This window comes from Electrona antarctica (genome assembly GCF_951216825.1).
Source record: "Electrona antarctica genome assembly, chromosome: 11".
Classification (NCBI taxonomy): Eukaryota; Metazoa; Chordata; class Actinopteri; order Myctophiformes; family Myctophidae; genus Electrona; species Electrona antarctica.
In genome coordinates, this window is record NC_136792.1 from 23,027,078 (window position 1) to 23,088,583 (window position 61,506).

Below are 61,506 nucleotides of genomic sequence, written 5' to 3' on the forward strand. Positions count from 1 at the left end.
ACTTACACCTAGAAACCCCATTCAAACCTATTTAGGTTCATCCTACGGTGGACATGTTTGCCTGAAAAGGAATCTTTGAAATGTTTCATAGTTTTAGAAATATAGTGCTTTCAAATGTGAGACATTTATAATGGGGATCAATGGCAGCTCTATGGCACGTCAAAAAGTCACTTTAACCTAGAAACTCCATTCAAACTTTATATAATTCAGCTTACTGTGGGAACACATGCTGTAACTTTTTACTTTGAAATGTTTTGTAGTTTCTGAGTTATTTAACTTAAATGCCCAATGCATTCTCAATGACAATAGCACAAACTTTGGCATGCTACTAGTCCTACACACTTACACCTAGAAACCCCATTCAAACCTATTTAGGTTCATCCTACAGTGGACATGTTTGCCTGAAAAGGAATCTTTGAAATGTTTCATAGTTTTAGAAATATAGTGCTTTCAAATTTGAGACATTTATATTGGGGCTCAATGGCAGCTCTATGGCACGTCAAAAAGTCACTTTCACCTAGAAACTCCATTCACACTTTTTATAATTCAGCTTACTGTGGGCACACATGCTGGAACTTTTTACGTTGAAATGTTTTGTAGTTTCTGAGTTATTTAACTTAAATGCCCAATGCATTCTCAATGACAATAGCACAAACTTTGGCATGCTACTAGTCCTACATACTTACACCTAGAAACCCCATTCAAACCTATTTAGGTTCATCCTACGGTGGACATGTTTGCCTGAAAAGGAATCTTTGAAATGTTTCATAGTTTTAGAAATATAGTGCTTTCAAATGTGAGACATTTATAATGGGGCTCAATGGCAGCTCTATGGCACGTCAAAAAGTCACTTTCACCTAGAAACTCCATTCAAACTTTATATAATTCAGCTTACTGTGGGCACACATGCTGTAACTTTTTACTTTGAAATGTTTTGTAGTTTGAGTTATTTAACTTAAACGCCCAATGCATTCTCAATGGCAATAGTACAAACTTTGGCATGCTACTAGTCCTACATACTTACACCTAGAAACCCCATTCAAACATATTTAGTTTCATCTTACGGTGGACATGTTTGCCTGAAGAGGAATCTTTTAAATGTTTCATAGTTTTAGAAATATAGTGCTTTCAAATTTGAGACATTTATAATGGGGCTCAATGGCAGCTCTATGGCACGTCAAAAAGTCACTTTCACCTAGAAACTCCATTCAAACTTTATATAATTCAGCTTACTGTGGGAACACATGCTGTAACTTTTTACTTTGAAATGTTTTGTAGTTTCTGAGTTATTTAACTTAAATGCCCAATGCATTCTCAATGAAGATAGCACAAACTTTGGCATGCTACTAGTCCTACATACTTACACCTAGAAAACCCATTCAAACCTATTTAGGTTCATCCTACAGTGGACATGTTTGCCTGAAAAGGAATCTTTGAAATGTTTCATAGTTTTAGAAATATAGTGCTTTCAAATTTGAGACATTTATATTGGGGCTCAATGGCAGCTCTATGGCACGTCAAAAAGTCACTTTCACCTAGAAACTCCATTCACACTTTTTATAATTCAGCTTACTGTGGGCACACACACATGCTGGAACTTTTTACTTTGAAATGTTTTGTAGTGTCTGAGTTATTTAACTTAAACGCCCAATGCATTCTCAATGACAATAGCACAAATTTTGGCATGCTACTAGTCCTACATACTTACACCTAGAAACCCCATTCAAACCTATTTAGGTTCATCCTACGGTGGACATGTTTGCCTGAAAAGGAATCTTTGAAATGTTTCATAGTTTTAGAAATATAGTGCTTTCAAATGTGAGACATTTATAATGGGGATCAATGGCAGCTCTATGGCACGTCAAAAAGTCACTTTAACCTAGAAACTCCATTCAAACTTTATATAATTCAGCTTACTGTGGGAACACATGCTGTAACTTTTTACTTTGAAATGTTTTGTAGTTTCTGAGTTATTTAACTTAAATGCCCAATGCATTCTCAATGACAATAGCACAAACTTTGGCATGCTACTAGTCCTACACACTTACACCTAGAAACCCCATTCAAACCTATTTAGGTTCATCCTACAGTGGACATGTTTGCCTGAAAAGGAATCTTTGAAATGTTTCATAGTTTTAGAAATATAGTGCTTTCAAATTTGAGACATTTATATTGGGGCTCAATGGCAGCTCTATGGCACGTCAAAAAGTCACTTTCACCTAGAAACTCCATTCACACTTTTTATAATTCAGCTTACTGTGGGCACACATGCTGGAACTTTTTACGTTGAAATGTTTTGTAGTTTCTGAGTTATTTAACTTAAATGCCCAATGCATTCTCAATGACAATAGCACAAACTTTGGCATGCTACTAGTCCTACATACTTACACCTAGAAACCCCATTCAAACCTATTTAGGTTCATCCTACAGTGGACATGTTTGCCTGAAAAGGAATCTTTGAAATGTTTCATAGTTTTAGAAATATAGTGCTTTCAAATTTGAGACATTTATATTGGGGCTCAATGGCAGCTCTATGGCACGTCAAAAAGTCACTTTCACCTAGAAACTCCATTCAAACTTTATATAATTCAGCTTACTGTGGGCACACATGCTGTAACTTTTTACTTTGAAATGTTTTGTAGTTTGAGTTATTTAACTTAAATGCCCAATGCATTCTCAATGACAATAGCACAAACTTTGGCATGCTACTAGTCCTACATACTTACACCTAGAAACCCCATTCAAACCTATTTAGGTTCATCCTACAGTGGACATGTTTGCCTGAAAAGGAATCTTTGAAATGTTTCATAGTTTTAGAAATATAGTGCTTTCAAATTTGAGACATTTATATTGGGGCTCAATGGCAGCTCTATGGCACGTCAAAAAGTCACTTTCACCTAGAAACTCCATTCAAACTTTATATAATTCAGCTTACTGTGGGCACACATGCTGTAACTTTTTACTTTGAAATGTTTTGTAGTTTGAGTTATTTAACTTAAACGCCCAATGCAGTCTCAATGGCAATAGTACAAACTTTGGCATGCTACTAGTCCTACATACTTACACCTAGAAACCCCATTCAAACATATTTAGTTTCATCTTACGGTGGACATGTTTGCCTGAAGAGGAATCTTTGAAATGTTTCATAGTTTTAGAAATATAGTGCTTTCAAATTTGAGACATTTATATTGGGGCTCAATGGCAGCTCTATGGCACGTCAAAAAGTCACTTTCACCTAGAAACTCCATTCACACTTTTTATAATTCAGCTTACTGTGGGCACACACACATGCTGGAACTTTTTACTTTGAAATGTTTTGTAGTTTGAGTTATTTAACTTAAACGCCCAATGCATTCTCAATGACAATAGCACAAATTTTGGCATGCTACTAGTCCTACATACTTACACCTAGAAACCCCATTCAAACCTATTTAGGTTCATCCTACGGTGGACATGTTTGCCTGAAAAGGAATCTTTGAAATGTTTCATAGTTTTAGAAATATAGTGCTTTCAAATGTGAGACATTTATAATGGGGCTCAATGGCAGCTCTATGGCACGTCAAAAAGTCACTTTCACCTAGAAACTCCATTCAAACTTTATATAATTCAGCTTACTGTGGGCACACATGCTGTAACTTTTTACTTTGAAATGTTTTGTAGTTTCTGAGTTATTTAACTTAAACGCCCAATGCATTCTCAATGGCAATAGTACAAACTTTGGCATGCTACTAGTCCTACATATTTACACCTAGAAACCCCATTCAAACATATTTAGTTTCATCTTACGGTGGACATGTTTGCCTGAAGAGGAATCTTTGAAATGTTTCATAGTTTTAGAAATATAGTGCTTTCAAATTTGAGACATTTATAATGGGGCTCAATGGCAGCTCTATGGCACGTCAAAAAGTCACTTTAACCTAGAAACTCCATTCAAACTTTATATAATTCAGCTTACTGTGGGAACACATGCTGTAACTTTTTACTTTGAAATGTTTTGTAGTTTCTGAGTTATTTAACTTAAATGCCCAATGCATTCTCAATGACAATAGCACAAACTTTGGCATGCTACTAGTCCTACATACTTACACCTAGAAACCCCATTCAAACCTATTTAGGTTCATCATACAGTGGACATGTTTGCCTGAAAAGGAATCTTTGAAATGTTTCATAGTTTTAGAAATATAGTGCTTTCAAATTTGAGACATTTATATTGGGGCTCAATGGCAGCTCTATGGCACGTCAAAAAGTCACTTTCACCTAGAAACTCCATTCACACTTTTTATAATTCAGCTTACTGTGGGCACACATGCTGGAACTTTTTACGTTGAAATGTTTTGTAGTTTCTGAGTTATTTAACTTAAATGCCCAATGCATTCTCAATGACAATAGCACAAACTTTGGCATGCTACTAGTCCTACATACTTACACCTAGAAACCCCATTCAAACCTATTTAGGTTCATCCTACAGTGGACATGTTTGCCTGAAAAGGAATCTTTGAAATGTTTCATAGTTTTAGAAATATAGTGCTTTCAAATTTGAGACATTTATATTGGGGCTCAATGGCAGCTCTATGGCACGTCAAAAAGTCACTTTCACCTAGAAACTCCATTCAAACTTTATATAATTCAGCTTACTGTGGGCACACATGCTGTAACTTTTTACTTTGAAATGTTTTGTAGTTTGAGTTATTTAACTTAAACGCCCAATGCAGTCTCAATGGCAATAGTACAAACTTTGGCATGCTACTAGTCCTACATACTTACACCTAGAAACCCCATTCAAACATATTTAGTTTCATCTTACGGTGGACATGTTTGCCTGAAGAGGAATCTTTGAAATGTTTCATAGTTTTAGAAATATAGTGCTTTCAAATTTGAGACATTTATATTGGGGCTCAATGGCAGCTCTATGGCACGTCAAAAAGTCACTTTCACCTAGAAACTCCATTCACACTTTTTATAATTCAGCTTACTGTGGGCACACACACATGCTGGAACTTTTTACTTTGAAATGTTTTGTAGTTTCTGAGTTATTTAACTTAAACGCCCAATGCATTCTCAATGACAATAGCACAAACTTTGGCATGCTACTAGTCCTACATACTTACACCTAGAAACCCCATTCAAACCTATTTAGGTTCATCCTACGGTGGACATGTTTGCCTGAAAAGGAATCTTTGAAATGTTTCATAGTTTTAGAAATATAGTGCTTTCAAATGTGAGACATTTATAATGGGGCTCAATGGCAGCTCTATGGCACGTCAAAAAGTCACTTTCACCTAGAAACTCCATTCAAACTTTATATAATTCAGCTTACTGTGGGCACACATGCTGTAACTTTTTACTTTGAAATGTTTTGTAGTTTCTGAGTTATTTAACTTAAACGCCCAATGCATTCTCAATGGCAATAGTACAAACTTTGGCATGCTACTAGTCCTACATACTTACACCTAGAAACCCCATTCAAACATATTTAGTTTCATCTTACGGTGGACATGTTTGCCTGAAGAGGAATCTTTGAAATGTTTCATAGTTTTAGAAATATAGTGCTTTCAAATTTGAGACATTTATATTGGGGCTCAATGGCAGCTCTATGGCACGTCAAAAAGTCACTTTCACCTAGAAACTCCATTCACACTTTTTATAATTCAGCTTACTGTGGGCACACATGCTGGAACTTTTTACGTTGAAATGTTTTGTAGTTTCTGAGTTATTTAACTTAAATGCCCAATGCATTCTCAATGACAATAGCACAAACTTTGGCATGCTACTAGTCCTACATACTTACACCTAGAAACCCCATTCAAACCTATTTAGGTTCATCCTACGGTGGACATGTTTGCCTGAAAAGGAATCTTTGAAATGTTTCATAGTTTTAGAAAATAGTGCTTTCAAATTTGAGACATTTATAATGGGGCTCAATGGCAGCTCTATGGCACGTCAAAAAGTCACTTTCACCTAGAAACTCCATTCAAACTTTATATAATTCAGCTTACTGTGGGCACACATGCTGTAACTTTTTACTTTGAAATGTTTTGTAGTTTGAGTTATTTAACTTAAACGCCCAATGCAGTCTCAATGGCAATAGTACAAACTTTGGCATGCTACTAGTCCTACATACTTACACCTAGAAACCCCATTCAAACATATTTAGTTTCATCTTACGGTGGACATGTTTGCCTGAAGAGGAATCTTTGAAATGTTTCATAGTTTTAGAAATATAGTGCTTTCAAATTTGAGACATTTATATTGGGGCTCAATGGCAGCTCTATGGCACGTCAAAAAGTCACTTTCACCTAGAAACTGCATTCACACTTTTTATAATTCAGCTTACTGTGGGCACACACACATGCTGGAACTTTTTACTTTGAAATGTTTTGTAGTTTCTGAGTTATTTAACTTAAACGCCCAATGCATTCTCAATGACAATAGCACAAACTTTGGCATGCTACTAGTCCTACATACTTACACCTAGAAACCCCATTCAAACCTATTTAGGTTCATCCTACGGTGGACATGTTTGCCTGAAAAGGAATCTTTGAAATGTTTCATAGTTTTAGAAATATAGTGCTTTCAAATGTGAGACATTTATAATGGGGCTCAATGGCAGCTCTATGGCACGTCAAAAAGTCACTTTCACCTAGAAACTCCATTCAAACTTTATATAATTCAGCTTACTGTGGGCACACATGCTGTAACTTTTTACTTTGAAATGTTTTGTAGTTTCTGAGTTATTTAACTTAAACGCCCAATGCATTCTCAATGGCAATAGTACAAACTTTGGCATGCTACTAGTCCTACATACTTACACCTAGAAACCCCATTCAAACATATTTAGTTTCATCTTACGGTGGACATGTTTGCCTGAAGAGGAATCTTTGAAATGTTTCATAGTTTTAGAAATATAGTGCTTTCAAATTTGAGACATTTATATTGGGGCTCAATGGCAGCTCTATGGCACGTCAAAAAGTCACTTTCACCTAGAAACTCCATTCACACTTTTTATAATTCAGCTTACTGTGGGCACACATGCTGGAACTTTTTACGTTGAAATGTTTTGTAGTTTCTGAGTTATTTAACTTAAATGCCCAATGCATTCTCAATGACAATAGCACAAACTTTGGCATGCTACTAGTCCTACATACTTACACCTAGAAACCCCATTCAAACCTATTTAGGTTCATCCTACAGTGGACATGTTTGCCTGAAAAGGAATCTTTGAAATGTTTCATAGTTTTAGAAATATAGTGCTTTCAAATTTGAGACATTTATATTGGGGCTCAATGGCAGCTCTATGGCACGTCAAAAAGTCACTTTCACCTAGAAACTCCATTCACACTTTTTATAATTCAGCTTACTGTGGGCACACATGCTGGAACTTTTTACGTTGAAATGTTTTGTAGTTTCTGAGTTATTTAACTTAAACGCCCAATGCATTCTCAATGACAATAGCACAAACTTTGGTATGCTACTAGTCCTACATACTTACACCTAGAAACCCCATTCAAACCTATTTAGGTTCATCCTACGGTGGACATGTTTGCCTGAAAAGGAATCTTTGAAATGTTTCATAGTTTTAGAAAATAGTGCTTTCAAATTTGAGACATTTATAATGGGGCTCAATGGCAGCTCTATGGCACGTCAAAAAGTCACTTTCACCTAGAAACTCCATTCACACTTTTTATAGTTCAGCTTACTGTGGGCACACATGCTGGAACTTTTTACGTTGACATGTTTTGTAGTTTCTGAGTTATTTAACTTAAATGCCCAATGCATTCTCAATGACAATAGCACAAACTTTGGCATGCTACTAGTCCTACATACTTACACCTAGAAACCCCATTCAAACCTATTTAGGTTCATCCTACGGTGGACATGTTTGCCTGAAAAGGAATCTTTGAAATGTTTCATAGTTTTAGAAATATAGTGCTTTCAAATTTGAGACATTTATAATGGGGCTCAATGGCAGCTCTATGGCACGTCAAAAAGTCACCTTCACCTAGAAACTCCATTCAAACTTTATATAATTCAGCTTACTGTGGGCACACATGCTGTAACTTTTTACTTTGAAATGTTTTGTAGTTTCTGAGTTATTTAACTTAAACGCCCAATGCATTCTCAATGGCAATAGTACAAACTTTGGCATGCTACTAGTCCTACATACTTACACCTAGAAACCCCATTCAAACATATTTAGTTTCATCTTACGGTGGACATGTTTGCCTGAAAAGGAATCTTTGAAATGTTTCATAGTTTTAGAAATATAGTGCTTTCAAATTTGAGACGTTTATAATGGGGCTCAATGGCAGCTCTATGGCATGTCAAAAAGTCACTTTCACCTAGAAACTCCATTCACACTTTTTGAGTGGTGTAAACCACTCCTACGACTGGCTTTGTTAGTTTACGTGTCTGTCTGTCTGTCTGTCTGTTCGTACCAAAAAATTAGCATGGTTGCTACGGTCACCCAGTTCACACGGGTGTGATTTCAACTGGTTTTCAAATCCTCCGAAACCGTGAAAAATGCCACGGACCATGGACCATGGACTATATAGCCATGGCCATATAGCCATATAGACTATATAGCCTGTCGCTTTTCAGTGATTTTCACCTTTTTTTCAAATCCTCCGAAACCGTGAAAAATGCCACCCTGTAGCATGTGCTCCGAGACCATGGACTATAGCCTGTCGCTTTTCAGTGATTTTCACCTTTTTTTTCAAATCCTCCGAAACCGTGAAAAATGCCACCCTGTAGCATGTGCTCCGAGACCATGGACTATAGCCTGTCGCTTTTCAGTGATTTTCACCTTTTTTTCAAATCCTCCGAAACCGTGAAAAATGCCACCCTGTAGCATGTGCTCCGAGACCATGGACTATAGCCTGTCGCTTTTCAGTGATTTTCACCTTTTTTTCAAATCCTCCGAAACCGTGAAAAAATGCCACCCTGTAGCATGTGCTCCGAGACCATGGACTATAGCCTGTCGCTTTTCAGTGATTTTCACCTTTTTTTCAAATCCTCCGAAACCGTGAAAAATGCCACCCTGTAGCATGTGCTCCGAGACCATGGACTATAGCCTGTCGCTTTTCAGTGATTTTCACCGTTTTTTCAAATCCTCCGAAACCGTGAAAAATGCCACCCTGTAGCATGTGCTCCGAGACCATGGACTATATAGCCTGTCGCTTTTCAGTGATTTTCACCTTTTTTTCAAATCCTCCGAAACCATGAAAAATGCCACCCTGTAGCATGTGCTCCGAGACCATGGACTATAGCCTGTCGCTTTTCAGTGATTTTCACCTTTTTTTCAAATCCTCCGAAACCGTGAAAAATGCCACCCTGTAGCATGTGCTCCGAGACCATGGACTATAGCCTGTTGCTTTTCAGTGATTTTCACCTTTTTTTCAAATCCTCCGAAACCGTGACAAATTCCACCCTATAGCATGTGCTCCGAGACCATGGACTATAGCCTGTCGCTTTTCAGTGATTTTCACCTTTTGTTCAAATCCTCTGAAACCGTGAAAAATGCCACCCTGTAGCATGTGCTCCGAGACCATGGACTATAGCCTGTCGCTTTTCAGTGATTTTCACTTTTTTTTTCAAATCCTCCGAAACCGTGAAAAATTCCACCCTATAGCATGTGCTCCGAGACCATGGACTATAGCCTGTCGCTTTTCAGTGATTTTCACCCTCCGACACCATGGACCTCACCTTTTTTCAAATCCTCAACAATGATGAAGAATCGCGCACTATAGCGCGCCGCTCAATGACCTTGACCAATATCAATGACCTTGAGCAGTATAAATGACCTTCATAAGACTAGTAAATGACCTTGACCAGTATGAATGACCTTGACCAGTATAAATGACCTTGACCAGTATAAATGACCTTCATAAGACTATTAAATGACCTTCAGAAGACTAGTAAATGACCTTGACCAGTATAAATGACCTTGACTAGTATGCGGTCCGTGACCATGGACTATAGCCTGTCGCTTTTCCGCGATTTGCACCTTTTTTTTCAAATCCTCGGAAATCGTGAAAAATGGCACCCTATAGCATGCGCTCAGAGACGATGGACTATAGCCTGTCGCTTTTCCGCGATTTTCACCTTTTTTTAAATCCTCCGAAATCCTGAAAAATGGCACCCTATAGCATGCGCTCCGAGACGATGGACTATTGCCTTTCGCTTTTCCACGATTTCACCTTTTTTCAAATCCTCAATGATGAAGAATCGCACAGAAATGTAAATACAACACATTGAGCAGGGCACTGCAGGGAGTTGAACCATGTAAATACAACACATTGAGCAGGGCACTGCAGGGAGTTGAACCCCGTTCCGGTAAACCAGAAGTACGACACCAGTGCCTTAGTTTTTGTGTTGTTGTCATGTACAGGTCCATTCGTTGAAATGTAAAATGTACATTTCAACAGTAAAGTAATATATAAAGAAGAAAAACATAGGACAAAACTAAAATCTTTGAATTCCGGTATTTGCTATAATTTTTTTTAACTTTCTCTTGCCGACCTCACACATTTCATTCGATGATTAATACAAAAACAGTGTTGGACCTGTAAGGGTCCATTTGGTTACACGTGCGTGCGTGTATGTGTGTGTGTGTGTGTGTGTGTACACGCTTCGATAACCAGTGTTGGACCTGCCCATTTTGTTTCATCTGTACACTCTGAGTTACAGACCTGTAAGGGTCCATTTGGTTACATGTTTTACACTCAGAGTTACATTTGGTTAGCATGTGCGTGCACGCCGTCTGTGCGTGTGCATGTGTGTGTGCGTGCGTGCAAGTCAAACGCAATTTTAGTTTTCACTGTGAGTGTCCTGAGACATTGAGGTACGCCCTGTGCGATCATGGTATTGGTACGATAACAAATGTTATAAGAGCGAGGTAAGAATTGTGTTCCTGAAGAGAATATCAATGTTGCATTGAAAAGATAGGACAGGACGGTACTCTGGTATAAAGATAGGAGGACAGGACGGTACTCTGGTCGCTTTAAGCGCTGTAGTTCACATTCAGAATGTGTCTGTGGTCTGGTAGTCACATTGTGTGAAAGGCACCTCCCCCCGCACCACCCAACAAGCAGACTTCCAGAAGATTGAGTCTGTCCTTGAAAGTGCCCTCCAAGAAATGTCAAGCTACTACAATACAACCACCTGAAACCCAACCCATCAAAAACCCAACTATGCAGCTTCCACCTGAGGAACCGAGACGCGAAAAAAGAACTGAGCGTCACTTGGGATGGTCAAAAACCTAACCAACCCATGTAACTTGGAGTTACACTGGACAGAACACTCTCCTTCAAGAAACAACTGGAGAACACAAAAGCCACGGTCAACACCCACACCCGTAAAATAAGTGTTTACACACCTCATTCAAGTTGCAAGCAGGCAGGCAGGCAGGCAGGCAGGCAGGACGAGACAGGCAAGCATGCAGGCAAGCAAGCAGGCCGAGGCAGGCATGCAGGTAGGCCGGCCGAGGCAGCCAAGGGTTAGGGTTAGTCAGCTCAGCCAGGCCTCTCTCGAGGCCTGGCTCTCTGTCTGCCTGGCCCGGTCAGCCCCGCCCTGCCTTGCAGCAACAGAACCAGCCGGCCTGGCAAGCCAGCCAGCTCAGAATGCGAGCTCAGCAAGCCAGCGCAGCGAAACATTTTACAAGCCCAGACTCAGAAAAAAGGTTTCAGGCCAGGACAGGACAGACAGTTTGTGGCAGACCTTGGCAAGCAGGAAGGGTCGCAGGAAAGCATTGGCAGCTGGCAGGAGGCCCGGGCAGTCAAACCCTACCCTTTGGCTTGGATGACTAATCAAGGGCACTGCACTGGGCCCGGGCAGTCAAACCCTACCCTTTGGCTTGGATGACTAATCAAGGGCACTACAGGCCTGGGCAGTCAAACCCTACCCGTTGGCTTGGATGACTAATCAAAGGCACTGCACTGTTAGGGCTGAGAGCCTGGCTTGCTGCAAATGCGGGTCTGGTCTGGCTGACTGTTGGCTGTCAGGTAGGAGACCCTGGCTGTCTGCTGGGCATCCTGAGTCTGGGCTTGTAAAGATTTTCGCTGCGCTGGCTTGCTGAGCTCGCATTCTGAGCTGGCTGGCTTGCCAGGCCGGCTGGTTCTGTTGCTGCAAGGCAGGGCGGGGCAGACCGGGCCAGGCAGACAGAGAGCCAGGCCTCAAGAGAGGCCTGGCTGAGCTGACTAACCCTAACCCTTGGCTGCAATGGCTGAAGTGCGCTGGCTTGGCAGCCTGACTTTCTACACTGGCTGACTGGCGGGGCTGGCTGGCTGCGTTGGCTGACTGAGCGGGCTTGCTGGCTAGAGCCTTCCAACGGTGTCTACCTTGATCTCCGTCCTAAGAAAGAAAGACAGAAAAAGAAACACATAAATTCAGAACGACTTAAACCCTCTATATTTAATAAAACAATTCTGGACAGGAATCCTGTATTGCAGGGGTGCCCAAAAGGTACATCGTGATCTACCAGTAGATCACAAAGGCTGTGCAGGTAGACCACATGGCATGCCCCTGTATATAATATATCACTTGAATTAAGGTGACTTGATTGATTGACATAAAAAAGGCCTGTCAGCTCAAATGTTGCACACAAACATCAGTAGCATTACAAAGTTATTGTGAACAGTAATAATTGCTATAGTGTGTGTTCAGTAACAGTGTTAAATAGTTCTATATTGTGCAGTAATGATTGCTATAGAGTGTGTTCAGTAACAGTGTTAAATAGTTCTATATTGTGACAGTAATCATTGCTATAGAGTGTGTGTTCAGTAACAGGAATATTCCTGTCTCTCCAGCTCTTTAATAAATAGAAAAGGGTTTAAAAAAAAGAATGACCTTGACCAATATCAATGACCTTGAGCAGTATAAATGACCTTCATAAGACTAGTAAATGACCTTGACCAGTATGAATGACCTTGACCAGTATAAATGACCTTGACCAGTATAAATGACCTTCATAAGACTATTAAATGACCTTCAGAAGACTAGTAAATGACCTTGACCAGTATAAATGACCTCGACTAGTATGCGGTCCGTGACCATGGACTATAGCCTGTCGCTTTTCCGCTATTTGCACCTTTTTTTCAAATCCTCGGAAATCGTGAAAAATGGCACCCTATAGCATGCGCTCCGAGACGATGGACTAGAGCCTGTTGATTTTCCACGATTTACACCTTTTTTTTTTAATCCTCCGAAATTGTGAAAAATGGCACCCTATAGCATGCGCTCAGAGACGATGGACTATAGCCTGTCGCTTTTCCGCGATTTGCACCTTTTTTTCAAATCCTCGGAAATCGTGAAAAATGGCACCCTATAGGCTATAGCATGCGCTCCGAGACGATGGACTATTGCCTTTCGCTTTTCCTTGATTTTCACCTTTTTTCAAATCCTCAACAATGATGAAGAATCACGCACTATAGCGCGCCGCTCAATGACCTTGACCAATATCAATGACCTGCATAAGACTAGTAAATGACCTTGACCAGTATAAATGTCCTTGACCAGTATGCAGTCAGTGACCATGGACTATAGCCTTTTGCTTTTCCGTGATTTTCACCTTTTTTTTCCAAATCCTCCAAAATTGTGAAAAACAACATACTATAGTATGCCCTCCGAGACCATGGACTTTCGCTTTTCCTTGATCTTCACCTTTTTTCAAATCCTCAATGATGAAGAATCGCGCAGAAATGTAAATACAACACATTGAGCAGGGCACTGCAGGGAGTTGAACCATGTAAATACAACACATTGAGCAGGGCACTGCAGGGAGTTGAACCCCGTTTCGGTCAACCAGAAGTACGACACCAGTGCCTTCGTTTTTGTGTTGTTATCATGTACAGGTCCATTCGTTGAAATGTAAAATGTACATTTCAACAGTAAAGTAATATATAAAGAAGAAAAACATAGGACAAAACTAAAATCTTTGAATTCCGGTATTTGCTATGATTTTTTTTAACTTTCTCTTGCCGACCTCACACGTTTCATTCGATGATTAATAAAAAAACAGTGTTGGACCTGTAAGGGTCCATTTGGTTACACGTGCGTGCGTGTGCGAGTGTATGTGTGTGTGCGTGTGTACACGCTTCGATAACCAGTGTTGAACCTGCCCATTTTGTTTCATCTGTACACTCTGAGTTACAGACCTGTAAGGGTCCATTTGGTTACATGTTTTACACTCTCAGAGTTACATTTGGTTAGCATGTGCGTGCACGCCGTCTGTGCGTGTGCATGTGTGTGTGTGCGTGCGTGCAAGTCAAACGCAATTTTTTTTTCACTGTGAGTGTCCTGAGACATTGAGGTACGCCCTGTGCGATCATGGTATTGGTACGATAACAAACAGTTATAAGAGCGAGGTAAGAATTGTGTTCCTGAAGAGAATATCAATGTTGCATTGAAAAGATAGGACAGGACGGTACTCTGGTATAAAGATAGGAGGACAGGACGGTACTCTGGTCGCTTTAAGCGCTGTAGTTCACATTCAGAATGTGTCTGTGGTCTGGTAGTCACATTGTGTGAAAGGCACCTCCCCCCGCACCACCCAACAAGCAGACTTCCAGAAGATTGAGTCTGTCCTTGAAAGTGCCCTCCAAGAAATGTCAAGCTACTACAATACAACCACCTGAAACCCAACCCATCAAAAACCCAACTATGCAGCTTCCACCTGAGGAACCGAGACGCGAAAAAAGAACTGAGCGTCACGCCACGGTCAACACCCACACCCGTAAAATAAGTGTTTACACACCTCATTCAAGTTGCAGGCAGGCAGGCAGGCAGGAAGGACGAGACAGGCCAGCATGCAGGCAAGCAAGCAGGCCGAGGCAGGCATGCAGGTAGGCCGGCCGAGGCAGCCAAGGGTTAGGGTTAGTCAGCTCAGCCAGGCCTCTCTCGAGGCCTGGCTCTCTGTCTGCCTGGCCCGGTCAGCCCCGCCCTGCCTTGCAGCAACAGAACCAGCCGGCCTGGCAAGCTAGCCAGCTCAGAATGCGAGCTCAGCAAGCCAGCACAGCGAAACATTTTACAAGCCCAGACTCAGAAAAAAACAGTTTCAGGCCAGGACAGGACAGACAGTTTGTGGCAGACCTTGGCAAGCAGGAAGGGTCGCAGGAAAGCATTGGCAGCTGGCAGGAGGCCCGGGCAGTCAAACCCTACCCTTTGGCTTGGATGACTAATCAAGGGCACTACAGGCCTGGGCAGTCAAACCCTACCCTTTGGCTTGGATGACTAATCAAAGGCACTGCACTGTTAGGGCTGAGAGCCTGGCTTGCTGCAAATGCGGGTCTGGTCTAGCTGACTGTTGGCTGTCAGGTAGGAGACCCTGGCTGTCTGCTGGGCATCCTGAGTCTGGGCTTGTAAAGATTTTCACTGCGCTGGCTTGCTGAGCTCGCATTCTGAGCTGGCTGGCTTGCCAGGCCGGCTGGTTCTGTTGCTGCAAGGCAGGGCGGGGCAGACCGGGCCAGGCAGACAGAGAGCCAGGCCTCGAGAGAGGCCTGGCTGAGCTGACTAACCCCAACCCTTGGCTGCAATGGCTGAAGTGCGCTGGCTTGGCAGCCTGACTTTCTACACTGGCTGACTGGCGGGGCTGGCTGGCTGCGTTGGCTGACTGAGCGGGCTTGCTGGCTAGAGCCTTCCAACGGTGTCTACCTTGATCTCCGTCCTAAGAAAGAAAGACAGAAAAAGAAACACATAAATTCAGAATGACTTAAACCCTCTATATTTAATAAAACAATTCTGGACAGGAATCCTGTATTGCAGGGGTGCCCAAAAGGTACATCGTGATCTACCAGTAGATCACAAAGGCTGTGCAGGTAGACCACATGGCATGCCCCTGTATATAATATATCACTTGAATTAAGGTGACTTGATTGATTGACATAAAAAAGGCCCGTCAGCTCAAATGTTGCACACAAACATCAGTAGCATTACAAAGTTATTGTGAACAGTAATAATTGCTATAGTGTGTGTTCAGTAACAGTGTTAAATAGTTCTATATTGTGCAGTAATGATTGCTATAGAGTGTGTTCAGTAACAGTGTTAAATAGTTCTATATTGTGACAGTAATCATTGCTATAGTGTGTGTGTTCAGTAACAGGAATATTCCTGTCTCTCCAGCTCTTTAATAAATAGAAAAGGGTTTAAAAAAAACAATCTCACTTGTTTAATCTGTATCCTGACTGCGTTCCTGATTGGATAAAATTGCAGTTTCAGAAAATGCTTTTTCTGTTTAACAAAAAGCTGGAGAGACCGGGAGACCTGTTACTGAACAAACACTATAGCAATGATTACTGTTACAATATAGAGCTATTTAACAATGTTACTGAACACACACTATAGCAATGATTACTGTCACAATATAGAGCTATTTAACACTGTTACTGAACACACACTAGCAATGATTACTGTCACACTATAGAGCTATTTAACACTGTTACTGAACACACACTATAGCAATGATTACTGTCACAATATAGAGCTATTTAACACTGTTACTGAACACACACTATAGCAATGATTACTGTCACACTATAGAGCTATTTAACACTGTTACTGAACACACACTATAGCAATGATTACTGTCACACTATAGAGCTATTTAACACTGTTACTGAACACACACTATAGCAATGATTACTGTCGCACTATAGAGCTATTTAACAAATTATGTAACCAAATGGACCCCAGTAGTAGATCTTTACACTCTCAATAGTTTAATTGTTGTTAACAACAGTTTAAGTGCCGGGGACGTTAAGACGAGCTCGTCCCTACTTTGTCCGCGGTGCCAGAGCCGTAAAGACAGATATTGTCTAATGCGCATTAATCCCCACTTGATTAGCACCACGCTAGCATGTTGCAACATTTTTAACTATCTCCGACCGATTTTCAAGTAAAAACGGCCAAAAATCCCATGTGCACGCCCGTGCACGCGCACAAGCTGCGTGCGCGAGCATTATGGCTCATAATAGGCAAAAAATGCGATATTCGGCGCTTGATTACGACTCAGATTGACTTAAGTTATGATAATAACACGGATCACCGTCTTACTACGGGCCCTTTGGACCTAACTAAGGGGTAATCCAGACGAGGACGATTTCGGTGTTTCTCGGGCAAGTAATTAGCCGATCTGCCCTTTTTGTCACACGGAGACGGCGTTTTGGGGGACTTTAACGGCTAATTTTGAAACTACCTTCCAGAGTGGGAAAGTTTGGAGACGCGACTTTCACGTCTCCGTGTGTATAGCAAATGCCGCCTAATTTGCTGAAACGGTGATGTCATAGTCCCCTCGCCCCCTCCAAACTATAGTGTTAATGGTTTATTTCACCATAACCACTTACATATAAGTATCACAGCTATTTTATATTTGCACAAAATGTCTAAATCTCTTATCCAAAAATAGCCGATCTGCAGGCCGCATGCGGGCTGCAGATCGCATGCCCGCATGAGCTTGTAGAGGAGCTATTTTTGGAGAACAGATATATAAATTATGGTGATTACCAATCTGGAAAGACAAGAAAAAAAACGGATGATCTTCTACATTATTGTTACTATTAAATGGTGTAGTGTAGAATAGATTAGTATATAGGCTATACAAGATAGGCAGCACAGCCACCGCACGTTCCTCTCAGGCAGGTCTGACTGCGCAGTGCACAGTGCAAAGCATGCATGGACCTCATCAAAGTGCTTCTCTTCTAATTGCTTCTAAACGAGCAATTATCTGACATTCAGAGGTGTTGCGCACCAGCGAATATATATATTTCAATCTCCAAAGTCAAACTCATAAATTCACAATGTACAATGCCGCTCCTCGTTGTGAGCTGTGTATGATGATATGAGCGAGAGAAGGGGTGCGCACGCTCGCTCGCTCTCTCTCTCTCTCTCTCTCTCTCTCTCTCTCTCACACACACTTACTTTGTGCTTGCTGCTGTTTTCAGAAGAATTAAATAATTAATCCAAGGTTTGTCATATATTATGGTTTAGTATAGGCATACACTTTAGCTGGTCAGTCAGTGTGTGCAGACTCAGAGAGAGAAGCAGCACTGCTCTGCTCATTAAATTGATATGACCTAGATATGTCATATGCGCATCTGATCAAGATAATTAGTTATTTGGCAACACCTGTGTGAAATACCAACGCTTTCATATAGCCTACTTTTCTACTACTTTTCTTCTCCATTATTCTTCTCTCTTTTTTGGATGGCCATCTACAGGCCGACCATGTGTACTACAACTTTCTATTGAAAACGAAGCAGTTTACCGGTCTCGAGTGGACGTCGTACATAATTAACATAACCGCAATGTAGACGCAGTAAAGTTTTATATCGTTCGCAAACTTAGGCGGGGAACAACCCGCGACGTCCTCGTGTAGTGAGGCCCTAAAATGGCCGGCTTTCACATCCGGTTCATGCTGTGTTTACATCAACCAGAGCACCCTGGGCAAGACCTACGCTGAAAAGACTATCAGCGGAAGTGGCGGAAGTGTTGCGTGTAAGATAACTACGTCACGCGGTGCGGCTGTGTTTACTAGTCCCCACCCAATGATCATTTCAGCGGGAATACATTTTCGGGAACACAACGCTGCGATTGGTCAAAAAACGTTAACTTCCGGGGGGGGGGGGGGGGGGGGGGGGTTACACGGCGGAAGTCCCGCATTTCGATAGCTTCTCTGCCTTAGGTTGTGACCAGGCTCTTCTTTTTCGCAGTTAAGTGAGCCTGGGACCGAGGCTACAACCAGAGCCATATGGCTCTGACCATAGCTCTGACATGAACTAGCGATCACGTGACCTTTTTCCAAATGCGTCTGGCACTGGCTACGACCCATAGAGTATATATACGACCCCATCTCGTGGCCACCGGCAATATGGCACTTAAACAGTTTGCATCTGCTTAATTTCCAAAAAACTACACAATTAGAGAATGTAGAAGATTGCTACTTTTGATCCTTTGTTTGTATCATGGGGGGGGGTACTGTCCGCGGTTTGTAAGCATCCGGGCCCGGGTTCTAGCCCCCGTCGAGGACTGAGATTGTGTTTCCTTCTTACCAAACAAAATAGATTTTGCATCTAGTCGAGGTCCATTATTCATTCAGTATCTGAGCCACGGACCACCATTTGAGGCCATCTAGCCTCGACTGGATGCAAAAACAATTATGTTTGTTTGGTAAGAAGGAAAGAAACTCTCAGTCCTCGATGGGGACTCGAACCCGGGCCCTGATGTTTACAAAACGACGACAGTAACCAGTCGACTAAACACGGATTTACAAAGTAATAGTAACATATATAAATATTATAACAAGTAACTTCATAAGTGATGACATGTTTGAACAAAAACAGCGTTAAGCATTCAATAGCATTTCATTATTTACCTGCTGCCTGCAGACGACGACGGACACGATTTGTGACGTGGCATTCTCAAACAAACACTGACCAAACCCACCCCAACGCGTCTGCGCCGTATTTGAGGGGGGCGTCACTTCCTTCCGGTGTGAGGCCACGCCCGCGAGTTTTTTCCCGCGAGTTTCTTGTAGTCATATTGTAGTCCTCCTACGTTACATCCGGGTCCCGTCCGCTTCTCATTGTAAATACTAAATAGCTACATATGAACGCGTGAATCTTTTTTTTACAATAACGTTATTTTTCAGAAAGGAAGCCATTGAGGTCTTAATGGGTCTTAATGCTTCCAACTCGAGTAGAATTATTAGAAAATATATTACGTGGAAGTTTTCTTGAGTAGAACCCGGAAGACATTCAGACATTTATCTCCAACCTGCTAACGTCCTCAGTGGTCTAGTGGGCTAGTCGTCCGTCTTTGAGTCCCAACAGTGTAATTTAGCCAGTTCAAGCCCTGTTGGTAATTTTCAAACAACACGGACTACTTGTTTTTGTCAGGTTATGTTTAGGGCTAGTTTGACATGCATTAGGCTACGGACCCCCATTTAGTGGCATTTCTATCTCTGGGACCCCCAGCAACTGACAGGTAGGTACTGCAGGGGGTCCCCGGACCCCAGCAACCGACAGGTAGGTACTGCAGGGGGTCCCCAGACCCCAGCAACCGACAGTTAGGTACTGCAGGGGGTCCCCGGACCCCAGCAACCGACAGGTAGGTACTGCAGGAGGTCCCCGGACCCCCCAGTCTGAGACCCACTTAGCTCTGGTCCATAGCTCTAATGCGTTGCATTTACACATTAGAGCTATGGACCAGAGCTAAGACTCACTGTGCTATTGTAGGCTATATAGGCATATTGTTATTATAGGTCAGTCGGTCCGTAAACACTGAAGTTGGTGCTTTGCATGAAAGTAAGGATAGCACTCAATTAATTGATTCACAATACACTTTTAATTATATTAATGAAGCAGACAGCCCTGTGATTAAACCTTTAGCATTACACTGCAACCACACTGTGGTTAATAATACGTTTTTATTCACAATGGAATGTTATTGTACTCCTAATATATCATGGAGGTGTAGTCAGCTGAGAATAGTATATATTAGTAGCCCCTAGTTTCCATGCGCTGACAATAGTTGGAAATTACACGTCCACCAGGGGGAAACCTTGACCAGGCAATGGTGAGTATGCCAGTATGGCCATACTGGCCCCATAAGATGTTATGATAACGGGACATACTGGCCCCATTAAATGGTATGATAACGTCGAATCCGCTGAGTCAGCACAGTAGATTCATATTTCAATCGATCTGGGACGTTAAAATTGTGCAAAACTCTGTTCAATGAATTGCCTCTTCTGCTACATTAAACATTACTAAACATTAAACGTTACTTATACCTGTTATTGAGACTCCTATAGACCTACCTGTCGGTTGCTGGGGTCAGGTGGACCCCCTGCAGTACCTACCTGTCGGTTGCTGGGGTCTGGGGACCCCCTGCAGTACCTACCTGTCGGTTGCTGGGGTCTGGGGACCCCCTGCAGTACCTACCTGTCGGTTGCTGGGGGTCCCAGAGATAGAAATGCCACTAAATGGGCGTCCGTAGCCTAATTTTTTTAATCCTCCAAAATCATGAAGAACGACAGACTATAGTCTGTCTTCCGAAACCATGAACTATAGCATATCGTTTTTTTCTGGGGGGCACTGGGGGGGCACTGGGGGGGGCACTGGGGGGGCACTAGGGGGGCACTGGGGAGGCACTGGGACGCACTGGGACGGCACTGGGGGGGAACTGGGGACGCACTGGGGGGGCACTGGGGAGGCACTGAGCAGGCGCTAGGGGGACACTGGGGAGGCAAAATCATGAAAAATGACAGACTATAGTATAGTGGCATTCAGTGTCGGGTGGATTAAAGGTAATGCCTCTATTTATACATGTATGTAATCTGAAACCTACCTTTATTACGTCACCATTGAGAGCCAGTTAGTTATACCCTGGCATTGGTACATATCTTCAGTACGTCACTCAAATCATGTTTTTCTCCATTGCTCTGTAAAGCAAATCATGCAGCTACGGCATACGCATAAAACAACCCAAGTAACCACAGTATACTACTCATCAACCTACAAATTACATATAGGCATTCATATATAGGCATTCAGTGTCGGGTGGATTCAAGGTAATGCCTCTATGTATACAGGTATGTAATCTGAAACCTACCTTTATTATGTCACCATCGAGAGCCAGTTATACCATGGCATTGGTACATATTTTCATTACGTCACTGACCATCGAGAGCCAGTTATACCCTGGCATTGGTACATATTTTCATTACGTCACTCTCCAATCATGCAGCCACGGCATACGTATAAAACATCCCAAGTAACCACAGTATACTACTTACAAATGACATATACATATATAGGCATTCAGTGTCGGCTGGATTAAAGGTAATGCCTCTATGTGTGTCGAACTTAAAGCAGAGTAAGAGACAGGCTAATAGGACTGTGCAAAGCCACATGCCAGAGCATTGTAATACTTATATCTTGTGTTGGGGAAGAGTGATCAATCGTGTGTATGTTGTATGTGTTTGTGTGTTCAATAATGAATTAATAAAAACCCATAAAAGCACGTTTGAGTTCGTAAATATAGACAATTATTGATGCATTTAGTTTAGTCTGTGCGTGTTAAACCTAGTCAGAGTCTGCCTGTATTTCTGAGCCTGTTGGAGCTCTGCCTCAATCAGCTAAAGACCGAACAATTTCCGTGCAAAAGATATGTTCTTCTGAGGGAAAACATCACACTTGACTTGTGTGAAGTGAGGGGCGCCTGGCAATTCAAAGTTTGTTCTGCTGTAGGCCTAAACAAACATTAAAAGTCCATAGAGTTGACTGCCACATGACGTCACGTTTGGTGCCGTAAACAAACATTAAAAGTCTATAGACTTGGCTGCCACTCTATGTTTGTCAAAAGTGCTCAAAACAAACATTAAAAGTATTTCTGCACCCAGTGTTGAGCACCCAGTAAGTCCATAGACTTGGCTGCCATATGATGTAATTTCAATAGTCAGACAATAGTGGTAGCCCCCCTAAAAAAAGGAAAGAAAGAAGAAGACATAAAGATGAAAGATAAAAATATCAGGTTATATCTTAAATAACCTAAATCGTGTGTGTGTGTGTGTGTGTGTGTGTGTGTGTGTGTGTGTGTGTGTGTGTGTGTGTGTGTGTGTGTGTGTGTGTGTGTGTGTGTGTGTGTCAATAGGGCTTTTCAAGTAAACTTCTTCATAAAGGTAAGTTTCAGGTAGGCGATGAAGAAGAAGATGAGGGTCATGACATTCAGACCCACATGATTCTTCCACAGATCCCATGTGGTGTACCCTACTCCTAGGTAGTCCAGGTACTGTTCCCCTGTGCATATTAGGCCCTCTAGGCTCACACTGCAGTTGGTAGAGTCAGGAGACACAGTGGCGTTGGACATCACAAGGTCCTCACAGAACTTCAAACCCACAAACTCGTTGATCTTGAGGGCAACCAGACCATAGCGAGGAAGACTGATGTACTGGGCCCAGGCCAGCCAGTACTTGACGCTGGGGAGGTGCACCAGCAGACCAGAGAAGATCATCATGAAGGCGAAGGTGATGGTCATCATGACGCCTGATAGAGCGACCGTGCTCATGTCTGCTGACATGGCCATGGTCAAGGCTGCAGCAGTGTACCCCACCCCCAGCACCGTCAGTGTGAAAGTGAAAAAGGCGGAAGCTGTGGCTTTCAGGCCAATCATGTAGTAGACAATACAACAGAAGATGATGGTGGGGATGGTGCGCAAAGTGATGATGTCAGCCAGGATCTTACACAGGAAGTAAACAGACACTCTGTAATAGCCACTGATGTATTCATGCACGAAGAGCTTCCGCTCAGTGATGAAGAGTTCAGCTGCAGACAAGGCATCGAAACACATGAAGGTGGAGATGAAGAAGAGGACTCCCATCCTGTTCTGGATCCCACTCTGGTCATCTTTGGTCTCAAAGAAGGTAGCACCCACAATGAAAGCCAGGATAATGTCCACTCCCAGCTTGGCCACTGAGATCTGCGGCTTCAACATGATATCTTTTATGGTTCTCTTGAGCACCCAGTAGAACTGGTGAAAGAAGGAGGTGTTATAGGTGATAATGCAGTACCTTGGCCGGGTGATGCACTCTTTACCCTGGGTTATACGCTCCAGCTCAGCCTGCGTATCCCTATAGTTTGAACTGTTCCTGTACTCCTCCAAAAGGCACTCTTCAATGCTCTGTACAGGGCTGCTTGACGCCTCAATATCCACTTTGTCAGAGCCCTGCATCTTGGTGATAGTGGTGACAGTAGAGTCCCCATTGATGACATCTAAAAAGAAGTCTGCTGGGTTGTTGTGAGGTTCACAGGCATAGCCAATGTTGGTGAAGTAGTCCAGAGCATTTTGTGCAGGCCCATGGTACACCATTTGGCCACCAACTAGCAAGGTCAGGCTGTCAAAAAGTCTGTAGATGGAATACCGCGGTTGGTGGATGGTCATGATGATGATGCGTCCATGACTGGCTATCTTTTTCAGCAGCAGCAGGACAGAGTTGGCAGTGCTGGCGTCCAGGCCTGTGGTGGGTTCGTCCAGAAAGAGCACAGAGGGGTCACTGATAAGTTCCATGCCAATGCTAGTCCTCTTCCTCTCGCCGCCCGAGATCCCCCGTTTCATCTGTGAGCCCACCGTGGAGTCGGCCACCTTGGTGAGTCCCAGCTCTCTGATCAGGTGATTCACACGAGCCTCCTTCTCCCCCTGAGGCACCGAGCTTGGGAGGCGCAGCGCTGCAGAGAAATGGAGGTTCTCCCGCACCGTCAGTGTACCCATCACCACATCATCCTGAACCACATAGCCTGAGAGACACTTGAAGTTGGGAGGCTGTGGAGCTCCGTCTATGAGAACCTCCCCAGAGAGACCTGCCGGGTCTTTCCTTGCAGCGAGAATATCCAGGAAAGAGGACTTTCCACTCCCTGTCGGTCCAAGAATAGCGTTCAAACCAGGTCTCATGATTCCACTGAGGTCCGCCAGTATTTGCCTGTGTGTGGTCTTTTTGCAAATGTAGCCAGATTTAATCTCCACTTTGTACTGTATGTTGTGAAAGCTCACAGTGGAGCTAGAAGACTGCCTGGCCATCCCAACAACTGTCATGACATTAGGCAGCTTCGGGAGTAAATTTGGTCCCAGAGATCTTTCAAGAGAGAGTCGGTCATTATCTTAAGCTTGACCTCGCAGACCCCACAGCCTTATCTCGCAAACTCCCGACCATAACCGTATATAGAGTTTTCCCAGCAGCCACGCCCAAATATGGTGTTCACCAGTAAAGACCACAGCTTCAAACACATCGCTTTAAGGTTTATATTTACAAAAATCACACCTGTGTGAAGTGAGGGGCGCTAATATAGCGGCGCGCCCCTAGGCTATATTAAAGTCTAACTGTGGGCAGCGGTGGCTCAGGGGTAGAGGGCCTGGATGGTAACCGTAAGATTGCCAGTTCGAACCCGGGCTCCCCCAGAGTTACTGTCGAAGTGTCCTTGAGCAAGACACTGAACCCCTAATTGCTCCCGATGTGCTAGTTGGTGCCTTGCATGGTTCCCGCTGCCATCGTTGTATGAATGTGTGTGTGAATGGGTGAATGTAATGCACAATCTCTGTAAAGCGCCTTGGATAAAGGCGTTATATAAATGCACCATTTACCATTTAACTCATGTTGCTATGATTAGGTGATGTAATGGTGATGTAAAAAAAAGGTGACAAAACAAACATGATATTCTCTTTATTGTTAATGGCATTTAATGTTTGTGTTAGGGACAAGATGACGTAAATTTTCCCTTCATTGTCAATTGCGTTTTTAAAACAAACATTGAACTAAAAACATTAAACCTGTGTCGTTGCTGTCCGGAGGAAACCTCATAACTCCATTTTTTAGGTTTTTGATTTTATTCCATAAATCAGTGCTATTGAACACCCTTTACGTCTGTGTGTTGTTTTGAAAATATTGAACCAATGGAAAGTAATTAAAAACGCATTGGACATTTAACTCCATTGGACCCTCAAACTGTCTGCTAAAACAGATGACTCCACCACCTCTCTCCTTCTCATGCAAGTAATTGACAATATCTAAAGTCACAACACCAACTTTGATGAGGCAGTATTGCATCGTTAAAAATATATGGTTTTATTCATTTCCTTAAAAACGTATTATTTTTCATTTTCCTTGAAAAATGAACATTTTGGAGTTATGAGGTTCCTCCGGACAGCAGAGATATAGGAGGGGCTAGCGCCCCTCAAAAATGAATGGACGACCTGTATGGAATAAATGGAACAGAGGTTGAGTCGAATGATGAAGATAGATAGATAGATAGATAATGATGAAGAGGAAGACGAAGGAGGAATAGAAGAGAAAGACGAAGGATGGAGGGATGAAATGCGAGGAGAGAAGGGGAGGAAGAGGAGGGATGAAGATGATGGGTTGAAGTGGAGAGGAATTTAGGAGTAGCTTTAGAGAATGAGGAAGAGCGGTGAAGAGGAGAGGATGGAGGGATGTGGATGCAGGGGAGAGGAGGGGAGTTGGGGGCATGGCCATGAGAGGGTTCCAGTGGGGCTGTGGATGACGTGAGGCATCCAGCTTGTCGGTCCTCGTAGACACACGCGGTCACTCATTCCAAGGCCCTATCTGGAATCTGAAAAGAGAAAAGACTGGGAGAAAAGGAGGAGGGTCGCAATTCACTTACATCGCATTGTGGCAAATATGCTTTGTACCAGCAAAAGGTCACAAATCCATGATAAAGGGCCTCGGTTTCTCTTCCTTATACTTCCTTCCTGGACTACAAGTCACAACTCCATGCAGCCTCCCCCCTCTCCACAAGGAGGGGCAGTACAGCAAAGCATTGTGGTCATTGTAGGAATTTAGCAATCCAGTCAAACCCTAGTCAAACACACAGACTTCATTATTTTTCCGGCCATAGGGTGCACATTTCAAATTGTGCTACTGTTATCTACTACAAATACATTAACATTGAGTGACTGCAGTTTCTTCCAGCAGTGAAATGTCCCTTTAACACAAAGACGAAATGCTAATATGTGTCGTATTTTGTTATGGCAAAATGGTCCATTAAAACGTGCACACACACACACACACACACACACACACACACACACACACACACACACACACACACACACACACACACACACACACACACACACACACACACACACACACACACACACACACACACACACACACACACACACACACACACACACACACACACACACACACACACACACACACACACACACACACACACACACACACACACAAAAATGAGTTGCAGAGAGGCACTTGAATGAGACTATAATGAACTTATATTCCTCTTTTATTACAATTTTAGATCTAGTATCATCATCATCATCATCATCATCATCTCTATCCACATCACATTTATAAATGTATTTATTACATAAATATATTCCAAAAAGTAACGACAAAAAAAAAAGAAAAAAAGAAATTTCATATAAAACAAGAGGGAAAAAATTACCCGACTCCTTCCACTTATACTGTATCTTCTTTTATAGTCTCTAAAAGCTTAATGAAATACCAGGGGAATGTAAATTACAAATATCTTGTAAATGAAAACATAAAACATGTAGCATTGTAGCATGTAGTCATTTGAAACATCACAAAAAATGCATTTACGTAGAGATACGCAAGTGTCTGGGTGCAAAAATATCGTATGAGAGAAATTCTTTGCTATTTTTTTATTTAATCTTTTTTTGCTATCTTCACTGTTATCTGGGTGCAAAAATGTATCACTTAATTACGTACGCCGAACAGCGAAATACTCGATCTACAAGCTCACAGTCACAATGCGTCGCTATTACAGTTTTGAACGTTGTCACCTAAGAAGACAAGGCGAAAATAGGGGTTGAAAGTGGTTAAATCAAACTTTCATTCAATCATTATCATTCTCAGAAGTTTCATCAACTTTTTCCAGAGACAATATTCAACGTAAATTGGAAAAGTCCAGAGTCCCGAGACATCATACTACTGTATCTGTACCCAAAATGGAAGAAATAACTTATCTCAGCATCAACATGCCTTTCCTCCAAAAACATTTTAAAAACCTATTCTCTAAATGACCCCAAGAACCTAAACCTAACAATCAATAAACTAACAAGCCTCAAGCAATCTAAGGAACCGTTACAACCCAGACAAAAACAACTGCTCTACATTAATTATTATTGTTGCTGCGACCTTCTAATCGTCTCAGAGAAAACAGAAGAGCCTTGTCTTATACAACTCACAATGAGAAATCTAATAACTAACAAGCATCATTGGATGAATGCCGTCAAATCGGTCCGATGCTGTCGGATGGAGTCACAATATAATGTCTCTATGGGTACAAGTCAACTTTATGTGAAGGCTTTCCTCCTAATTTAACTTAAATATATAACATGCTGTAGTCGTGATCAGTGGCAAGATCCTATAGAAAGTCAAACAGAACTTCTTATATTCACACTGTCAAGCATTGAAGGGTGGACAACCTTGTGGCTTTATGCACAACTGCATAAACAAAATGTTTAAAATAATCCATTAAGTGATTTGTAAAAAGTGTATATAATAATTGTGTTACAAAGTTAAAGCTCTACATTGTGATAATTTTTATAGTGTGTTCAGTAACAGGGTTCTACCCGTCACTCACCAGTTCTCTATCGTGTTCGAGATTGGCTCTCCACGACAAATTATTCAATTTGTACGGGAACTGACCCCACGGGGCAGTGTACCCGTACAAATTGAATAATTTGTCGTGGAGAGCCAGTCTCTCCACTCAGAGAACTGGGTTACCGTGTAACCCTCCGTTCTTTAGTCAAGCAGAAAATAAATTCTTAGTTTACCTTTTTTTTTGTTGTAAATGATCTTTGTGGGGTTCTCTTCGGGTTTACTAAATGGGGCTCTGTTACTGAACAAACATTCATACAGTAATTATCATCAGAATATAGAGCTATTTAACACTTGTTTTAACAAAACAATAAGTCCTTGTATTACTACAGACTACAGTAAATCAAATTATCACACAGTAGAGTAACGTCTCGATGAAAATCTACACAAAATATACACATTCATTCAGACAATAGCGTTACCAAAACAACTTACTATTGTATTCTGTGTTCTCTGACACATTAACAACTTAAGTAACAATGCCATCCAATAGCAAAACATGTTAACAAATGTAACATATATAAAATTTAAATTAATACATTATATCTGCAAGTTGACCTAGAGATAATAGTAATAAAAAAAATAAAAAATAAGAATAAACTTTTTTTTATGGAAGAACAAAATGTGCTTAAGAAAATGAGGACAGGTCATGAACCTGCCATTTTGCAAGTAAACCTCATATTTGTGTGACACAAAACAAAAAGATGTTACTAAATCAGTGGCTCTCAAACTGAGGCCCAGGGACCCCCAGAGGTCCTTGAGGAGTTACGTATCAGCAACTCCGAGTGTACAGAGAAGACAGCTGAACCCGTCACACTTCCATAATCTTTCCCTGAAAAGTCACATGTTCCCCCCTATTCGGGCACACTTTCTCCATGAAAAGCTTTGGATTCCCCACTGATTTGGCCATTGAAATTCTCAATATCGTACAATCTGTACAAATGCACGGGTCCATTTGCTTCCATTTGTAAACTCTCAGAGTTAGGATTTCATACTGTAGATTGGGGTCCCGGAGACAGAAAATGTGATCAAATGGGGTCCCATGGCTTAATGCATACCAAAAAGGGGGTCCCTTGAAATCAAAAAGTTTGAGAACCCCTGTACCAAATAATATTCAGACCTGACCACGCTGTACTCCTTCACCCATCTCACCGTTTGAGGTTGACCACACACTCACACTCAAGTGTCAACCCATTCAACGTATTTTCAAGGCATAAAATGTTCTTACTTTTGACAAGATGGCAACAAGGGAACAGCAGACTTTCTCCAGCTCTAGCAAAACCTTACCATCACTGACTGGCGTTAACAAGAGCAAATTCTGATAGTCAGGGTGGGGCGACATTCCCTGGTCAGCCCCGCTGTGGACAGTGCTGCCATAAAGTCAGAACAGAGAACAGAGGTCTGACAGCTGAAAAATGTCTCATCATCATTCGTGCTTCTCCATGCTTCCCGATACATGTCGGTTTTTGTTTCGCGTTTTTTTCTTGTTCTTTTTTTAGGAGGTGAAAGCCCAATTAAACATAGTCGTACAGGGGAGGGGGGGTGGGTCACAACACATTGCATCTGTACGGAAGGCCAAATGTCTTTAGACGCAACGTGTACAGACCCCATTTTGTGGAAAGTCACAATTTTGTGTGATTAGGCTATACCACCTATACGCTAAAAATTTTAGTTTTAACACAAAATGATGTCCGTACACAAACTTGATGTCTGTTCAAATAACGTTTAAAGGCATTTTAGTGTTGTGATCGTCCATGCACACAATCCACATATACGCTGTGATCTTATAGATTATAGACGACGCCCCAACGTACCACGAAGTATAATTTAGGCAAGAAGAGCGATGGTTGGGTGGAGACACTGTAGGAATGTAAATTGACTGGAGTGGAGGTTTCCTGGGGTTTCCTTCCCCGGTTACACAGAGACAAGTACTGAGGCTACTACAGTAGTATCCTGGGTTAATAGGCTTCTTTTTGCGTATGCATCTGTTCCTGGATCTTCGTCAGCATCTCTTGCATCCGTCGCAACTATGAAAACAAGAAAAGAAAAGAAAAAAGTCAATGACAGAATCACTTTCCACAGAAAAACAAGAAAATGCTTTTGTATGTGTGTGTGTGTGTGTGTGTGTGTGTGTGTGGGGGGGGGGTCATGCAGATATGCTACTTTTGATGGTTTTGTGTGACGCTGTAGTGTGATCAAGTATAAGGTATTAATTTACGAAGAAAATTCGAATAAGGAGGTTTCTGCCTGACAACAATGATATACACTATATGGTAAAATAAAATGATAATTGGTGCATTTCTATAGCGCTTTTATCCAAAGCGCTATACATAGGCTAGATTGTGCATTACATCACCCATTCACACACACATTCATACACCGATGGCGGAGTAAACCAAGCAAGGCACCAACCTGCACATCGGGAGCAATTAGGGGTTCAGTGTCTTGCTCAAGGACACTTAGACACTAACTCTGAGGGAGCCCGGGATCGAACTGGGAACCTTACGGTTCCCATCCAGCCGTTCTACCGGCCACTCTACCCCTGAGCCACTGCCGCCCCGTATGAAATGGCACGCCCAAATGAGGGACGCCAGGGTTCAAATGGGTAAGGATACAGATGACTAGCACAAGCTTCCATTCCAAAGCTATCGTTTACACACAACTGCACAGATACAGTATCCACTATCTGCAGGGTGCACAGTCACAGCCCAGCTCTGGACAGCTGATCCTGTCGGGACAAATCGATTAGCACTCAGCGAATGAGGCCAGTCCCTCTGGGTCACGTGACCTGGCGATGCTGGCCAGAGGGATCTACAGGGTCAATGAATTTCCAATTCATGTGCATTGGATAAAACTGCAGTTGAGAGTGCTAAAGCTAACTTTGTTTGTGTAATCAATAATGTTCTAGTGAAGATGTGGGTTTATTAAGCCATGGGTTCCTACCACACATTTCCAATGGAATTCTTTATTTAAGTTTGGAAATAGAAGCTAATGCTCTTTACAAATCAATACAGCCTAATTTAGATATTTTAACCACATGCGCAATTAGTGAGTTTAAACACGCACGCACGTACGCACGCACATGCACACACACACACACTTAATGTGTTTTTATAATATTCCAGGTTTCAGCGTCGAAACGTGTAAGTGTTTACTTGTGTGTCAAGTATAGATGCATTGATAAGTCCTTCATGTTCATATTGATCTATTACTGTATACAGAAACAAACTTAAGAGTTACACAGGAAAAATAAACAAATGAAGGAAAATATGACATTTATTCGTTAAAAAATAAATATAAACATAAATCTCAGATGGAGAGAAAGCAGGGACTCCCATATACACAATGGGCTGGGATTATGAACATAATGTAAATATAGCAGATATACAAGCTCACAGTGCGTTGCAGTTGTGAGCTTATAGATCTGCCAATTTCCGGTGTGAGACACCAGCGAGCAACTGAGGCGCACTGGTATTCACACTGTTGGTCTAAATCTGGTTTTTGGCCTTTCAAGATTGGAATCATGTTGGTTTCAAGTCTGAACAGCAAAAATGATTTTTGACTTAGACTTGTTCAGACAACCAATCTAACTCCAATCTGGATAGGAAATCAGATTTGGGTTGGATTTAGACTGCATGTACTACAGATCAGGTGTTACTAACAGATAATAGGGTAGGCCTACCGAAGTCTTAACATGACTCCCGCTACCCCTGGTTCACGGTGTCATATAGCACTGTGACCCAGAGGGATAGCGCCCTCTAGTGCACTGGTGTCAGTATAGCACTGTGACCCAGAGGGATAGCGCCCTCTAGTGCACTGGTGTCAGTATAGCACCGTGACCCAGAGGGATAGCGCCCTCTAGTGCACTGGTGTCAGTATAGCACTGTGACCCAGAGGGATAGCGCCCTCTAGTGCACTGGTGTCAGTATAGCACTGTGACCCAGAGGGATAGCGCCCTCTAGTGCACTGGTGTCAATATAGCACTGTGACCCAGAGGGATAGCGCCCTCTAGTGCACTGGTGTCAGACTTCGACGCTCTACGAAGCTTATTTAATGTCTCCCTTTATTGACGTTTTGGTCTAAAGTGTAGCTTCATACAGAGTAAAGCTACCGCAGTAAGCAGTTGAGTACCGGTATAAAATAAATAAATAAAACTGAATATGGATGGACACATAACGCTGTATTATAATACGATTAATATCATAACTTAAGTTAAATCAAACAACGGTCTATATAACCTACAAATATTAATGCAGGGGTCTGTTTGTATATAACCTACAAACTGTATAATGTATAATGAATCTGCATTTGATGTATGTGTTGAGTCGACTTTGCTTATTGTAAGTCGCTTATTGTATTAGCTCTGGATAAATGCCTAAATTGTATAGATTGTCTTCCTACAGTGGTCTGTTTATATACTGTATAACGTGCACTGTTACCACTACAGTGGTCTGTTTAAGACAGAACAACCCGGCCGTCACCACTGCTTCCTAAAGCATCCTAGCCATGAGCGAGACTCCAGCGTCAACCTGACCCAAAACTCTTCTTCTAGGGTCCAATCATGCTTTTTAGGGGGAATGGTGGGCATGTTCTGCAATGTATCTTTACTGCTAAGCATTGCCTCACTGTGGCCTCTAAACGTATTGACGTATGATCTGTTAATCAGTGACGTACAATCCAGTGGTTCTCAACGTGGGGTCCAGGGGACCCCAAGGGGTCCTTGAGCGGGTTCCAGAGGGTTTATAGTTAAAACCCAAATAGACCCTTACAGGTACCTCTGGGAGTGTACAAATGGACCCTTCCGGGTCCATTTGGTTCCATTTGTACACTCTCAAGAGTTATGGGGTCCTGGGCCCAAACTGGGGCTCCTCTTTTGAGAACCACTGGGCCAATCAGGAGGCTTGGGGCTCGCAGGGCTGAGGCCCAGTGTCGGCCTGATGCTCCGAGTGACGCCGGGCCTCATGGTCATCATCGTGAGCCTGACTGTGATCATGATGTTCACCACCATCATCGTGGTGGCGCTTTGCGTTCGGCTCGAGCTCGGCGTGCCGTACCTCCTCATCTTTCTCTTTGATGAGTTTCTCCGTTTCGCTGTCGGCCACACCGGGCACCATGGGGATGGGGAAGTCCGTGCCGCTCTCCCTGGTCAGTTTACTGCACACAGATACACACACACACACTTGATATTTGTAGTAGATCTCAGCAACATTTCATGTAAAATGAACTTTTGTGCAATTGTTGAATTTATTCTATAAATAAACAACATTCTAAGCTCTCAAAATCGTGAACGCCAAGGACAGAATGATCTGAGGTAATAAAAAACAATGGTCAAACTACAGTAAAGATTGCGTCCCATATAGTGTCCAATCCTAGATCCTTCCATTGAGAGAAATGTCTAAATGGAAGGGTAGGGAGACCACCTCCACCAGCGCAGATTAACTCGTTATAAGTTAAAGTAAATTATACAAAGCTTTATTAGATGTGCCTTTAATTTAGACGTAATATCACAACTGGGATGTTTTCACCAATTTAATTATATCAGTAGGCATTTTAAAATGACCTATTACATGTATAGGGGATGAAACTTTGCTTTAGCTTTGCTGTGTATGGTACGCAGCATAATGCAGTTGTTTGCATGAATCGTACTTGCGCTTGCGTTCCTTCACCACCATGCGGGTCATGCTCTGGATACACTGGGCCCGGTAGTTCTCGTAGTGAGTCTCCCGCGTCACGTCCTTCAGGTCCTGCATGTGCGTCCGGACCAGCATGTTCCTCAGCTTGACGAAGTCACAGTGAGACGAGTTCTCCACTGTCAAACACAAATGACAGAGACAGAACAGGGTGACGGCTTAAATTATACACTGTCGCAAGGTGGTGTCGCGGCTCCCTATAATTGATCTTTAAACTGCGCTGGACAACAATTAAGCCCTCTTTAAGTGTTTAAAAATGCACCACACTGATCTTGAAGAGCTGCTTGGTGTGACACATCCTAGAACAACATGCAAAATGACAACAAAGCCTGCAGTACCTTCAACTATCCCCCAGGGGTACAGACGGCCTCGAACCCTCTTCCCTTTGGCTTCCACCACTGTGTTGCTGCCAATCACTGCAAACGGAATGCTGTCCTGGTGAAGAGAAGAGAAATAAAATGTATGTTTCTCATCACTTATTTCATGCCTTTTCCCTCAACTCCAGGTCACTAATTATCTTTCTCCACCAAGCCAAAGGGCAAAGGGTGCAAATGATGTTTTTTTTCTCTAGTGTTTTTGTTGCCTGCAGTAAATCTTGCAGAAATCAGTCACGAATGTTAAATTGCTTTTGGAGGAACAGGGACTGAAAAGAGGGGAGGGGTCTTCTTTGCAGGCGTTATACGGAATACACTAAATGGATTATGGAATACATGCTTTGTACATTAATGCCCTACCTACGTCATCATACAAGAGTGTCACACAAAAGTAATGAAAATAGCAGATCTACATATTTAACTATTTTAAAATGTTTTTAACATAATAAAAAGGGGAACCGTTTTGGACCGTTTCTAACTGTCAGCAACATTACAGTATACATGTTTTCCTTCTCCACACTCCGGGCTCCGGAGTGATTCAAGTAACTGCCATCGCTTCAAAATGATGCTGACTGAGCAAGGAGCTCAGTCAGCAAATGTGACTGATTTGGAACGGATGTCAATGGGGCTCGCTGATAGGGCTGAACATTTGGGAGACATACGTCATACAGTAGATACATTTTGCAATATGCGGTTCTCAACCTGTGGGCCATGACCCCATGGGGGTCACCCACATGATTTTGGGGGGTCCCCAGATGACAGTGAAGTGACAATTGAAAGTACAAACTACACTATAACAACTTGTCAAACATTGTCCAAATTGTCAAATAACATAAGAAAGAGGAAATATTTGCGAAAAAATAGCCAAGCTTGTAGATTTTCACAATAATATCTGTGGAAACGAGTCAAACTAAATGTCATGCCTCTACACCTACACATTCCAAGTGCTTGTCAGGGTGGGGGGTCCCAGTTAAATATGATTATTTTTGGGGGTCAGAAAGTTGAGAACCACTGTCATGGGACTCATGGATGACTGATGTGATGTCACAGGCTGTCCACATCAAGTCCATGATCCACATTGGAGGCACACCTTTCCCATCTGGATTCTGATTTACACGTTATTAGTGTGGTTGCCTATGGGCAACCATACTATTGTTCCCCTTACCTTTTCTTTATTGTTTATTGTTTTCTTTCTGTATAAACTTTTTTCTGCCGTGCTACTCCTCCCACAGTTTTTGCCGCACACACTTGAGCCAGATGTCAAAACGACCGGCTTTATCGGGAATCGTGTGCTATCTCCTTGCTAAGACATCCGTTGTATAGTTTAATTGATATGAATTAATTAGTGAATTAATTTTCCCCATTCACTTGAATGGGAAAATGCCAAAACTCACATTCAACCATTTATTCCTCTGAGACCTTAAGGGCTGTAGTTACAACAATTGGAAGGGAGGTTCATAATAATTACGAAAATTAATTAACTTATGATTACTTCGGTCGGCCTCATGGTGGCGCTATAACAGCCCACTTTACGTTTTGCATTATAACTCTGGAAACGGTAGGTCGTGAAATAAAAAATATTTTTCCCTCGATTCCTTGGGTCATGACGCATCTCCACATATAGGCCACGCCCATTTGCGTCTGGATAGATTTTCCGCCATTTTGAATTTTGTTCAAAACCCACTTTTGGATCCTCCACCTACAGATTTTGTCCAAATCTCACAAAAATCGGTACACATGATCTCCGGACCTATCCGATTAAAACAGCACAGTCAGAATTTAGATTTTCTGTATCGTTCGTCCGTAATCGTCTTCCAAAGTTAGTGGGAGGGGCCTATTTTACAAAAAATGCCACAATTCACGCACGGAATGTCCGATCCATCCCAAATCTGAATCACATGTCGAGGGTGGCTTAATCAACACAGAGCCAAAAGCAATTCCATTTTCATCCATAGGGGGCGCCACAATTGCAAAAACACTTACCAGTTTGTTGCAAAAACATATTTTCGGGGGGGGAAAAACCCTCCGAATTACTTACGCATGATCACAAGGGTGACTTGACATTGTCATTGGCTAGCAAAATTACCGGGAGGGGCCTATATCAGCCAGTGAGGCAACCACACTTTGCAATTTCCCAGAATTGCTTCTTTCTAGTTTTATTTGTGAGGGGTATACAGGTTTAATGTTTGTTTTTCCTTAAACAAACATTAAAAACGACATTGACATGGACAGAGTTTAATGTTTGTTTTGTCCATGTTTGCTTTGTCTGATAATTACGTCATAAAATATGTATATATAACGCCCCTCACTTCACACGGGTGTGATTTTTTATTCATCTTTCAGCTTTTATTAGTGTGTTTGGGGTAGGCAACACTATTGTTCTAGGTCCGAGAACCTTTATGCCAGCTAAAATAAACCTGTTTTTTGTTAACCTTTTTTGTTCATTGAGTTCAATGGATGTTTTTTGTAACCTTTTCCAAGCAAACAACTGACTGCATTTACTGTAAATCCAACATGCGGTCGCAATAAACCCATGAATTACAAGCACGCAAATGGCTTCCCACATGAAGAAGAACGAATACATGAAGAATTCAAGATAGAATTCATTTCCCAGCTGATTCCTTGCGGCTCGCGTCAGTGCAACCGCACTTGCAATTTCACAGAATTGCACCTTTCTAGTATACAGTAAGTCAATGGAGGCTGAATTTTGCCCAAATATGGAATTATATGTCTGATTACAGTTGGTGGAGGTACAGCATTGTGTTAATAGCTATGTCACATTGCATCGTTATATATACAGGGTATAACGCTTTTTGAAATGAATAGCAGCAATCATTTGCAGTCACTTTGGGACAACTTATAGCAGCTCAAAACCTTTTAAATACTATACAAAAAAGCCTCAGAAGTAAAATGCGTTTAGAGGTAGCAGCTCTTTTTATACGTGGTCTAGAGGTCTACTCGGTACAGATATAGCAGTCCTTAAGGTGGCTGTATTACATTGGCTAACCTTTTATCCTAACAGTTCACAAATCTTGCTGCTGCAAACTCACTTTGGGTGTATATCAATGTGAGGAACAAAACGAATCAACAAATATAGTAGTGACTTGAGGCCTGACACGAAGGTTTCAGCATGGCACTCCAGATGAATGCCGAGCTGGATTCTAACATCGCAGCTCCTGAAGAACTGAATGACCAACAGAGCCGCTCGGGACAAAACAACAGCATCCATGAACAGTCGGAAAAAATCTCAACAAGTGACAGACGTCTCGTTTATGACTTCAAACAGCTGAAGCTATAGAAAGACGTGCAGAAAAACTGGGATTTGTTCTATAAGAGAAACACGACACATTTCTTCAAGGACAGGCACTGGACAACCAGGGAGTTTGAAGAGCTCAAGGCCCGTCGACAGTTTGAGTCCCAGCGGCTGGTGTTGCTTGAAGCAGGCTGTGGGGTAGGAAACTGCATCTTCCCCCTCCTGGAAGAGGATCTCAATATATTTGTTTATGCCTGTGACTTCTCACCACGAGCTGTGGACTTTGTCAAGCAAAATCCATTGTGCTGCCCTGAGCGGTGTTGTGCCTTCCAGTGTGACCTGACCCACAATGATTTGAGGAACAATGTGCCAGACGGCAGTGTTGATGTGGTTACACTTATCTTTGTCCTGTCAGCCATCCACCCTGACAAGATGAGGCAGGCTCTGGAGAACATCTGCAAGGTGTTAAAGCCAGGAGGAGTTCTCCTGTTCAGAGACTATGGCCTCAATGATCACGCCATGCTTCGCTTTAAAGCTGGCAGCAAGCTGGGCAACAACTTCTATGTCCGACGGATGGTACTAGGTCCTACTTCTTCTCTAAAGAGCTCCTGGCTGAGTTGTTTGAGGTGGCAGGTTTCAACTGTGTGGTCAATGACTATGTCCTCAGAGAAACCATCAACAAAAAAGAGGGCTTATGTGTCCCCAGAGTATTCCTCCAGAGCAAATTCACTAAACCTGGGCAATCTCAGAGCTCCTTATGTTCCTATACATAACCCCAGATAAACATATATACTTTAGAAGCTCCGCCCTGAAAATTACGATGATTTTGATGCATTAAAGGGACATTTCACAGCTGGAAACTGCAGTCACTCAATGTTAATAGTATTCAAAGTAGATAACAGTAGCACAGTTTGAAATGTGTTTATTTATTGAAAAATAATGTAGTCTGTGTGTTTGACTAGCCTGGCCCAGCCAGCGTGCTTTCTTGTCTAGAGGGGCGGGCACGCATGGAGCAAGTCTTTCTTGTCTAGAGGGGCAGGCGCGCATGGAGCAAGTCTTTCTTGTCTAGAGGGGCGGACGCGCATGGAGCAAGTCTTTCTTGTCTATAGGGGCGGGCGTGCATGGAGCAAGTCTTTCTTGTCTAGAGGGGCAGGCGCGCATGGAGCAAGTCTTTCTTGTCTAGAGGGGCGGGCGCGCATGGAGCAAGCGCTGGAGAAATATTGGTTCACCAATAATTGGTGCACTGCTTCTCCTTGTGGAGAGGGGGAGGGCTGTCTGAGACAACATGTAGTCCAGGAAGGAAGTGAGACCAGTGCCTGTGACATCACAGGCACTTTGAAATACTAAAATATTTAAAAACACACATTACGCACAAAAAAACCCCCAGGAAAGTTCTTATTGTGTCCTAAACATCATTAAAATAAGATCTGGTTGCAAAAGGGGTGAAGTGGCCCTTTAATGGAAGTAATGTGCAAACTAAATATTTACCTCCCACTCTCTTCCATTCTGTTTAAGTGAATGGGCATGCTTCCTATGGTGAAGCAAATTCCAATCTTCTTCATGTGGAGTTCAAACCTTGACCACCTAGCAAAGAAGTATGTGTAATTGTAATTGGCATCTGACATACCACGTATGTCGGGATGTGTGGCAGGTTAAAACTAACCCGTAGCTTCCTGTGAGGGAGGTTAGGTTTAGGGTTTGGGTTTTGGGTAGGGACTGGTGTCGGACTAATGCCTGCCGGACTGTTGGTATGTCGGACCAAACACATGCACCTCTTAAAGAGTCTCTTTCTGTGTCTCCTATTGACAGATGACCCGTCATCAACTTATTGGCACTGGAATGCGACAAAAACGAATTAATTCAAGGCTTCACAGTGAGCGACACCCACAGCCACAATACTAAAGGGAGCGAGAACCAGTACCACCCACTTCCAAAACAAATATGGGTAAATTCTCCTTTTACAGCACTGCCACCCAAGCGTGGAATGCCCTGACAGTAGGTGTCCGGGTCTCACTTTTAGCTCCTGGTCTTGCTGCTTGAAGTCCTCGTCCTCATCAGAGTCACAGTCGGGGAACTGGTAGATCTTGATGCCGTACTCCTCGATCTCCTCCCGGATCTGCAAGGACACCAAGGTATTAAGGTGGTTGCACACCGGTGCGTTTTTTAGCTGCGTTTTGCGGGTCCGAACGTAGTAGGCTATCACTAGTTAAAATAATAAATCTTTACACCCCACTAGACCCTTATACAGCTGCGTAAAACAGATACAATATTCGGTTATATAAATATTCGGTTCAACCGTTTTCATTTCAAGGTCCATTATTTATTCGGCATTTGAGTCACGGACCACCATTCGATGAGATTTAGCCTCTCAGACCCAAGACGTAGAATATATTGTTGTCGTCGTCGGGTAGGATTTTGTCCACAATTCCATGCTGTATTGATGTGGTACCATAGGAGACATATAACAGGCAAATGTTGATCAAAATAACAATTATTCTACATTATCTAATTGTGTAGAGTACTTGTAAATTAAGTAATCCTTGAGAGAGTAAAATTAAACTTAAGGGTCCATTTGGATTCATTTTACACTCTCAAGAGTTAAAGATCTATGAGGGTCCATTTGGTTACCAACTCTCCATCAATTAGCTGGGGACCACCTGAAATCCCCTCAAGGACCACTGGTTGAAAACCACTGGTGTAGAACTGTAGATGGAACATGTCTGATTTGCAGCAGCCTTGCCTTGATTTTCTTTTTCTTGACCTCAGTCGGGGTGAGTGTGTCTGCCTTGGCCAAGATGGGCACGATGTTGACCTTCTCGTGGAGGGCTTTCATGAACTCCACATCCAGTGGTCGCAAACTGTCACATACAGGAGACACAATAAGACATCATAGCGCCATCAACGCACAAAGTTTGCATGCGTATGTAGTAGACTATTGAACAATGCTTGCTGGGTTTTCTAGGGGGTAAAGAACGGTTATGGGGAAATTATAACTTTAAATGTGATACTTTTTCAGCCTTTGTTGACTTTTGCACCTGGTTTTGTTACAAGTTTAAAATGTGGTGACCCAATAGCCACATGAGCTCTAATGTCTCTCTCTCTCTCTCTCTCTCTCTCTCTCTCTCTCTCTCTCTCTCTCTCTCTCTCTCTGTTTCCTGTCTCTGTAGTCTGCACAGTATCTGTCCTATAAAGGGTCAGAAACAGCCTCTAGACAGCCAAGGTTACGAGAGAGAATTATGGCCCACAGGCCTCAGTTCTTATCTTATGCTTTCAGCATTCGGCAAATGTGGGGCGGCGGCTGTTGCTCAGGGGTAGAGTGGATGGTAACCGCAAGGTTGCCAGTTCGAACCCGGGCTCCCCCAGAGTTAGTGTCGAAGTGTCCTTGAGCAAGACACCCTAATTGCTCCTGATGTGCTGGTTGGTGCCTTGCATGTTTTCGCCGCCATCGGTGTATGAATGTGTGTGTGAATGGGTGAATGTAATGTACAATCTATGTAAAGCGCCATGGATAAAGGCGCTATATAAATGCACCATTTACCATTTACCATTTAGCATTCCTTAAAGACTGCTGAAATCTCCCTCCCGTTAGCAGAGTTGTATAGACACCCTGTTTAAAAATAATCTACATAGACCAATTAATTCATCTCACATCTTGGGTATGAATAACACATTTGCAAGCATGCATTGTGGGATTCTCTGTTGAAGGCTAGCCTATGATTGCAATGTATGTCACCCTTCATGAGTGTGTGACTGTGTGTTCCATGACTGGCCACCAGAGGGAGCTCTTTTATCACTAATACTGTAGTGGTCACATTGGGGATAAACGGAGTGCACGCATGGGCACGCACATCATGCACAAAGTGCACAAAAAAGTACCACATCAGCGTTTAGTCCTAATGACTAGTGAGTATTGCAGCAGATGGAAGTCTCCCTGGCCTGGAGGAAGGACAGAGTGCCTTTAACTCCAGAGTAGTGCTGCTGCTGCTGCTGCTTAAGAATGCATGGGACTGAATACACAGCCTGTAGAAACAGGTACATCAGGCTAATGTACTTTGCCGTTTGATGATGCCCCATACATACAGGATAACAGTTGAATGCAGCAGCTTTTCAATCAACTTATGTCAAGACCAGCTAGGGGTCTTCGCTGTTTTTATGGCCAAGGACCCCTTAACTGAGAGAGAAGCAGGGACCCCCCACTTGTTCAGTTGTATAAAATTGTGTTGCAGATTACATCTTTTCATACATTTCATACTGTAGATAGACTTGTTTAAGGGCACTGTCTCACAGTGCTTAGTAAACTTGACCATTCTCACTCAGCTGCGACATGTTGTGAGTTGTGAGTGACAATGTGTCCTTCCCTACTATCCTATCATGTGGACATTTACTGTGTTTTCTGGAGTGGGCAGCCAAGCTGGAGGCACTATCCACAGTGGTGGACCGGTCAGGAGCTTTACCCCTGCTCCCTGGAAGACAGAGGCAACCTCTGCTGATGGCTAGAAACCAACATGTGTGTCATACATACCCGTGTCCAAAGGGTGAGATGAAGTAGAGACAGCAGTGCACACGGTTATCCTGGATGTTCTTGCGGTTAAGGCCACTCTCGTCCCTGAAGTACTGTTCAAACTGCTGGTCAATGTAGTCCGCCACCGACTTCCAGCTGGGACACACAGAGACAATCATGAATGAAATACAACAATGAAACATTTGGCGAATTAGCTTCTTTGATTTTTTTTATGTCCTTTGTTTCTGCAATAATAAATTATAATAATATGATTTGGGAGCCATTTATTACGTGATTTCCGACAACATGATATTGACATGACGTTTGACTCATAAACGTATAGATCTGACACGGTTATAGGGGTACAGTATTAGGACTGTGTGTGATGTGTGCGCGTATGGATCTTTGACACAGGTACCATTCAGTGTTGTTCACAGCGTCCCCGAAACCTGGCGTGTCCACGATGGTGAGCTTCAGCTTGACGCCTTTCTCCTCGATGTCCACTGTGTGTTTGGTGATCTCTACTGTCTGAGTGATTCGCTCTACAGGGGGAGAGGAGGACACGCACCATTGGTTTACCAAAAGCACTTAAACAATCATCGTTGCCGTTTTGCAGAAACATCTCTATATAACATATTTTTTTCTTTTTCAATACCCTACGTGATCATACAACAGCGTCACACAACAGCATCAAAAGCTCAAAAGGCGGTGCAAAGATGCACGTTTAGAGCTTGTAGAACAGTAACAGTTTTTGGGGATGATAGGTTAATAAATAATATGAAAGATAAAAATAACCCCTGGATTAATACAGCATTAAAGATTTGGCAAGAAACATTGAGAAAACGTGACCTTAAAAATGGGGCCAAAATGCTGAGATGGTGTGCGTATGACACAGAATTTATTCCAAACAGAACTGACTGTCGATTTAGGAGATGGATCTCAAAAGGCATAACCAACTATTATACCACTTTTGTACACAAGGGGGCACTCAAGAGCTTTGAATCTGTTCAGAAGAAGCATAACCTGGAAAAATGTGATTTTTATAGATATTTACAGCTCAGAAACTACATGAACCGGACGTTGAGTGGTGCCTTATTTTTGGAGGCTTCAGACCTCATGAGGGTGTTTTTGTCAGCAGGAGACTCTCCTACATGCAGTAGGATTATCTCTAGACTGTATAATGGTCTCCAGCAGAACACGACTGAAAATACGATATATGTAAAAGAAAAATGGGAAAGAGAAGGGAATTTCACTATAACTGAAGAAGAATGGGAGAAAACTTGCGAATCGCTATGGAAGTCAACATGTTCAAATATGTGGAGAGAATTTAATTGGAAAAATCATATACGGTATTTTATAACACCACTGCAAAAAAGATACAGAGGTACAGGAGTAGACTGCTGGAGGTCATGCAATCAAAATGCAGCGAACCATTTTCACGTGTTTTGGGAATGCCCAGTTCTAGATACATATTGGAAGGAAATTCATGATCATTTAGAAGCGGTGTTTGGGATCGACATCCCCTTCCAGTTTGATACCCTATACCTAGGAAACCTCCCACATGACTTATTTGATAGTAACGATAAAAAATTAATTCTGACCCTCCTGGTGGCTAGCAAGAAGGCTATCACTAGGAGGTGGATGCAACCACAACCACCCACGGTAGAGGAATGGATCGAGATAACTCATGATATATACAAGATGGAAAAACTGACTTACTCACTTAGATTACAGGAAGAAAAGTTCTTCTGGATCTGGACTAAATGGACTGAATATATCGCACCTATCCGATCAGACTTTTGCTGAATAAGGGAAAGCAAAGTACTGTGTTGCTATCGCTCGTCCTATGCCTCTTTTGTCTTTATGTTTTATTCTCATTTCCTTTCTTTCATTGTAACTTGCTGAATGTATGACCCTGTACTTGCTTACAAATAAGTTGTAATGTAGATTTGTGAAAGCGTCTCCTTTCCCCCTTTTCCCTTAAGAGCTGCCCAGATGTTCGTCTTTTTTTTTGTTTTTTCTTGTTTGTATGTTTTTTGTTTTTGCTCCAAAGAAAAAGAAAAATGTGTTAACTTTGGTCACCATTGAGAACAGTGGAAATATATCTCTGTATATGCATGATTGTAATGTACTTCTCATGATGTAATTGTTCACTATGCTCGTACACAATGATCAAAATAAAAACATAATTTCAAAAAAAGAACAGTAACAGTTTTGGACATATGACGGTTTCCACCCGACAGAGACATCATGCTTTTTGTAAAAAATAATAATACATGAAACATTCAGGTTTGTGAAAGTGTGAAGAAATGGTATCAAAGCTAATGAAAGGACACACTAGCACACACCTTCAGCATTGAGAAGTTTCCTGTCCTTGTAAAGATCTGTGAGAAACAGGCTGTTGACCAGAGTGGACTTTCCAAGACCTGACTCTCCTTTGAAAAATAAAAAGGAAACAAGAGAGAAAAAAATAGATTTGAGACCCTGGAATGCAGGATAATTGTATGAATGAATTGTATGAATTCCACTAATGACCAATGCGGTTATTAGTTATGCGGTTATACTATAACTCACCTGCGACCATGAGAGTGAAATCAAAGCCCTTCTTGACAGATTTGCGGTGCACCTGGTTTGGCAGTGTGGCGAAACCCACATATTCCTTGTCCAGGTCCTGGAAAACATAAAACAGACAAAACACAGGGAGCAGGTCGGTCAATAATCACCATTAGAAGAAAGCTTTTAAACCCCATATGGCTGAGCGGAGTCCCTCAGGGCTCTCTGCCACAGTCTGCCAGTGTCTTCTTGGTTTTTGCTCTACATTAAATATCTTCACTGAAAATGGCTGAAAATAGATAAGCTCAGAATGTGTTGGTCGATCGGCTATTTTCTGCGAATGTTTCCACTCAGAATATGGATCCTGGGGTTTAAGTGGTTAAGCAATGTGTGTATATTACGATTATGATCAAATGTTCAGTCCTGAAATAATCCTGAAGTCAGAGGTTAGGTTACCATGACATAACCTCTGACTGGATCAGTACCATTCACAATGACTGGATCAGTACCATTCACATGACTGGATCAGTACCATTCACAATGACTGGATCAGTACCATTCACAATGACTGGATCAGTACCATTCACAATGACTGGATCAGTACCATTCACAATGACTGGATCAGTACCATTCACATGACTGGATCAGTACCATTCACAATGACATAACTTCAACAATAGCATGTACAATATTACACCAGGACAAAGAGACAACAGCAGAACTGTGACAGCATTGATGTGCACAGCCGCGCACACACACACACACACACACACACACACACACACACACACACACACACACACACACACACACACACACACACACACACACACACACACACACACACACACACACACACAGTTTACTTTGTTTGCCATGGCAAGTGCGATATGTGTCATTAGGCAAGTGAAATATATCCAGTGAGTGGTTGGTTTGGTTTCTGGTTTCTTGTTGTCTAACATCTTGCTGTAACATATATTGGATGTACCAGTATTATGGATGTTCACATTTTTGACAACATACTTTTATGACTTGACTTGTGACAGTTTATGGCATATAACTGCTGTATTTGTACTGTATAATGCAGCTGTGGTTGCGCTAAACGAAATGTTGTATTACAGTTACAGTAACAATAAACATATTATTGTCAGTCATCTCAATCCTCAACCCAAATTCAAATGAGGCTGCCTCCATATCAACACAGATCAGACTATTTCAGTAATAGCTCATAAAACACTATACAGCAGCTTTGTCAAAGGACTGTATGAATCCATCTCTGTGGGATCAAAGCTCAACACGCGACACAATGACAGACTGTTCCCCGCCTGGATCTCTTGGGTGTGCTGATGACGTTACCTCAGAATAGAAGTAGGGGTCAAATAGACCCCAGGGGCTCTTGGGCCTGGGAGGGGGCGGCGGCAAGTCAAATTCCACCACCCCATGCGATGGCGACCTGGGCTCTGGACCAGAATCACTGCAGAACACCGCAGGCGGCTGCAAAAGAGACGGAGTGTGGGTGCGGTCTTCATCCTGGGTTTCAATGTGTGCTTCATGAGCGAGGTGCTCGTGGTCTTGGTGGTGGTTATTTTGGGGGTCATGAGCGAGGTGCTCGTGGTCTTGGTGGGTGTTATTTTGGGGGTCATGAGCGAGGTGCTCGTGGTCTTGGTGGTGGTTATTTTGGGGGTCATGACCATTGTGCTCGTGGTCTTGGTGGTGGTGATTCTGGGGGTCATCATGACTGTGGTGTTCGTGGTCGTGCTCCCCTGGGTGGTGGGAAAGGTCTTGCATGATATTCTCCAACTCCGAGTCCTCTGAGTGGGTCGAATGCTATGGAGGGGGGGGGGGCCAAGATACAGTGGCAGGAGTAGTGACATGCCGGCAGTGCAGAGGAACGATGGGGTAGGTTCCACAGTGCAGAGGAACGATGGGGTAGGTTCCACAGGGAAGAGGAACGATGGGGTAGGTTCCACAGGGAAGAGGAACGATGGGGTAGGTTCCACAGGGAAGAGGAACGATGGGGTAGGTTCCACAGGGAAGAGGAACGATGGGGTAGGTTCCACAGTGCAGAGGAACGATGGGGTAGGTTCCACAGGGAAGAGCGTTCACAGCACAGGGATAAGTGTTGAGAACATAGGGATGATACGGGCGACAGTTCAGAACACAGGGATAAGTGTTCAGGAGGTGAAAATAGGGAAGAGGGCAGATGAGGTACCAAGGTCAAGGGGAATATTACACATGGGAGAGAGGGAGAGAGAGAGAGAGAGAGAGAGAGAGAGAGAGAGAGAGAGAGAGAAAACATGTTTTTAGAATGTGTATAGCAGCATTTCTGGGGGTCCAGATTTAAGTTTAGATACCTGAGGATATACGTTTGGATTCATATATCATTAGGGTTTTGGTGCCCAGATACTGTATACTGTACAATTTAGTTTCGGATACAAAGTTGGTTTTGCAATGACCCTGGTACAGTTAGGATTAGAGATTAAGAAAGGGTGGGGGTGTTTTTGATTTGTGTATGGTTGTTTTCAATTATTTTCTTTCTTTGTATTGTATTCAAAGTTTATTCCATAAAAGCCAACATGTTTTGACCTCTCAGTCTTCATCAGGAAACCGTGGTCCAAACATGTTGGCTTCAATATGGAATAAACTATTTTTTAAATATCATCTCCTCCACATTTTTGAGTGCTCTCTTTCTTTTTTGTTTAAAGCATGTAGTGTTGGAAGCCATTACTATGTTTACCTCTAATGCCTCATAATGCATAAATACATAAAACATTTGTGCATTTTGTTAGGTGCATGCATACAATCTTGACAAAAAGGCATCAGACGGAGAAAAGGTAACCTAGGCTAGATTCTGGTGGTCAAGAAGAAAGAATAACAGATCCTAACCTTTCAAGTGATGAGCTCACTATATAATCTAGATGTCAAATAAAGCAGACACAGTTCAAAGTCTCAATGACTGTCCTGACTGAGCATCTTGGAAGTGGTCAGATTCTACATTGTGTTTCAAGTGTTGTTGTGGGGGAACAAAAAGGCATTTGTCTGGCTCAGCACTTTCTTTGGCAGACATCCAAGAGACATCAATTCAATTTAGAGTAGCCATGCAGGAGATAAGGACTATAGGGGAAACAATGTAACAAGGTCTATGATTACAAGGTATAGAGTAAGTTTACATTCAGCAGATCAAAGAGACAAGAAGCATTTTGCGAATTATGCTGCGTTGTTGAAACAAAGAGTGTTTTTGTGTTGGATGAAGCAATAACCAATAAAATAATTTCAATAAATTGAGTGTTTGATTTAATTAAGTAAAAGTGGATGCGACTTTATAATGTGGTTATATAGCAACATAAACAAAAAATATCAGTGGAAACATGTTTTTATTTTAGGTTTCTTTAGTGGCTATTGCTATTTTATTTTACTATGGTGAAACGAGAAGGTGTCAAAGTTCCAAGTGGGAGGGTGGGGGATTGTTTTGCAGTCGGAAAAAAAATACCTTTAGTTACTCCACTGCGCCCGATATTGCCAAGAGAAAACCTCAAGATTTTTCGTTCCGGTGAAAATAAATCCCTTTCTGGCCAAAAAGTACATTTTATGTGTGGTGGGGGTCTCAGAGTGCGTCCATCAAGGAAAGTAGGCTTTCTAATTACACAAGCCGCCTTTGTATTGGTGAGTAGGTAAAACGTTCTTAATATTTTCGCTACAGAGGAGAGGCTGGTCTGCATTTCATGCGACGGCAGGAAGAGAACAGTCCCTAAATGCAACGGCAGCAAAGTGCATTAGGCTATGGACCAGAGCTACAGTACTCATCACCCAGCTTACTAACAAACTGCATCGCTAGGCTGAAAATGTCCCTGAGGGTTCACTTATAATGCAGAGAGTGTAAAAAACATTTATTCTACCTGTTAAACTTATTTTATTTGTTTATTCTATTATTTGTTAATACCTGCCTTATGATGTGATTTTATACCTGACGTTCCCTTTTTCATTTCTTTAACCATGTCACTTTAACCAGGCACATGAAACTTTGACTTGATATGCCGTGTTCCACCTACAAAACAAGCATTTCATTGCTGTCGGGCAGATTGGCAGAAACATCCCATCTCCATAATAACGTTTTTTTTTTTTCTTCTCGTAAATCAATGCCCTCGTCCTTTGTCATACTACAGTGTCACACAAAAGAAGAAGAAGCCGATCTCAGTGCTATTTATTTATTTATTTATTTATTTATTTATTTATTTATTTATTTATTTATTTATTTATTTATTTATTTATCCTGAAAGGTTTTGGACATACAGTACCCAATGCCATTTATCCATTATTGCACCCACTCTTTTACACTGGTAATCGTGTGATGTGAGACACTACACTAAAGTTGATTCTATTCGATGCTATATCCTATTCTCCTTCTCTTTCCAAAGTAGAATTGAACGCCTTTATCTCTGCCATTGTCAATAACACAGAGTACTGCTGCTGCACTATTATTAGTCAAACACAACAACAAAGTAAGTCTGTAATGTATACCTGGCAGGGATGGATGCTCGTATTACCGCAGGTCTCCTGAGCAGCAGAGTGAGTCCTACTGCTACAGATCAATAATGCAGGAGCACTGAGGCCGCTTGACTCAAGGAGTCGCCTATGACTGACAATGGGCTGTTGATGCCAACAGCTCATACTGATACTCTTTCGTAAAACAGAAAATACATTTTTAGGTTGGGTTACCAATTTTATCCGATCATCTTCAATTTTATAGTATTTCAGTTCCAATTTTGTTTCATCACGTCCAATTTCACTTGTTTATCCTGTATCCTAAGCGATGCGTTGTGAGCTTGTAGATCTGGCATTTTTTAAGATATTTGAATAGGGCTTAAGGGGCCAAATAAAACTCAGTTTTAAGTGTATTTTATTCTGTATAGACTTTTATACTGTAGTTTTATACTGTATAGACTTGTTTGCTTGTTCATTGTATAATTCAAGTCAAATGTTATTTTCATGTATTGAAGTTTAATAGCCTATTGCTTAAAAAAAAAAATCTATCAAAAAAGTATTTTTATTTATTTCAAAGTTAAGTTGTTTTTTCCAACCACAAAATATCGGTCAAAACATTAATTTGGTTGAGGACACTAGCTCTCAATGATGATGTGGGGTCTGTGTCTGCGAGAGTGTACATGGGCTCCATTTGGGGTCCCAGAGGTAAAAAGGTTGAATCATACTGTCTAGGGGTCCCTGAAATGAAAAGGCTTGAGACTGGTCTAGAACTCTCCAAACTCTGGGTCGGACCCAAAACGTATCAGTCGGGCTCTAATCCAATACCTCTTCATCTTCATGGTGGTTAGGGGAGGCATGGCCGCCTTCCTGCTCCTCCTCTGAGGAGTTCTCCCCGTGGTCGCTGTCCTCCATGGCTACTGGGGCTACGCTGCACTCCGCTAACTCAAAGAAGGAACCAGGAGCAAAGGAGCGTGCATATGGAATGTGGAAGGTTTAGCGGGGCGAGGAACGGAAGAACAGGGGGACGTGAAAGAATGACAGGACCCCCGCAAGAAGAATGTGCCGCAGGATATTTGGGTGCAGGAATGGGGTTGGTGGTTGTATGACGAGAGGAGAGGAGAGGAGTGCATTGTGTTCGTGTAACAGGACAAACAAGAGGGGAAGTTGAAAAAAACAACAACAAAAAATAGAAGAACCATGAAATTAATCAAGTACAAAATAATGAGCCACAGCACAGTTGGATCTCCTTATTAGAAATGATATAGGTGCAAGTGTCAAGAATCACCATGAGGACTGATTGGTAAACTTAATTTATGTTCGATGTACTGTACATGGACATAATCGCGATTGACATCACCCTCCGCCAACCAGTTGCTGTTTACAATCCATGTCTGTCCAGACTAATACAGTACTATCTACTGTATGTAGTGAAGACTTTGAATACATTTAATAAAAAAGTGTTTTTGGGCATAGTGTAGGGCGGATACATATTGATATAATACGGAACGTTTTGTGAGGTCACGCACGGACGGATGTACAACCTGTCTCTGCTGTTGTCAGCAGAGACATAATCAGGCTATGGCAATTAATACAGTGGTCAGAGATCTATCCATCTGTCGTTACTTACAGTACAATAATGTAATTGGCTATTCCACTGCACTTAGTTCAATATGTTCTGTTTAGTTGAGAGATTAACCAGACATAGAATAGATCCACATAGAACACACTTCAGCCAACACAGATTCACCTTTACATAGAACTACTGTATGTTAAAACCACTTTCAACCTGTCCTCTCTATTTTGGGCATGTCCATGACAAAGTATACTATAGTGCCCAAGTAGTTTAATGCACAGTAAATCACTGTTTCAAATGAAGCAAATAAATAAATAAATAAAAAGGTTTAGGGAAAACAGATCATCTTTGTATGTTCTTGGGCTGCATAAACTGCAGCATTTCAATACTTTCCACCTAGGGGTAAAAAAAAAGGATTCTTATGTGATCCCTACCAGATTTTCCACCCAACCATGTTCTAATTCACAACAGTTTTAATTACAACTGGCCATTCGGAGCTTAAGGGTAGAAAAGAAATTGACAGGCTGCACAAGACCATTGACCTCCTTTCCTGGTCAACAGCTGTAGCACATGGATTGATGTCCGATGGCCTCTTCAACGCGTCCACTATAGCCTCCGCTGACCCACATAGACGAGCTGGTCAATGAGATCTGCTGACCACTGGCACAGACATCACAAACTGTTGCTCATTCAACTTGGTACAAAATACTTGTTACGTATTAGTGTCACTGTTCTGTATACTGTATCCTCATTCTCAAAGACTGAGGCCATACTAATGTCTAATTAGAGACACACATAAGGGTGTTTGGGGGTGCCATTGTCTTGGAGGTGCCAACAGCACAGATTATCAGCATGTAGTTTTGAAGGATCGTACACAGTGATATCATTTAGTGCAAAACTGGGACCTGCTCCAACAACCATTGTGCATTGTATGAAAAATGTAGACATATATATATGTAAATATATATTTTTTCAAGCTGCTCTGGAGCCACCAACAGGACCAAATCCATTCACCGTTGTCTGCACCCACACGCAAATACCGTTGATTCCCTTGCCCTATTTGCAATTTTGTATGAATGGGCGTGTGACGCCACTGTATATAAAGAAATAAACTGAGTTGCACAACGGTGTCACTTAACAAAAATAACAGATCTTTAATCTAAAGGCCAAACTGCACTAATGCAACTACTCGCAACTCCTTGTAACATGCAACTTGCAACTACTCACAACCATTATCGCCAATGGCAGTTACAAGGCGTTGCGACTAGTTGCATTGGTGCGGTTTGGCCTTAACAGCACGCATTGTTAGATGAAAGATCCGTTCTTTTCGGCAAGCGACGCCCTCGTGCAATGGAGCATACATTGAACTTCAGGAAATGGGCCAATAGTCCCTGGGAGTATTATGGTCCAAAAGAGAACAACAACACATGCAACTGAAATTCCAAGTCATGTTACAATGACAAAAACAGACTCTATATGAGCAGGTTTATGACAAAAAAAAACAACTTAAAAGAAGTGAACACACAAAACACCCTCGCAAACACACATGTAACCCCCCCTAATCTGCCTGATGAAACCTCACCTGCTCTATTCCAGTACCTCGCCTGTCGTATGCTTTACCAGCTCAAACAGCCTCTTGCATCAGTGGAAACACGCTGTTCTTCATGTACAGTATACCAGAAGCCTGTCAGTCAGGGGCAGGAATGAGAGGTTGGACGCTTTATAGCCCTCTGTCCCAGAAGGACACAGTGTCCTTCAGCTCCAGTGAGCCGTTCAGTGCCCCCCTCCCCAGGGCAGGGACATCGACCCCTCACACATCATTGTTCACATAGAGGACCCCACTTTGCCCAGTAAAACGCTACAGCTATACAGCCCATAGGCAGACATACCGTCACAGTGAATGCATTTTTATTGGCACATGGAGCCACAGCAGCACTCTTTAAACCCCAAAATAAAAAAAACTATGCACAACACAAACACAAACCACCATCAAACTATAACTGCACCAAGTTTCTGTGTGCGTGTACGTCGTAACCCGAGAACCGTTCGCCCCACCAACTACAAATTCGACACGCGCGTGGTCGGACCCACGGTTGTCCAGAACCGCCACAAAAGGCCTCTACCCGGGCCAGACTCCATATTTGGGCATGCCGAAATACGGGTTCGTCCCACCGACTTCTGACATTCCGACATCTGCATAGACTCCATATTTGGGCATGCCTGACAAAGAACTCCATATATGGGCATAAAAGGGGATACCGCTGACATCACTTCTGACATCACGATGACTTGACCAGCTCAACAGAATGATAAATTGCTAGCGGACAAGTACTCAACAGGGCGTGAAACCGTTAAAAGGATCTCTGGCTAATAAGACAAATATGCCTTAAAACATTATACTTGCCCTCTATAACTAAAATTAAAACAATCACACCCGTGTGAAGTGAGGGGCGCTAATATATTAAAGTCTAACTCATGTTGATTAGGTGATGTAATGGTGAAACAAACGGTGCCAACACAAACATTGTAATGAGGGACAATATGACGTAAATTTTCCCTTCATTGTCAATGGCGTTTTTAAAACAAACATTGAACTAAAAACCAACATTAAACCTGTATATAGGAGGGGCTAGTGCCCCTCAAAAATAAAAACACCATCAATATTTTATTTCTTTCATAAATCTTTCGTCTGTACGTCTGTAATCCACGTAACCCGAGAATTGTTCGCCACACCGACTTCAAATTCGACATACGCGTTCCACACCCCCACAGGGAGTGCAGTGCCCGGTGTCGAGTCGGTCGGACCCATGGTTGCCTAGAACCGCCACAAAAGGCCTCTTCCCCAGCCTCTGCCCATGGTCCATATATGGAGCTGGCCTGTTCTGACATCACAACACTCCATATTTGGACATGCCTGATACAGAACTCCATATATAGGAAAAAGGGACACAGAGACAGATCCAGAAATCTCCATATATGGGCATAAAAGGGACACAGACAGATGGGTGGAACTGCTCCGACCTACATCCGGGCACCGATCTAGTAGCCATAATTCTCTGCTTCTGCTGTCAGCAGTGCGTGACCATGCACTCTTTCTACAAATGGAGGAGTATAAGCTTTTGAATGGAAGTCTGTCATGTTAATAACAGCAATGTGAGCACATCACATGTTGAGCACATCGCATGTTGCATGTTGCACACAAACAATAAGTACATCAAAAGCAAAAACAGGACCCGGACGGTTAGCTCAACCTATGCTGCCAATCCAGCCGGACGGTGTGCCGCGGGTTCGACTCCGACCCCGACGGCCTTTGCCGCGTGTCACTCCCATCTCTCTCCCCCTTTCCTGTCTGACTACTGTTCCCTATCAATAAAGACATAAAAAGCCCCCCCCCCTCCAAAAAAAAAGCAAAAACAGACGCAATAAAGTCTTCTTTGAGTTCTCCATACGTTCTTTCTCATAAATGTACACTGTTGTGGAACACAGGTTTTGGGCTTTTCACCCAATTAAATAATAATGCTATATTATCCTTTAAGTGCCATTCCTGAATAATGAGCTCCATTACTCAGCCACCATGCCTGAAATTTCAACTCCTCAGCCACACGCACACGCGCGCACACACACACACACACACACACACACACACACACACACACACACACACACACACACACACACACACACACACACACACACACACACACACACACACACACACACACACACACACACACACACACACACACACACACACACACACACACACACACACACACACACACACACAAATATTGAATGGGGGTTCCTTGCACAACATTTTATTTTCAGATGGGGGTCCCGTGGCCAAATACATATTAAGGTCCTTGACATGAAAATGTTTGAGAACCACTTGTTTAAACAACATTGGGAAGCAAGCCCAAGTACTTTGCAGAAAAACAAGCCCAAAGTCGCTTAAAATAAGCTACTTGGCAACAGAGTGGGCCCTGTACACACTAAGCACCCTTAAGTGGATCTCTGAAAAAACGTATCGCCAAAGTCAAAACTGGAGCACAGTAAAGCCATTTTTGATGTACCACTGCACAAGTCCGGCCCTCAATCCACCGGAGTGTGTGATTATCCTCAGTATTAAAGTCTTAGGTAAGACTTTCAGCCACAGCTGAAAAGGATTTAAGACATATATGAGACCAAGGAATTTCATTATTGATTGTACCAGTTTGTCTGGCATAGAAATAATACACTATCCTTCCCTGGAGTTACTTTATCAGACTGCAAAGAGGGATCTAATGGATTTAAACAGAAAGCAGATAACTGCAGATTCAAACAACTCAAGAACAATACAATCATTTAACCACATTAACCTTGGTGTGCTGTCCCTTTTCTCAAAAAGGGAAATAGACAAGGTTTCACAATAGCAAGATCGGCTTTGTTCGCAATTTGTTGTACAACAAAGTAGATAGGAGTTAAGTGATTAATGGTGGTTAGCCGCACTGATGACATCACTCTGTCGTCCGGTCAGGAACCAGGGCTACTTGGCATGCCTGGTACAAAGCAACCTGGCACACAGCCTGGCATACAGCCTGCATGGCACACACAGCCTTCTGAAGAGACAGACCTCCGGATTAAAGTCCTGTCCGGAACACTCACTAGCTCTTTCACAGCCGGACAAACAAAGGGGAATTGGAGACTTGCTGCACTTAAGATTGCTGCAAAACTAAAATAAATGCAGACGATATTATTAGTGATGCGTTCAGTTTTTCCACATACTGAACGTTTCCAGTTTCCACAGCCCTCTCTCTTGGCTTTATTATGTAAGTTTCTTCTGCCAGAATAGAACAAAAGTGCCAGCCCAGTGCATTAGACTATTCCCTTGCCTGGCTTACAGTCCTTGTACTGTATGTTGGCCCAGTCCAGATTCAGTAATGGGCAGTTTAGGATATTTAGGACTGAGCTGGAGTGGACAGTCAGTCAGTCAGTCAGTCAGTCAGTCAATCAATCAATCAATCAATCAATCCAAAATTGAGAATCTTCGAGAGCATGATAGCAGCTGATCTGATTAAAGGAATGTTTCACCAGTCACCACCCAAAATGATCTATCAGTTACTTCAGTGTGGTAATTACTCATGGCTTCACAGGGTGAGTAAGCCAACTCACTGCTTCCCAAACAGTGGGTCGGGTCCCATTTGTAGGTCACGAGGCCATTTTTATGGGTCACAAGTAAATTTTTTTCCCCTTTTCTTTTACAATAAAATAAAATGTAAATAAATATTCTTTCAAAACATTTTTAAAAAGTAAAAATATTATTATTGATAATCATTATTACCACAACGACTTGCAGGTCTAGTGCTCTGCTTACAGGCAGATACAGAGATCTCCATGTGGGACACAGACAGACAGTTAAAACGGGTGCTATGACAAGTTGACAACGGGTATTACTAGGTTCCCAAGTTGCATCGTTCTCAAGTAGGCCGGTGGCCGACGGGCACGTACAGGTCTAGTTATAATCAATAAGCAATCAACAATGACCCTAGTGGAGTGAAATATGTATTACAGCAAAGACCTACTCCCTGATCCTAGGAGGGTATAGAGGGCAGCGACTCAGGAGTCCTGAGTTGGTGTTGGTTAGTCTGCACTCTCACATACAGCAACATATTGCACAGTAACTTCAATCACGTCTGAAGCATTTCACTGCTTGATCACAGTCTATCAAATATATTGGCAGTGATGTACCATATTTAACTACAAGATGAGCAGGTTACTACAGACCAGATGATGTACAGTACAGATTAAACTAAATTATGAGCAGGTTACTACAGACCAGATGATGTACAGATTAAACTAAATTATGAGCAGGTTACTACAGACCAGATGATGTACAGATTAAACTAAATTATGAGCAGGTTACTACAGACCAGATGATGTACAGATTAAACTAAATTATGAGCAGGTTACTACAGACCAGTTTTAACCACAGTTACAACTGCGTCCAGTGTGACAGCTGAGCCCCTTGAACAAGACATCCGGAATGGGAACAGAAAATGCTGCTTCTAAAAATCCACTGCTGTGGATTCACTGTTTCAGGCTAAACAGAGGAACGTGAACTACAATTGGAATATTTGAGAAACTAAAAATTCCAGAACTGAAATGTTATAGGGCATTAAGTGAATGAATAGCTGTGTGTTGATGTAACAATCGCAAAGATATGGATTCAGGAGCAACGACTTGCAGCAAAGCAGAGAACACAGGCTTGACAAAGTCCCTATTTGAACCCAGAGTGGATTATTAGCTAGCACACACAGTGAAGCCCATACACACAAAAAGGAATCCAATCATTTTTAATGACCTCTAATAGGCTCTTTGAAGGGCAAGCGGAAGGTTTGTGACTTGGCTATGCTGACCAAGCTTCAATCAAAGGTTGATCAAGGAAGCCATTGTATCCCAGTATCTGACATCAGGAGAGAAAAGAGGGGAAAGCACTTTAACATGTGGGTGATAGAACAAGAAGAAGAAGAAGAGGGACTTTTTTGTGATGATGATGATGATGACAGGAGGACCAAGAGCTCAGTTGTTAACCCAAGCAAGTCTCTGAGAAGCTGTTAAAAGAATATGAACCCCCAGTCAGAAGAACATCAACAAATGATGTCGTCTGTCTGGGTGGAAACCTCACATGTCCAAAACTGTTACTTTTCAGGATTCTAATTCAAAAGCATCGGAAGTATCAGATCTGCATGAAGCTCCAGCGTGTCAGGCTTGCAGGTCGTCTGCTACTCGTGCTGCTTGTGTGTGACGCTGCTGTAGTATGATGACCAAGTAGGCGGTAAATGTACGGGGGACAAAAACCCACAAAAACGTAGACTACGGAGATAGGAGGTTTGTGCCCGACGGACGGTGACGATATGCATCTTACAATGTGCTGCTATGTAAATGTTGGAGCCTGATGGTGCGTTTGGCTGCTTTGCATCGTGTTGATGGATGAAGACTTGTAGCCAGAAACTGCTGCTCTCAAGAGAGAGTCCACTTCAACTTAACTGTACTGTATGACATGGGAAATGGATTCAGACGTACCCGCCTAGCATGATGTTATGAACCTATATAGCATGATGAAAGCACATTTCAACTGAGGAGGGTGGGGGTGGGGGGCTGGGGGGTTACTTACTTTTCAGCTACTATAATTATAGCACTTTAATTCAATAAATGCTAAAATGGGTCTCCCTTTTGGCAGGCTGTTTCTCTGCCCATAGACATGCTAAAATTCTGCTTTTATTATTATGTTTTGGCCAGGAAATACTTTCTTAACTATGTCGGTTTGAGAACTACAGCGACGACATCCCAAATGGGGTTTTCTTTTTTCACTTGCATGGGGGCCATGCAAATGACCATGCATGTCTTTAAAAATAGCAACAATAGCAGTTATGAACTCACAACGCATCATATGGCAACGCGTTGTTGTGAACTTGTAGATCTGCTACCGTACAATGAAGTACATATATAGCCTAGTCGTGGTCGAGTGGTCTCATGTTATAAAACATGGCAAAAGACAAAAAATGGCTAGGCGAAAAGATTTGTGGTTTATTACAGCCATTTCTGCCAAAATTGGATGTATTTGAGAACGTTTTTTTAAAAAGCTCAGCCTGGCTGAAATAGCAGTGAGGTTCCTCTCTCTGGTGGCCAGTGAGGCTATAGACAGGTGGTGATCAGTGTTGCCAGATTGTGCGAGAGACCGCAACCTGCAACAACCAGAATTTACAGTACAAGCGACTTTACAGAAAAACAAGGCCAACATAGCTTATAGTAAGTAGACATGGCAACTCTGGTGGTGATGTGAGAGAGAGTGTGTGTGTGTGTGTGTGTGTGTGTGTGTGTGTGTGTGCGTGCGTGCGTGCGTGCGTGCGTGCGTGCGTGCGTGCGTGCGTGCGTGCGTGCGTGCGTGCGTGCGTGCCCGTCTGTGTGAAAGCGATGGTTGTTTGGAGCCCTACAGCAACGTCTCTATGTAAGACAGACTTATGCCCCAGTCAGTCACTGGGTGAGACCATGACACCACACTCACACAAACACATTGGGACACATGCACTTAGTGGGCGATGTCCAAGAGATAGAAGGCTCATAGCATCTCTGTCGGGTGGAAACCTCATTATGTCCAAAACCATTACTTTTCAGGATTCAAATAAAAATAGTAAAAGCTTCGCTCTGCGTTTCCAGCTTACAGATCAGATACTTTTGATGCTTTGTGTGACGCTGTAGGGCGTTAATTTATAAAAATAATAATAATAATAAAGCAAAAAAGGAGATGCAAGGTTTCTGCCCAACAGCAACAATATAAATCAGCTTGTCTGTAGTGTAGGCCTGTAGGGAATTAAAGCAAACAAATATCCCAAAATATCTGCCATTTGTGAAAGGACTTTTGATTTTAGGACATTCCTCTATGGAATCCAAATGACTGAAATCAGTACTGGCAACTGAGAACTTTAATACATGAGGCCTAAAACTAAAAGTTTGCAAAACTCTAGAAATCTGAAATGAACAGACTGCAACAGGGTTTATAACAACAACAGGTCAGAGCAAACACAATCTATGAGTCAACGATCTGTGACTCTACTTTGCTGGAACATAGCATTATTCACAGGAAGATCATGCATCTTCCTGTGAATAATACTGAAAACGCACATCACTTTGACAGCAGTAAACACAGCGTTTCAATCCAAACAGTCACTTGATTATTATTTAGCTATTAAGAGTTAGCTAGTGAATGGTAGATGTACCATTCATAGCGCCTTTCTTTGGAGTGCTTTACAATGTGCATTGTGTTCACCCAATCTCTCACTCACACGCACGCACGCACGCACGCACGCACGCACGCACGAGCAGCAGTGGCTCAGTACCTCCTGAGCCACTGCTGCTCTACCCTTTATGATTAACCTCCAGGGTCTATAGAGGTGTCTTTTCCGTTTTCGGTTATCGTTGTTAATTCGTTGCTTCCCCACAATACGGATGCTTGGGGTTTAAGTGGATAACCCACTCAATCTGATCAATGCACACCGTCTTGATTTGATGTCATACAAGAAAAACACATGTTGTTTATCGGAGAATCACGATACAAACACAATGAAGTCGTGACTCGTGAGACTTATTGCCGTTGTGGCCCTTATGGAACATGAACAGCCAACTGCAGGAATGCAAATAAAAGGAATTACGTTACAGAGGAGGGAATGTGATATTCATTCAATCACTAGCTGATCCATTCATTCAGTAACTAACTGTCATTCCTTCATTCAAACAATCCTGGTCACATGTATTCAGCTGACTGAGTGTATTCTAAACTCCTCATGAAGTTAAACACGCGCGCACGCGCACACGCACACGCACACACACACACACACACACACACACACACACACACACACACACACACACACACACACACACACACACACAATGTTCATGCATAGGATGAACCTAAAGCCCATTGGACAACCGTCTTCATTTCCCCAAGTACAGGAAGGAAAACAAAGAAAAAGCAATTAGCTTCACACACACGCCGCGTGCACTCGCACACACACACAAGACAGTGAAAACATCACACACACATGCCGCTAAAGTACAGGAAAGAAAACAATGAAAGCAATTAACTCACACACACACACACACACACACACACACACACACACACACACACACACACACACACACACACACACACACACACACACACACACACACACACACACACACACACACACACACACACACACACACACACACACACACACACACACACACACACACACACATACCTCAAAGTCACTGTTTGTTTCAGAGATATTTGCGTCAATGTAATGATAATCCATGTGAAGTCAGTGGTATTCCACAATAAAAGACCCTCTCAGTAGCAGCAGACAGCCAGTCAGGCAGTCTCTATTGAAGTGGTATTCCACAATAAAAGCTCCTCTCAGTCAGTAGCACCAGTCAACAGCCAGTCAGACATATAAGTCTCTCTTACAGAACACCAGCAACAGGCCCAGCTGAAATGCTCCTGAATGAACGTATCACTTCCCCACTGTCAGCGCACACCTCATTACATAAACACGCCTCATTGTCCCCGCCTCTCCAATCGGCATGCAGTGGATTTGCATGGCCACGCCTCCTTGGTGCGGGTCCTTGGCTTATTTTGCCAAGCACTCGGGACCAGACTCTAAACGCACCGCCTCTGCCCCCAGTTTAAGCCAATGAGTGGCTAGTATTCAGATTATTACAGGCAGCTCCATCAGCAGCTGCCCAGCAAATTCCTCTGTGCTAATTTAACTCAGGAAGAGGGTGTAAAGTAAACAAACATTGACCCATTAGGTCCTTTTTACACCTTCTAAATGACAAGTTAACCACTTTCAACCAGACATCCATATTTTGAACATGGCATGACCAAAAATTGCAAAAAATTGCCAATCTACAAGCTATGTTTGCTGATTCTAAAACAGGGGTTACATGGTTATACTAACAATGAGTGAGAATGTAAAAGAATAGAGGGTGAGAATGGACCACTGGGTGCAGTAACCCCCCCCCCCCCCCCCCCCCCTCCTGTGTGGTACATTCATCCAGAAGGGCTTGGACAACATCTGCCCAGTCTGTCGCCTCATTATGAAAAGCCACACATCTGTGACCTCTAGCACAGACACACACATACCCTAAAGCTAAAAATAGCCGATCAGATCGGCAATTGTTTGGTGTATGACACTGGTATCCATATAGCTGCAAACCAGGCATAATTTCAACCACCAACACCTAAACCTAATCTCTAAACATCTCACCTAAAGTTTAATCATACTACAACCATTTTGTCTAGCCTGGACAAGCCTGGCCCAGCCTGTGTGATTTCTGCTCTAGAGGGGTGGGTGCCAGCACGGAAAAAGCAGTTCACCGATCTGAGCACCCGCCTCCTCCT

At 42.5% G+C, this 61,506-nt stretch overlaps 2 protein-coding genes and 1 pseudogene across 3 annotated transcripts; 1 reads left to right on the forward strand and 2 right to left on the reverse strand.

Moving 5' to 3' along the window:
* Positions 1-22,647: 22,647 nt before the first annotated feature.
* On the reverse strand, positions 22,648-24,561 carry LOC306932051 (broad substrate specificity ATP-binding cassette transporter ABCG2-like; the record flags this gene model as incomplete). Its single annotated transcript, XM_079513756.1, has 1 exon — positions 22,648-24,561. One exon carries the CDS (start codon positions 24,559-24,561, stop codon positions 22,648-22,650), a length of 1,914 nt encoding a protein of 637 aa, XP_079369882.1.
* Positions 24,562-26,791: 2,230 nt separating this feature from the next.
* On the reverse strand, positions 26,792-60,503 carry septin4b (septin 4b). The gene is made up of 11 exons (XM_079514809.1): positions 60,365-60,503; positions 44,543-44,639; positions 44,317-44,403; positions 42,387-42,510; positions 41,990-42,124; positions 40,208-40,325; positions 39,482-39,583; positions 34,179-34,275; positions 33,797-33,959; positions 33,205-33,304; positions 26,792-30,177 (listed from the first exon to the last, which is right to left on the reverse strand). Exons 1-11 carry the CDS (start codon positions 60,416-60,418, stop codon positions 30,109-30,111), a joined length of 1,146 nt encoding a protein of 381 aa, XP_079370935.1. The 5' UTR covers positions 60,419-60,503; the 3' UTR covers positions 26,792-30,108.
* Positions 37,345-38,240, forward strand: LOC306932909 (tRNA N(3)-cytidine methyltransferase METTL6-like; annotated as a pseudogene). The gene has a single exon. The product of its transcript is annotated as a tRNA N(3)-cytidine methyltransferase METTL6-like (transcript).
* Positions 60,504-61,506: the final 1,003 nt, after the last annotated feature.

Bases quoted from the DNA above. Each gene is read 5' to 3' on its own strand.
- septin4b (XM_079514809.1), bottom strand. From the start codon at position 60,418: ATGGATTATCATTACATTGACGCAAATATCTCTGAAACAAACAGTGAC. The intron at 33,305-33,796 runs GTACGATTCATG...ATCTGTGTGCAG, and splicing joins GTGAAGGAACGCAAGCGCAA to TAAACTGACCAGGGAGAGCG. The intron at 30,178-33,204 runs GTACGGCACGCC...TTGTTTTCATAG, and splicing joins TCAAAGAGAAAGATGAGGAG to TTGCGACGGATGCAAGAGAT.